We start from the raw sequence: 72,089 nt of genomic DNA, 5'->3' as shown, positions 1-72,089 counted from the left end.
TAAAATAACGGGGAAGGATCCTGTAGGGAGAGTGATGGGCCGTCCTCGAGCGTCCCATCAAAAGGCCTGCTTGGCCCCCTGAGGGGTCTTGGAAGCGGCCTGGCCCTGGTTGCGGCGGTTGCCGGACGGGCGACGGCGATTTTGGGCCGGTCGTCGGCTATTGTAAGGTCGATACCGAGACTGATAGGCCGGTCGGGAGGGCTGTGGACGGAATGGCCTGCGCTGCGTCGCCGGCGTATGCATGCCTAGAATACGTATCGCGACACGGCCATCCTTCAAAGTCTGGATTCGAGAATCCGTCTTTTCCGAGAAAAGCCCCTTTGTATCGAATGGCAGGTCCTGTAGTGTATATTGGACCTCCGGCGGCAGGGTGGAAGACTGCAGCCAGGCGATACGCCGCATCGTTACACCGGAGGCCAAGGTCCTCGCACCTGAGTCCGCAGCGTCGAGGGCGGCTGTGATGGAGGATCTAGACGACCTCCTCCCCTCCTCCAACATGGCCGCGAACTCCTGGCGGGAGGCTGTCGGCAGGAGGTCAGTAAATTTCGCCAGGGACGTCAAGATATCAAAGACGTACCTGGCGAGGAGGACCATCTGATTGGCAATCCTCATTTGGAGGCCTCCAGCAGAATAGACCTTTCGGCCTAGCAGGTCCATACGCCTCGCGTCCTTTGATTTGGGCGCAGGGGCCGGTTGGCCGTGGCGTTCCCTGTCATTGACCGACTGGACTACCAGGGAGTCCGGGGTCGGATGTGTGTACAAATATTCATAGCCCGTGGGAGGGACAGAGTACCTTCGTTCAACACCACGGGCCGTAGGAGGCACGGACGCAGGCGTCTGCCAGATAGTGGTGGCATTCCTTTGCACTGTCCGTACAAAAGGCAGCGCAACTCGCGCCGGCATGTCCGCCCCAACAACGTTCGTAATGGGGTCCTCGTCTTCCTGTACCTCCTCTACCGGCAAGGCCATAGCTGTCGCCATGCGGCGAAGGAGGTCTTGGTGAGCCTTTACATCGATGGGTGGAGGCTCCTTTGTCGCCGCGCCGGCCACAGCCTCATCAGGCAAGGACGAGGAGGACAACCCCTGGACGACCGCCTCCGAAGAGGGGTCCGCTGCTTGCTCTTCGGGGGGCGGGCTGCGCGTGGCCCTGGGACTCCGACGGTATAGCATCCGCCGCCGGTGGCGAAGGGGCCGGTCGGGTTATTGTCGCCTCTGGAACCCTGCGCTCGGTCGCGGGAGGCCTTGGTGGAAAGGGCGCCCCCTGAGCCTCATACTGGGCCCACGGAACCCAGAAGCCCCACGGTTGCGCCCCTTGAGGATGGCCTTGTGGGGTAGGTGGCAGGAGTCCGTAACCTTCCATGCCGGAAGCGACCGACGCGGGCCAAGATGGCCATGGAGGTGCCGAGGCGCTCACAGAGTGCGCTGCAGAATGGGGCAGTCCGTCCCCGGATGGCAAGGAAGAGCGATGTTGTTCCATGCGGTACCGGGAAGGCGACCGGGAGTGACGTCCGTCACGGTGCCGGGAGCTCGACCGGTGCCGGGAGCTCAACCGGTGCCGGGAGCTCGACCGAGACTGAGACCTCCAGTGCCGTGAACGCCCGCGCGAGTCGCGGTGCCGGGACGGCGATCTCCTACGGTGCCGACGCGATGGCGACCTGGACCTCGTGCAGCGTCGGGAGTACGACCGGTACCGCGATGACGAGCGGTACCGGGACTGCGACCGACGTTTCGACAGCGATCGGTGCCGCGAAGGCGAGCGGTGCCGAGATCGCGAGCGACGGGACGGAGACCTGCCGCTGGACCGGGACCGGGTGCGTCGTCCAGGTCGCCTGTCCAGGGACGGTGGCCGGGTCATTCTAGCCGGCTTCCCCGTCGACACGACAGCCCGCACCGGCGGTGCCAGGGGCCGGAGGCCTGGTGCCTCTATGAGCTTGATCAGCTCTCGCGCGGAAGCGAATGTCTCCGGCGTTGACGGCAGCCGGGGCTCAACCTCGGACGGCACCAGGGAGCGCGGCGGCGCCGGACTCGACGGGCCTTGCGGCGCCGGAGTCAAGGGTCCGGTGCACGGCTTGTGCACGGGCACCGCGGGGGCCGCCAGGAGCGCAGCCGCTTTCGCCGAGTCCTCAGCGCGAGCCTGAGCCAGTGCCTTCGCCAGCCTCTGCTTCTTCACGGGCGAAAGCGAGCGGTGTCGAGACTTCTTAACCGCTTTCTGCGTCGGCGGTGCCGCGGAGGTGGAGCGGCTTGGTGCCGCCGGTGCGCTCTGCACCGAGGCAGTTCGCGGTGCCGGCGCGGACGGTGCCGGTGGCTGAAGCGACGCCTCCATCAAAATCTGTTTCAAGCGGATATCCCGCTCTTTTCGGGTCCGCGGTTTAAAAGTCGAACAGATCGAACACTTGTCTGTTCTGTGCCCTTCGCCCAGGCAACGGAGACAGGCGTTGTGCGGGTCTCCGATGGGCATAGGCCTCTGGCACGCCGCGCAGGGCTTAAAGCCCGGTGCCTTGGGCATGAGCCCGCACCGGGTGAGGTAAAAGGGGAAAAGCCCCCCCCCCTTTTACCTTATCTATTTACACTAACTATCTAACTAAGTAACTGTCAAACTAACTACCAAACTAACTATATACAAATCAGAAGCGAAAGCTAGGGTCGTGGAGAACGAAGAGCACTCCACAGTTCCAACTGGCCGTCACGGGCGGTAAGAAGGAACTGAGGAGCGGACGGGCCGGCTGGGGTATATAGCAGGCGCCATAGCGGCGCCACTCCAGGGGGTGCCCAGCCGGCCCGCCGGAGTTGCTAGGGTAAAAAAGTTCCGAGATGCCGTGCACGCACGGCGCGCACACCTAACTGGAATGCATAGGAGCAATCACTCGAAGAAGAACAAGTAGGTATACATCAGAGGCAGTCCTCTGCCACATTGTTTCCAATGCTGGGTGGTATATCTGGAGACAGGGCTGGTCTTAGGGGTGGGCCACCTGGATGACTGCCCAGGGCACTGGTGATCAAGGGTGTGCTGTGCAGCAGTGCAGAGGTGTGCACTGCCAGTGTATTGTCAGAAACTGCTCCTGGCTGGCAGGGGAATGCCATGTGGAAAGGTGCCCCAATTTCTCCCTGCTTCCTCCTGGTGGAGGAACATGGGGGGGATGGCAAGCGGTGACACAGATACTGCTTGTCCCTCCCCTCGCCCCCCCCCCACATTCCTCCATGGCCCCCTAGGCGGCTGTGACTGGGGGTGGGGAGCAAGGAGCAACATTAAGCGTTCTTATCCACTTTCCCCACTCATGCTGTGCTGTGCTACTCTCCCCTTACATAGCCCAGGTGGGAAAAGTGACCTGGATGCAGGGGGCACTGATGTTGCTCCTTGCCCTCCCCCTCACACACACAGCCCCCTAGGGATGCGCAGAGGAGCAGCATTCAAGGAGGGGAGTGAGCAGCAATTGCCAGCTGCTTCGTCCATCCAGGTCAGTTTCCCTGTATGGGCACAGGAGGGAGGTGCAGGAGTAGCGGTGAAGGAGGCACAGTGCAGAGGTTGGAGGTGCAGGAGGGGGCAGGGGTTAGGAGCAAAGGGGGGCACAGTGTGGGGATTAGGGGTGCAGGATGAGGGGTTCAGGGGTTGGGACGCAGGAGAGGAGTACAGGGATTGGGGCAAAAGGGACACAATGCAAAGGTTGGGTTGCAGGAGGGGGTGCAGGGATTAGCGGTGAAGGGGGCACAGTGCAGGGGTTGGGGTGCTGGAGGAGGGGTGCAAGGGTTGGGGCAAAGGAGGGAGTACAGGGATTAGGGATGCAGAAGGAGAGTGCAGGGTTAAGGTTGAAGGGGAAACAGTGCAGGGATTGGGGCAAAGGGGGGTTGTGGGGAGCCCACAGGGGCCAGAGGCAATAGGGGGCACCCACAGGGGCCAAGGGCACCAAAATACAAGTTCATCCAGTGCACCATTTTTCGTAAGGCTGACCCTGTCTGGAGAATATTTTGTCAGTCCATCTAAAGTCAAATAAAAGTAATCAGCATTGAGGCTCCAGAAGGCTAGGTGATGGTGAGAAATGTTTTAACTAACTCATTTTCCCCCCCCCATCTGTAATTTTTATTGTGGTTCCTAACTTCATAGTTCCCTGTTTCATCTTAACTGGAAGGGAAGTTTACTGCCCTTAGTATAATGAAATACACACACACACTCTCACTCTCATTTTGTTATTGATAAATGCAAGTTTTAATATTGATTCTTTCACATCAGTTTCCTGTTATGGTACTTTTCTGATATAATGCATGGTAATTAGATTGTTACATTTTAATGGCTTTTACAGTAAGAAAAATAATTTTATTTTGCTGTTTGTCTTTCAAATATCAAAATATCCTGGTAAAAGAGTAGCAAAAAAAAAAAAAAAGAGAGAGATTAAAGATATTTCCCCATTTGAAAAGAGGAATTGACATGTTGTGAAATTTGTTGAGCTGATAAATCTGAGAGCCAGGACAAAAAGGAATCTTATCTGGAATTTATTTGCAACACTCAATGGAAAATGAATCAAAGAAATTACTGGAAGCGGCTGCAGTAGGTAAAAGATTTTTTTTTATCTGCCTTGAAATTGCCTATTCATAGTGACTATTCAAGATGAAAAGAGAGACATGTGAATTTGTTGAGTCGTTTACTGTACATGACAGTTTAGCAAGGGGAATTGTCTGTGGAATTAGACATGATTCTTCAAGGGAGAGATTACTCAGAACACCAAAAGCAAAATTTACAGTTTGTTTTAAGGCATATGCAGGACTGCTCCAACTTCAAGAAGTCATGTAAAAAATATGGCAAGAGAAAAGAAAATATTAACCATTATAAGCAAATTAAAAAGAAGTCTTGGCAAAAATAATATTATTAAATTCACAATAAAATGGCAGAGCTAATCTGTTTGGTCACAACATCAGTCAAACAGCTGTCCATTTCTATAAAACCTGTGTCACAACTGTCATAAGCAATTGTTTTAAAAAGTATGTAGGTCAAATAAAGTAAACATTTCCTAACCAGGCTTACTGTGAGAGATCAAGAATTTTTCATAGGCACCATAAAGTGCTCCAGACCAGTGGAAAGAGTAAATGGGAAGCAGAACTGACAGATGGATATTTTCAAGCTTGGTACTGGCACATAGGCAAATATTATGACATGTTTAATGAGCTCCAAAAGGGCAGCTACTTTTACCAACCAGACTTTAGCCCCTTCAGTTGGGAAACAGATTTTTCCCGATATAAACCTTTTCTGTTAAAAATGCTCTTTTTCCTCTGTAAATGTGCTGAAATTCATTTGCTTCTCTATAGAGCTTTGAAATGAGAGCAAATATTTGCGAAAAAAATCTGAAAAGGTAATTGCATAATTATACTCTACATACATCTGGAGAATACAATGTGGATCTTTTCCATATACCAGATGTGGTAAAATATATAACCAAAGGGCTTGCACGCATATGCTTTTCACATGGAATTGCCATTAACTATAGCCCGGTAATTTGGGTCAGTAATCTTTTCAAATGCTCTGTAGTTATACAGCTATTGTGCAAACAGGGGATGTGATCCAGCAAACCCTTATTCATGTTAAAATTATATATTTATATTCCAACAATACTTAGCTGTCCTAGCTAGGCACTGTACAGACACATAGGGTCTTATCCGAAGTCTTTCCATTAACTTCAATGGGCTTTGGAAGAGGTCCGGTGAGAGATACATTCCCGTCTCTAAAGATTTTACAGTCCAAATCGATACAACAGACAAAGGGTGGAAGGGGAAAAATTAGATACAGTGACTTGCCTAGGGCCAAAGGGAAGGTCAGTATCCAAGTGAGGAACAGAATTCAAATTCATTAGTTCCAGTCCGGCAGTAGGACTTATCTTGAGTAGTCCTATTCACTAGTGGATTTACTTGCATGATTTAGGCTTAGCTGTATGCGTATGCAGCATCAAGTCCATAGACTTGCAAATATGGGCCCTCCCTCTCTGTTCTTTCTGTACTGCTGTGAAGAGAGACCCTGCAGAGTGAGACTCCACCTCCTGCAGCTATTGGGCATGCCCTATGTGGTCTTCTCCCCCCCCACCCATCTTCTTGACTTCTCCGACTTGTCACACCAGAACCACACCAATCCTGCCACAAAGGCCCCTCCACAGCTATAGATAAGGGGGCTGGATTTGTCCCAGTGAGATCTCAGTAATGATCTCAGGATACAGCCCATAAGCATGAACAGTTATAACTTCATAGGAAAGCTAAGTGCATGTTTAACATGTTGCTGAGATTCAACAGTCCTCTTCACCCAGTCCCCACACTTTTTTCACTCTTCCCTTGTGTCATTCTCTTTGCTCCCCTCCCCCATTTCTCTGAGCAAAATAATGTTTATTATAAAACAATTTCTGTGAAAGATGAGACGCTCTCTCTTATAATCTCAATTAATCCTCAAGACCAAAAGGAGAGAGAAAAGAAAGGGAGAAGATGAGACAACTACAGATCAAGCCAATCCTATGCACTTTATAACTGCAGGGAGACACACTGGGTAAAATCTATACTCATGAACAATATTTTAAATCTTGTCATTTTTCTTTCTTTGAATTTTTCCTTCCAACCCTTCCACAGCTTCAAATTCCCTTACTAAAAACAAACCCTCTTAACGTTTTGAAGTGACACTGTGAAAAAAAGAGAGGCAGCTTTCCTCCTTCCACCGCCAATAATTATAAGCAAAGGTGGTAATGATGCCTCCAGTTAATAATGTTCAACACTTCCCATTACAAGATCCTGTTTCCAGTTGCTTATAATTTTGCCAAACTAATAATTTGGACTGAACTTTTCCATGCTTCCCACTGATTTATTTATTTTATTTTATTTAAAGTTTTGGCTAAAACAGTCCAGCTATTTTTGAGAACAAGGTCAGAGAAAATTATGTTGTGTTGCCCATGTTGAAAACATTCTTACAGTTGTTTTACTGAGAAGATCTAGTGCCCCCTACTTTGGGGCAGGGACTTGAAATTTAGTGGAGCAGTCTCCCCACTGTCAGGGATGCGTCCTTTGTTCTGGTGGGGGGGGGGGGAAGAAAACAAACAAACAAACAAAAACCACAGGCAAATTTGGCCAAGCTACAAGCCTCTGAAAAAGATCTCCATTTGCACATGCTCAGTAGAAGTTTGTTAGAGAGTCTTGAACCTAAACTTCCAAAGATTCTATATGCATTTAGCATGCTTCATCCCCACAGCATAGGTCCTACATGGCAATCGAATGGTGCATGCACCATCCCCACAGAGCAACTGAACATACTCCATCCCAGGGCTACAGGGGCTGAGAAGGATTTTCTCAGTAATCGCTCTTCCCAGCATCTGGGGGCAGCCGCAGCATCAGCACCAGAAGTGAGAGCATGAAGACTGTCTATCATCTCTTCTCTGATTTTAGTGACCCCCTCCCAAGCCAAGACAATGAAGAAGAGAAGGAAGAAGTTACCTGATTTGAATGCAGAGGAAGTTGGAGGAGGAGGGGGGGGGGCGCAGCAGAAGGGACAGAAGGATTGTCCATGAGCTCAAGGGGAGGGAGGCAGGAGAGCCAGAGCTGGAGGGTGGTAGGAATGGATAGGAAGAGAGCAGAAAGTAGGCAGGAACCAAGGAATATGAGGGTGGATAGACACCAAGGGGCAGGAGCAAGGACTGAGGGGAGGGTGGGGATTGGTAGGAGGAGAGGAGGACAGAGACAGGCTAGGGACAGAAGAGACTATAACTACTAGAGAACACCCCCTACAGAACCTCAAACTGAATCCAGGAGTCCACAGTCTCTACATTACTCTGCTGTTAGTAAATAGCTGTGAAACTCACTGGCAAAGTGTGCATCTCCTAGCCTCTAAGTGGATCCATCACTGGACAACAGTTAACTACTGCTACCAATTACTCTCTTAGCTCCAGTAGTAGACATCTGTCTGGTGGATCTAAGTGTCTGAACATGGCTGATGACCCAAGTTGGCAGTCAGTATGGTTCTCCATGATGGTATTTCTGGTTTTTTAGTTTATATATTTTTTTTAAATTGGGAAATTACATTAAAAAGACTATCTTAAAAGCACAAGTTGCAAAGTCAAGCACTCAAAAGTCTGGAAATGCCAGAATTAAGGTTGACTGTGCAATCTTAATTCGTCCCCTTTGTGCCAAATTCTGACATTTCTAACCTTTCAGTGTTTAATTTTGATACCTTCACATTCTTTTAAAATGTAATAATAAATAATGATATTCCATATGTATATACAACCTTTAATCTAGCAAGACTGCAAAGTACTTACAAACTGTGCTACTGATATGCAGCCATCTCTGGGGTGGAGAATTGCAGCCAGTGAGACAGCAATAAGCAGCACACTGGAAAACACTATCTGGTCTGGAAATATTAGCTAACCCATGAGTAACAAAAAGTGCCAACGGATCTTTAATGACTATACAAAAAAAAGGACCTCCGTTTTTAAAAGTCAATCTACTTAGAAAGAGATGAAGGGTTGAATTTACCCTACTAGGATTCAAATATGGTTTTATCAAGTCCATGCTAGTATTTCTAACCTGATGTTTAAACATAAGCCATCCTCTCCAGTGCTATACTGAGTTCTGCAGAAGCCAGTTCAAACTACTGAGATGCAAGGCTGGAACAAAGACAATCAGTGTCTCTATGTGCTGACTGCAAAACAGTAGATGCTTTGCTCATTGTTTGCACTAAAATAGATGATGGACATTATGTTCTGTCTCAGGCCCAATGTTTGCAAAATAATTTCAGTTAGCACCTTGCAAATCATCTGCATTGCAGGGACTTAGCTATTCTTTGCCATTCTCAGAAATTAAAGTTCTAAATTTTGCATGTTATTTGTAACAAAGGGAGAAATTGCTTTTTTAAATTTTGGAGCAAATTTTTCAACTATAAGACAAATATAACATGAAATCTAATGCATTTATGGTAAGGCTTGCTCTATCCCTTTTAATATAATGGGTGTAACTTGCAGCTTTCTGTGACAATGGGGCTGCTGCATCACAGGGCAAGATCCTTGGGGTGAGGTGCAGCAAGGCTTTAAAGTTAGGCTGCCCGGAGCATGTGTTAGGTCAGCACAGCTTGTAGGCATCAACACTCCCCGGGGGTTCCCATATAAACCAGGAGTTTCAGCGGGTTTGTGTAGCTGTGACCTCCCCCACTCACTGAGGAGTTTCTGCTGCTGGAGCACTTCACTTTTGACCAGTTCAGATCCTAAAGTGAAGCATGCCCTTGGAATGCATTCAATGCAAGTACTACCCTCAATTATTTCCCTGTGACCAGGTCAAAAGAAAATTCTTATTCGTTAGTCAGCAGGAGCAAAATGAAATTACTCTTAAATCTGTTGTAATGTAACAAATATTCAACTTATACTGAGAGTAAGGGTTTACAAACTGCAGCCTGAAACCATAGCACACTCAAAGATAGAATAACAAAGTATGCAGCATAGATGAGATTGAATGAGCTTTTTCTAATAGGCTCATTACATATCTGCGGGGCCTCCTGCTGGTCTCTTCCAGGAATTAGCTTGTCCAGCCTCCAGAGTGCCCTCTGCAGGCTGGAGTCCCGATGCCACTTGGCCCCCATGTCCCGCCCAGACCTGGTGCCCCATTTTCTGGGGTGCTGTCCCCTGGCAATACACCCCTCAGTCTCAGGGTCTCCCCTCCCCAGGGAACTCCCACCCACTATTACCATCTTGCCTCAGTATAAGGCTACTGCCAGTCATCCTCTAGCCCCCGTGCCCTGGGGCAGACTGCAGTATCAGCCTACTCATCACCAGCAAGGTTGGGTTTGGCCCTACTGCCTTTGCCTACCCCTGGGCTGCCCACGGCAACCCCCAGTACTTGTTCGACTTATGCTAGGCTGCAGCCTGGGGCTTTCTAGACTGGAGCTCCCCAGCTCCTCTGCCTTTCCCCAGCCCTGCTCCACTCAGGTACCGGTCTCTAGCTCCCTGCAGCCAGGCCCATCTCCCTCTACAGCTAGAGAGAGACTGTTGAGTGCCTGGCTCCCAGCCTTTTATATAGGGCCAGCTGCGGCCTGATTGGGTGAGGAAGCAGCTGCAGCTGGGCCACACATCAGCCTATTAGCTGCTTTCCCTGCCACAGCCCTCTCCCAGGGCTGTTTTAAACCCTCAGGGCAGAAGTGGGCTAACTATCCTGCTACAAGCAGCCATAGCCATGGGCAGCGTGTGGCTCCGGCATTTGAGGAGGCTGGCCCAAGCATTGGAAGCTCCCTGGGTCCCTGGACCATGGCCCCACCTCCGTTTGGCCTCCTCCCCATGAGGCCCCACCCACACTTCACTTCCGCTCTGTCTCAGGCTCCACTAACGCTCAGCCCCCTTGCCCACCTCTCGCTGAGTCATTCCACCTCCCCTCCCCTGAGACCCTCACCACCCACCGTCTGTCCCTTCCTCCACTCCCTCTCCCCCGAGGTCCCTGCTGCCTGCTGAGTTCCTCTCCTCGTCCCATCCCCATCCCTAACATGCCTGCCACCCGCTGCATCCCTCCTCTCCTCCACCCCCTTCTCCCCCAAAGGCTTCCCTGTCCGCCTGTTCGTTGCTGAGTCGCTCCACCCATCTCCCCCGAGACTCCCACCACCTGCCAGTTGCTGCATCCCTCCTATCCTCCACCTCCCTCCCCCAAGACCCCTACCACTCACTATGTCCCTCCTCTACTCAACCCCGTGGAAGAAGGGAGGGACTCTGAGTGGTGGGCAGCTTGGAGGAAATGGAAGAGAGGAGGTACTTGGCAAGTGGTGAGTGCCTCTGGGGACAGGAAGAGGTGGAGCATGGGCAGGGCCATGGGGGATAAGAGGGAGGGGCCACCATGGCCCAGGCATCTGTGATCTCAAAGGCAGAGGGTTGGTGGCTATGCTATAGGGGAGGCTTAGCTTCCCTGACCTATTATACCCGTTGCCTATGGCCATAGCCAAAAAGCAGGGTTGATTTTGATTTCAGCTTTACAAACACTGTAAGTTACTGATTGATTTTTCCCTCTACCTGCAGTGAAGTCCTTTGCTGAGGAAGAAAGGGGTTTGGATTTACAGTAAATCTGATATTATTTGCTGTGTGTGAAACACCTAAGACTGGGGTAACTCTCTGATGAAACATTTTGCACCTGGGTTGTGAGTTTTCAAACTTAGAAACATTATTTGACTTGGTCTAACTCCTGAGGTCCATACAAGGTCCAGGCATGTGCCCTTGATTTGTGTTCAGAGGGAACACTCCATATACACATCTGCTCCTCCTACACAGAGTGTGTGTGTGTATATATCAGTGTGAGGGGAGCTATTCCTTATCCCCTCTCCCCACCCCCCACAGTCCTGTGGAGCTCTACAGAAAGGTAGTACAGTTCAATCTGTAATATTTTTCTGGACCCCACTCCTCACAGTGAGGATTTTCCTGTGTAAAGAGAAAACTATATCTTCAGTTTTCATTGAGTCCTTCAGGCAAAATGCCCCTTGCTGACAAACAAGAATCTTTAGTATTTACACAGCACAAGCTTCCCCATAATTGGAAAGACAAGATCTGAAATTAAATTTCCCTTGGAAAATAGTGGTTTAAATTAAAAGAAAGAGAATTAAGAGAAACACATGTTTCATGAAACCCAAACCTTTTTTTTTAAAAGGTCTGCACTCAAATGTTCTGGCATGCCTAATTAAAGGGGCATAAGATTTCCACATCAAATACACCTTCCCCATTTCTCTGGCTAAGTCTTTTCTCAAGTTATATTGAAATAAAAGATTTGATTGGTGATGTCCCTTTAATAATCGAGAGAGAGGAATGCTGGCCAAGAGGATAGTTTCACAGCAGCTGGGAAAACAGTTGCTGAGAAGGAGAAACAGCAGGTTTGGTGAGCAGCCTGTGCCCCAGAGGCAGCTTTGGATGGGAAATACCCTATCCTATAGGATGTTGTGGGCATCATATAAACTTGTGGCAAACAAAAGCAGGTGATGATGTCCCAGAAAGTGCAGAAGAAACTAGGTCTTTAGAGCAGGAGCAAGACTGTGCTCTCTAGGAATATATGACAGGAGCCCCATGACTTGACTGCACTATCAGGATTACCTGTCTTTGATTCCATGGATGCAGCTGAAGCAGTGCTGTCTACATTGCTGCTAACCTGTGTTCAGCACTGGCTCAGCAGCACCTGTTGAGAGGAATATTTCTGTTGCTGACACCTATTGTCAGCAACAGGTAACTTCTGTGGTGTGTTTAAATGCTGAGACCAAAGGATTTGCCCTTGGGAAGGAACAGGAACTTGAAAGGAAAAGGCAGCGAGAATTCATAAAGAACAGACTTGCAGAAATAACAGCTCGATCATCAGAGAGATTAGGGAGAGAAAGTGAAGAGGAGCAGAGTATAAACGTGTTCCACATACAATAGGGAATTTAATAACATTAGGAAATGAAACTGCTTTCCATCTTTGTATGTATATTAACCTTGGGGCTTGGTGGTATACAATCTGAGTAATATTTTATGCATGCTCTCTGTAACTCTGGGCAAAGAGGCCATCGCTGTGTGGAGGCTCCTTTGCTAGCAGCCTTCATAGTTTGGACCTTTGAGAAGGAGGACATCCAGTGGCTGAACGTGGTAGCAGCAGACTCTATGAAGGAGTTCACAGTGGATTAAATATACCCCCGTGCCGAGGACTCTCCAAAAAGCCAATGAAGTATTTAAGTGTGGTGTAAATGGTAAACATTGGGCTTAAATTAGGCTTGAGTGACAGCAGAGGCTTTGTGCAGGCCCTGTGCACTGGGGTGAATTATCAGTGAAGACTTAGCTGCTTTACCAGATGTGACCTGGTGTCCTGATTAAGTATCACTGGTAAAATCTTCTAAAGTACTACATTTTCTTTGAGCTCGTGTGCACTGCAGTTTCTTTGCACTCATATTGTTTTTGTCTTTTCTTCTCTTTCTGTGTTTTTTAACTTTCAGATGCTGCAGGTGAACAGACATGGGTCAACATTTTCAAAGCCAGGGATCTAACATTTGGCCCTACACCCATTTTTAAGCACTCATAGTAAATACAAGTGTGATTTGCAGAAATGAGGAGCACCCAACAAATCCCACTGAAGTGAATGAGATCTGCAAGTGTTCCATACCTTTGAAACTCAGGCTGCTTGTATTTGGGTGTTCCAATACAAATACTTAGGTGTTTAATTGTAGATACCCAGATTTGAATATTTTCACTTATTGTTTATAAAGCCCTTATTATTATTATAGCATTTAAGTGCTATTTATAGAAGCTTAGCAGAATTTGGACTACACTACATGGTACCCCAAAGCCATTCCTTTAAAGAAACCCCATGTCCAAGGTGATTGCAAAAGAACTGGTGCAGGTTTTTGCTAGGGGAGGCATCCCTAAGGAGATCCTGACATGCTAAGGGACTCCCTTCATGTCGAGAGTAATGTAAGACTTGTGTACCCTGCTCCGCATCCAGGCCTTCCGGACCTCTATCATCCCCAAACTGATGGTCTGGTTGAGTGATTTAACCGCATTCTCAAGAGCATGATCCGAAAGGTGGTGGCCCAAGCCGGAAAAGGCTGGGATACCCTCCTACCATACCTGATGTTTGCAATATGAGAAGTTCCCTAAGCATCTACTGGATTCTCCCCCCTTTGATCTACTGTATGGATACCACCCATGTGGCATATTAGACATCACGAAGGAGGAATGGGAGGAACAACCCAACCCGGGGAAGAACGTCATTGCACACATGGCCCAGATGAGAGAACGAATAGCCCAAGTGACCCCCATAGTACAAGAGCATTTGGAGAAAGCACAAGAGGCCCAACAAACCTACTGCACTCGTCAGGCAAAAACACAGAAATTTCAATCAGGAGAACGAGTACTGGTACCAATAACAGAAAGCAAGCTCCTGGCCAATTGGCATGGACACTATGAGATCATGGAAGCCATTGCGGAGATGAATTATAATGTAAAGCAGACAGACCACTGTAGGCCAGAGCAGATATACCATGTCAACTTACTGAAACCCTGGTTTGATTGGGAGACTTGCCTGGCTGTCCTGCCGGTTCCATCCGAGGCAGATGGCCCAGAAGGGCAGGTAAAAATATCCCCTGAATTAGCCCCAGAACAATGAAGAGAGGTCATCAAAATGATCCAGCGGAACCAAGATATGTTCTCCACCCAACCAGGCCATATGACACTGATCCAACACCACATCACCACCTGTCCTGGAGCAAGAGTGATGATAAAACCATATCGTGTACCAGAGGCAAAAAGAGAAGAAATTAGGGCAGAAGTAAGGAAGATGCTGGAACTTGGGGTGATTGAAGAATCACACAGCCAATGGTCCAGCCCTTTTGTCTCATTCCCCAAGCTTGATGGCATCCTGAGCTTTGTAATGACTTCCGGAAGTTAAACGAGGTATCCTAATTCGACGCCTACCCGATACCACGTATTGATGAGCTGGTGGATCAGTTGTGCAAGGCCCAATACTTGACCACTTTGGACTTGACAAAAGGATACTGGCACCATACCCTAAAACAAAAGCTCTAAAATGAACAAAGCTAAACCAACCAAATAAGTATATGCTTTTCTTTGTCTCTGATCATACCTGGCTTAAATTTACATTAGACAGATAGTCCTTTGTCTGGAACAGGCACAGCTTAGGCACTGCTTGCCCAATAAATTTAAAGAACATATTTCCAGAACATATGTATAAAGTCCTTTGTGGGTTTAATCATACATGCATCACACAAGAATATTAATGTTCAGTACATTATTAGTTTTTCAGTGGTGTATTACATGGCACCTGTTGGGGATATATCATGACCACAGTATGCCAATTGGCACTGATGTGCACTTAGGGGCACACTCTTATATAGCATTTTGCATCAGTATTTCAAAGTGTGTCACAGTCTTTAATGTGTTTCTCCTCAACCATGAGGTAGGGAACTATTGTTATCCCCATTTTACAGATGGGGAACTGAGGCACAATTAAGGCTAAATGACTCGCTCAAGGTCACACAGGAAGTGTGTGGCAGAGCAGGGAATTGAACCCAGGTCTACTAAGCCCAAGGTTCCCACTATAAATGGAATCTCTAGTCTCCTATGGAAACTATTTCTGGAGTTGTACTGTGGGTATTTGGAATGGTTATCTCTGCTTGCCCATTGAATTTATACTCCTTTGTCTCTATATTGGGATTTAGAGGCAAGTAACAAGGATGAGAATTTTTCTTTGAACTGTTGTTGCTGTTCGCGCTCTTCCTTCTCCTCATCCGCAAGAACCTTTAGTGTTGGTTCTCATGACTGCTGTTGCCATACTGCATTCTGGAACTGTGTATCCATCAGGCATGTAAACAATATCCAACAACATGTTCATGTTAAAGAACACAATTTTACTGTGCCCTTACTTAGCTCCCCTTGGGGCTTGGGTAAAATCACTCACAACAATGAGCAACTGACGAAAAATCAATTGGAGCACATTTGATTTGACAGTTTGGGATGTGGATGCGGATGCATGGGGCCAGAAGTCATGGGGAGTTGAGGGTACTCAGCCTTTTGCAGAACTGAGCCCTATGGCTGATTCTCTGGTACCATATTAGAGCAGCCTGTCTAACGTTTGCTGTGCTGCAAAGGCCACAGGGTGATGACAAAGTCCTCGAGGACTGACAATGCAGAGGAATGTCATGGCCATAACCCCTCTCCCATCCTCATCCCTTTTCCCTTGCTACACCAGCAACAAGATGGGTGATTGGCATAAGAGTCCTGACATTGACTCTATGCTACCAGAGGATCATTCTGAGGGCAGATGTTAACTCTTAAAAATAGCATTATGGACAGATTACAGTAGCAATGTGGCACTGCAGGATCTGAATTGGTTGAATTGACAATAAACACAGCTAAGAAACTTGTACCCATTCCTGAAGAGATTGCCTCAGATGATATGACAGCCAGGTAATTCTCCCCACCACCCTTTTCACATGTCCAAACAGAACATGTCCACTTGCCCACCCCACCATGGAAAGAGCAAGACAATCGTCATTAGTTCCTGCTAGTGGGAGATTTAATTGTGAATGCAATATTAATTGTTAAATGGCCATCCTCAGCTCTGAGATGCAATGAGGTGGGGGGGAGGAGGCAGAGGAGGGAAGAGATCCTCCTACTGTTCACGAAGAACAAAAAATGTTATATCATTAAACAATGTAAGCAAAAACTAAGAGCCAACAGTAGCAAATGCTTATTTCTGACTAATCTGGAATTTACATAGGCATCATCGCCACCACTGTATAGCAGGTGATCAAGCAATCCTCCTGTAGGTCATTTAAATGTGCTCTGCAGGTTCACAATAAAAATCTATATAGCATGCAGAGCTGTATCTTCATAAGGTAAGAACAGACCCATGTCTCCTTTTACATTAAATACTACAATCTCATTATTTCTCAGTGCCTGACTAAGCCAGGTATCTAGCTCAAAGCCAGCTGGCTGCAATAAGACCAAAGTAATGTTTGCCAGTTGATGGAAGCGTTAGAAAGTGTACACTGCCTCACTCCACTCTACGTAGTGAGGAGGTTTGCCTAATTTTCACCTAGATGGTTTGCAGGAGTCTTCTTTGGATCCAATTTTTTTTTAAATCACCCCCAATTTCCAGAAGAGATGTGTTGGCCTGTAATGCCTTTACCACCTTCATTGGCTGGCCATGGATTTATAAGGAGGAAAGGTCATAAAAACCCAATTGCAGTCATTCATACTTTTATCCAGCCTAAACTACTGGAATGTGCTCTGTTTAGGAATACCAATAAGATCACTCAGAAGCTACCATCTCAATGGCCTCCCTTCTGGATGTTTCTCTTATCACAACAGTTCAGATTTAGTGGGAGCTGTCAGAGCTTGAAGTTGAACTTTCCAGGACTGGCCGTAGAGTGTTTCTTAAAAACAAAACAAAAAAAAAAACCACACTCATTAGGGACAGTGTTTCACCAGTGCTGGTCTGCAGAAGGCACGGGTTGGCACCTTTCTAAATCTAATCTAAGGTGTGTTTATTCAGTTCAGTGACTGAAGACTGTGGCTTACAACAGAGATAGAGGATTTGGGGCACCCATTCGAGATACAAATACCAACCACAATGCTATCATACTATTATGATGGAAAAGCAAGAGGCACAAGGAGTGAAATTTACACATAGGCACTGAGTCAGCATAAGCCCCACTGAAGACTAGAAACCAGAGTTTAAATGAGATTCAAGTTGTGCAGGAGCCTTGCAGTGGTCCTCTGCACAGGTGTGAATTTCATCCTCTGTAAAGTATCTTACATTTGATTGAGGTTTAGGAAGAAGGTTTAGTTTGCTACTTTATAATTTTCAATATGAATGCAGTTTGTAAAAAATATTCTTTATCACTCAGCTCTATTAAATAATTAGAGCTGTGCAAAGCTTTGGCACCTGCTTTCTCTTTCTCTAGATACTCATCTGTAGTGTTCTAGGGAAAGTGAGTAGCTTTTTCCACAGATTAGAGTAGATCCTCTTCCCCCTTGAAATCTATACTTACTATAAGCGTTTTCCTGATTTTCAGTGTGATCTGTATGTTATGTAATAGCTTTATCAAAGAAAAAACAACATTTAACACACTTCCCTTTTGCTTATTTGCTGCTGTGCTGGTTTTGCCTACTGCATCAAGGCCATTCATTTATCAATAATTTAACAAAAATAGTGTTAATAGCTTTGTCTGTAGACTACAGCTCTAGAGTAGCCAGCTTGGATTTTGCCATTTGACCAGTTATGTAATTTATTAAAGAACGCAAAACTAATCAGAGATGATTAGTGTTCCAGAGTTGTTCACTAGGAGATTTCTTGCACTTTCCTGTGACGCATACAGCATTGGCCATTGTCAGACCATATGGTGTTTAAATAATTTAAACAGGGTAAATCCTAAATGCTGAAAGTTAACACAGGTGTAACTATCCTAGCTCACAATTACCAAAAACCAAGTGGCTGCACGGATATTAAGACAATCTGTAGTTTACTTTCCCATTACATCAAGACTTTTTCATGTGTCAGGAATACAAGCACTGATAATATACATCCCATTCAGACAAGTACAGCAGATATGAATACAGAAATGGTATCCTTGGCACACTGTTCAGAAAAAAGATTTTGGAGATAATCCTACCATTGGTAAAATATTTTTTTCTGAGTAAGATCCTACATGCCCTCTTCAATCTAGCCCATTACTATTTTCAAGAGGTAACATCTTTCCCTAGATTTATTCTCCAATCAAAAGTACAAAAGATTTACATTCCCTGTCGACTCTGTCTGCGCCTCTCGCGGAGCTGGAGTATAGGAGTCCACAGGAGAGTGCTCCAGGATCAATTTACTGCATCTAGACTAGACATGATAATCGATCCCCACTGGATCGATCGCTGCCCTCTGAGCCGGCCCATAGTGAAGACATACCCTCAGGGGTTAGAAAAATCCACCTCCGTGAGACACCTAGTTAAGTCAAGCTGGGGCAAAGAGTGTTGCTGATGTTTCAAGGTGATCGGTGCAGGCTATGAGGGACAATATTGTAAATTCTGCCACCAGTTTCCATGGGTGAGGGGGTCACTGAAGCAGATCTCACTCCTGAGGATTAGCAAGGATGCAAGAGTGTATCTACTGCAGACATGCAGGATCAGACCTGGTCCCCATGCTGCTTGCCTGTGCACTGCTTTAGTCCCTGAACAAGTGATTGCCTAGTGTCACAGGAAAGTTTCCTACAATGGGGGAAGGAACAAAGCAGCTTAGTCAAGGAACTTTCGGCAGAGGATTGGCAAGTACCTCCAGGAAAGTTTCCTAGAGGGCTCAAGAGAATTCCCATGAAATCTTGATGTGCAACACAGTGTTCTGCCACACTGCTTAGCTGCAATGGGGAATTTGGAGCACACTCAAACACAGATAGTCTTGCACATTTCTATACCTTAACCCACTTGTACAGTTTACAAAGCAAACGTAAAGCTGAATGTCATTTAACCGAACTGCAGTAACTCAAAAAGCTTACCTACCAGGAGTCTCCTCTCCTGCTTCTTGCTAGTTGGAGAGGGACTGCTGGGACTGGCTAGACACCTCTGGAGTGGGGAAAAGTTGCTGACTTGCCACACCACCGGATGACCCTGCCATGGGCTCCAGTTCTCCAACTCTACCTCCTCATACACGACTTTGTCCTGGAGGTCAGGTCCTCTGTCTGCTGCCTCCAGCCCTGCCAAAGGATCCATGGGGGCTCTTGGTGGTGCAGGTGGGGTTGCCGCCAAGGATGGCATCCAGCTCCTTATAGGAACGGCAGCTCTTGAGAGCAGCACCAGAGCGACAGTTTGCCTCCCTTGCCTTCTGGTGTGCCTGCCTCAGCCCCTTTATCTTTGCTTGGCACTGCACAGTGTCCCATTCGTAGCCCTTATCACATGAGACACGAGAAGTCTGCCTGTAGGTATCACAGTTCCTAAGGCTGGAGTGAAGCTGGGCCTAGACAGCCTCCTCCCCTCATATACTCAACAGATCCAACAGCTTCGCAGAAGCAGAAAAGCATTTGCCACATGGAGCCACCACGGCCATCTGGGAAGATGTGATGTGAGCTCTCCACACCGAGCAAAGAAGTGGAATTTCAAAAATTCCAGGGCCTTTGAAGGAAGCGAGGTGGATGCTTGTTTACCTGGCTGCAGGGCAGCCAAGTTCGAACTGCTGATCAGAGTAGTCAGCATGGGGATTGTGGGACACCTCCTGTGTCCATTTATAGTGACAAAACCAAGTGTGGTGTCTACACTGACACTTTGTCGATATAACTTTGCCACAAATAAAAAGCTCAATGCCTCTTGTCAAGGGGGAAGGGGAATTATTTGTTGCCAAAACAGGAGAGTTTTGCCGCCAAAAGCAGTACTCCTCCACTGTTTTGTCGGGAAAAGTGACCTTTTGTTGACAAACCTCTGTAGTGTAGACAAGGCCTAAGTCTACTACTGCCACTGGCTGGGAGATAAGGCACAGAGGTCACATTTTCCAAAGCACCTGTGAGAGTTAGGAACACAAGTCTCATTGACTTCAAACTGCAAAACTGTAAGGGAGGTTTGGTCAAATCTCAGGGTTTGCCTAGCCAAAGAATTTCAACTTTTCTTTACTTCTGGTAGTTCAACATATTGGAAGGTGCTGTTGGTTGCAACTATTATAGGCCTATTTGCTTATCAATTTTGTGCTTGAATTTATGTTGTCTCACGGTAAGGATGTTAATGAGGCCCTGGACTTTTCACCATACATGAGCATTTTAAGTGTGAAGCTTCTTAAGATAAAAAAATCTGTGTAAAATCTGAAATTTACTAACGATTAGGACAGTAAAGAAAAAAGGTCCAAAACATTCACTTTAACAAAGTGCAAAACAGGACAAGTGAAAAACTGGCAACATATAAAAATAAAAATCAAATTGAAAAATCTATGTAAGTGAATAAAAAAATTTAAACCATGAGTGACCCTGATTTAAATGTTATTTACAATTAGAATTCTAAGACATCCAGATAATTATGACAGAAATTTTACCAGCATAGTTTCTGCTTAAAACCAAAAAACCACACACCACAAAACCATGCCTCATTAATTATTTGTGTCTGACCATGTCAAAGTGTCAATAAAGGAGAATTGGTTGATGTAATTCACTCAGTTTCAGAAAGCTTTCGAGTGATTAGCCTCCGGGTAGGAAATATGGAAATTGAGTGGCTATACATTGACATGTAGAGTTCTGTAATGGATTAGAAACAGGTTATGTCTGCACTATGAGCTAGGGGTATGATTTCCCCTGCTTGCATGCACATACCCACCAGTTTCAGGCAGGTTTGTATTCAGCATAGCTAAGCCAGTGCTCTCTGTGAGAGCTAGTGTGGGTATGTACTCGGCACGAATATGTTCTGCCTATGCTGCTGCTGCTACCCATGCAACCACTGCTGCGCTTCTATTGATACTTGCACTAGCTTCGCTCCTCCAACTGCAAACAATAGACCCCATTAGAAGCCAACATCTTTCAACCAGATGTTTTCCTTGGGTTTAAAGAAGCAAGTCTCATGACAGCACCAGTCCAGACACTTCATTCCCCATGCTGAGGGTGTTGGGGTTGCCAGAATTCCTGCAAGATCCCCAAATACCATCCCTAACAAATGGCACAAGCTCAGGGAATTTAGTGTCTTCTGGTCCTCTGCTCTTGCTGTAGGCCCTTTGTGTTTAAAAGGGCAGTATTACAATGAAAAATAATAGGAATTAGTTCCATGACCACATAGGTCCAGATGAAAACTAAAGCTGTCATCCAAAAACTGGAAAGTTGCAATTTTCCACAGAAAAGGACACATTTTACGGAAAAAAAAAAGTCATTAGAAAATTCCATTTTTTCCAAAGATACTTTTGATAGAAAGTGTTTACCAGCCATATCTGGGACAGTCTACATGTGTCTATGCAACATCAAAATGCAAATTATTTGTAGTAGTACTTTTTGGGGCAAAGAGCAGCACTAATCATTTCCTCTGAGTTACCCATTTACTGTCTCTATTTCATGCAAGTCTAATCTTGCACATTTCCCAGAGATGTTTAGAGGCTACCAAAAGATTTTACTGTGAAACATTCAAGACTATAATGGAATTTGGTCTACTTACGTTTTTGTTTTAAACAAATAGAAAAAAGGGATAAATAAATATTTTAAGTTCTACATCGGTCACTGATGAAAAATAATGAAATTCATATACAAATCTTCATAATCTACAAGGATCATTTATGAAAATCTGCATGAACTTTCTTGGCTACAGATTACTGATACTATTAGACTCCTATGGAGTTGCCTTGTTTCAATTCACTTTTGCCAATTGGTTCATGGATACAAAGGAGCGAGCAGGGGGAGGGGGGAGAAATCAAGGATTTAGATTTTATTCTAAATCACAAACCACTGTGTGCATTCTGCCACTTTATTTCATTGAAGAGACTACTTTGTTAACTGAATGCAGGTTATACTCACAATTCACTAATTTATATTACATAGACATAGCATAAAATATGCAAATGTTAACATAAGTTTAATCAGATATGCAGGATCCTGTTTTATCGTGGTCCAACTCTATTCTTGAATGCTCTCAAAGATTTTCTCATCATTGGTGCAATTTCTTCAAAGGAAAACATTTTAGTTAGAATTATAGTTGTATAATACTCAACACAAACTCAAATATGATTAACAATATTATCAGCCAAATAGAAATAGTAAAGGAATTATTCTGCAACTACTTACTTTTGACCGTTTTTTTTATATCCTGACTCACTCCACTTGAGTAAGTGCTGGAGCTTCCATTTGTTACATTGCTAGTGGTTGCGTTTCGGCTTGGTGAGGTGTTATTTCGGTCTCTGCTTTCTGGAGTCTTTGTTCTATTAAAAATAACCAAAATGGTGGTGGGGGGGGGAAGAGAAAGAGTTCAGATTAAAAACCTCACAGGGGTTTAAGTCATTAACACTAACCTGTTCTGAAAAATAACCACTTAAGATTATGAAACAGAAGTTTCAGGGGGAAAAAAGTCACCAGATCATATTGTTTGCAATAATCTGACCCACCTTGTCTCCAAGAGATTATAAGGGCCATATTTTTAGACGTTGTCCATATTTTAACAGGAATGTGTTTCATCAGTACTTCATTCTTTCACCCAAATTTATTTTCTACTCAAAGTTAATGGTAAAGACAGATAAAACCAATCACAGTTCAGTGACCACAGTTCATGTCAGATGGCTAGTCATTAAGTCCTTTAGAACTAGTGCTTCAATTTATCTTTTACAGTTTTTTGAATTTGGTTTGCAGGTACCTAGTTAAAAGTAACTGAACACAAGTAACCCTATGTGCTAAAAAGGTCAGTCCACAATGCTAAATGAAAGCTTTCCTTTTTAGTGCCACCTTCTTACCAGCACTAACTTTAATCAGTTTCAAATGTTAGCCAACCTACAGAACAGATGCTTATTTTTCAGGTTAAAACCAATATGTTGCTAGAAAGGATATAAAAATAGAAAACACAATAATAATGGGGTATTTCAACTATCCCCATATTCACTGGGTACATGTCACTGCCGAATGGGAAGTAGAGAAAAGTTTGACACCATAAATGACTGCTTCTTGGAGCAGTTAGCTAGTCCTGGAACCCACAAAGGGGGAAGCAATTCTTCATTTAGTCCTAAGTGCAGCAAAGGATCTAGTCCAAAAAGCGAATATAGCTGAACTGCTTCGTAATAGCAACCACAATATAATTAAATTTAACATCCGTTGGTGGTGGGGGGGAAGACACCAAAGAAGCCCCACTGCAATAACATTCAACTTCAGAAAGAGGAACTACACAAAAATGAGGAAGCTAGTTAAATGGAAATTAAAAGGCACAGGCACAAGAGTGAAATGCCTGCAAGCTGCAGAGAAACAAAAACAAAAAAAGCCATAATAGAGGCTCAAAATTAAATGTATATCCCAAATTATACAACAGAGGACCAAGAACGTGCCTCCACCACTAAACAAAAGTAAAACGTGGTTATAGGCAAAAAGGCATCCTTTACAAACTGGAAGTTAAATCCTACTGAGGAAAACAGAAAGGAGCATAAACTCTGGAAAAATCAAGTGAAAAAGTATAATTACGTAGGCCCAAAAAAGAATTTGAAGAGCAACTAGCCAAAGACCCAAAAATTAATTGCAATTTGTTTTTAAGTACATCAGAAGCAAGAAGCCTGCCAAACAATCAATGGGGCCACTGGATAATCAAGATGTTAAAGGAGCATTCAAGGAAGATAAGGTGATTGCAGACAAGCTAAATTAATTCTTTGGATTACAGTCAGAGAATGTGAGGGGGATTCCCACACCTGAGCCACTTTTTAGGTGACAAATCTGAGGAACTGTCCCAGATTAAGGTATCAATATAGTTGGTTTTGGAACAAACAGATAAATTTAACTACAGTAAGTCACTAGGACCAGACGGTATTCACCCAAAAGTTCTGAAGGAACTCAAATATGAAATTGCAGAACTAGAACTGTGGTATATAACCTATCACTTAAATCAGTTTCTGTACCAGATGACTGGAGGACAGCCAACGTGATGCTAATTTTTAAAAACCGTTCCAGAGGTAATCATTGCAATGTCAGGCCAGTAAGCCTGACTTCAGTATCAGGCAAACTGGTTCAAATTATAGTAAAGTACAGAATTATCTCACAGATTAATAGGATATGTTGGGGAAGAATCAATTACAGCTTTTGTAATGGGAAAAACATGTCTCACTAGTCCATTAGAATTCTTTGCGGGGGAGGGGGGTGTCAAACATGTGAAGTAGGGTAGTCCAATGGATCTAGTACTTTGACTTTCTGACAAGGTCCCTCCCCAAAAACTTTTATCCCATGACTGCTTAGTTTGCTTAAGAGGGAAGGGCCTCTCATGAATCAGTAACTCGTTACGAGAGAGAAAACAAAGGGTAGGGATAAATGGTTAGTTTTCAGACTGGAGAGAGGTGAATAGTGGGAGTCTGTATTGGGACCAGAACTCAGATTGTTCAACATATTGATAAATGATCTGGAGAAAGGGGTAAACGGTGAGGTTGCAAAATTTGCAGATAACTATCTTGAGTAGTTTTGTAAGTCCAAAAAGGACTGAAAAGCTACAAAGGGATCTCACAAAACTGAGTGACTGGGCAACAAAATGGCAGATGAAATTCAATGTTGACAAATGCAAAGTAATGCACATTGGAAAACATAATCCCAACTATACATATAAAATGATGGGGTCTAAATTAGCTGTTACCACTCATGAAAGATCTTAAAGTCATTGCACATAGTTCTCTGAAAACATCTGCTCAATGTGCAGCAGTCAAAGGTTAGTGTTAGAAACCATTCGAAAAAGGATAGACATAATATATTGCCTCTATATAAATCCATGGTACATCTATACTTTGAATTCTGTGCGCAATTTTGGTCACCCCATCAAAAAAAGAAGGGCAGAGACGGGCAACAAAAATCATTAGGGGTATGAAACAGCTTCTATCAGAGGAGAGAGTAAAAGGACTGGGATTTTTCAGCTTGGAAAAGATGATTAAAAGGGGATATGATAGAGGTCTATAACATCATGACTGGTGTAGAGAAAGTAAGTGTTATTTACTCCTTCACATAACACAGCCACCATGGGTCACCCAATGAAATTAATAGGCCGCAAGTTTAAGAAACAAACATAAGGAAGTACTTCTTCACACCAGGCAGTCAACCTGTGGAACTTGTTGCTAAGGGATATTGTGAAGGCCAACACTATAATGAAGTTCAGAAAAGAATTAGACAAATGCCTAGAGAATAGGTCCATCAATGTCTATTAGCTAAGATGATCAGAGATGCAAACCCATGCTCTGAGTGTCCCTGATTGCAAGAAGCTAGGAGTAGGATCATTTGATGATTGCCTGTTCTGTTCATTCCCTCTGAAGTACCTGGCATTGGCCACTGTTGGAAGACAGGATACTGGGCTAGACAGATGATTGGTCTGACCCAGTATGGCCGTTATGTTTCTATTGACAAAAAACACTGGTTTCCTATAAATATAATGCAATGATACATAAGGAACATTGAAAGACAACAGCTCAATTTTTTTCCAATTAAAATATATTGGCTGATTGACAGCCACTATCAAAAGCTGCTCATCCTTTATAAATTTAAATGTATACACTGAATAATGAAATATGTGCATTTCAGAAGTAGGAAGAGCTGGACACCAAAGACAAAAAAGGAGATCCTAACAAAGTGGTGGTATGTGAGCGTAGATCGCCATTAGGACAAAGTTCAAGAAGGTCTCAGATAGCCAAGTCCTACTGCATTAGACATTTAAAACCAACAGTGCAAGCTGAGTCATTCCAGCTTTTACACTTACAGGCAGATAGTGTTAGAGACACTCCAGATGCACAAATCAGTGATTAAATGTGCTACTGCATTCCGTGAACTGCAAGCAAGAGAGAAATCCTCTTAAAAAGGAACTGCAACAGTTGAGACTGTGCCAAGAAGGCCCATGTTTCTCCTGTAAGGTAACAAGATAAATGACTATGTTGTGTAAACTGCACAACAGGAAAGAACACTTTCATACCAAGTCTGACAAAAGGAGATTTCCATAGAGGGCAAGGTCAAAAGTGGTGCCAAGATTAGTAACCTAACTCACTATCTATGAGCAAATCTCAGTGCTCAAGGGTACGTCTACACTACTCACCGGATCAGCGGGTAGTAACTGATCTATCAGGGATCGATTTATTGCATCTAGTGCAGACGTGATAAATCGATCCCCAATCGCTCTGCTTTTGACTCCGGAACTCCACCATGGCGAGAGGCGGAAGCGGAGTCGATAGGGGAGCGGCAGCCATCGATTCCATGCCATGAGGACGTGAAGTAAGTGATTCTAAGTTGATCTAAGATACGCAACTTCAGCTACGCTACTCTCGTAGCTGAAGTTGCGTATCTCAGATTGATTTCCCTCTTCCCCCAGTGTAGACCAGGCCCAAGATGGATAACAGTTGGCTTGCTTCTCTAGCAGCAACTCTTCCAATTTTGTAGCCCCAGACATCTGACAACACTATCCAGGGCAGAAACCGAAATATAAAAGCCCACGGAGCAAGATGCAGAGTTGCAGACAGTCATCTTTGAAGGATCCTATGTTTCCACTCCTTCAGTGATGAAAACGGTCCACCCCTACTGATTGGTAGTTCTAGACATTCCCTTAGCTACCAAAACAGCAACTCATAGTCAAGGGCATCAACAGCTGCTGAGGTCCAGCATGACCAGAGCTGCCAGCTGAGTTAAATTTATAACAGGAGATCACTTGTGATTATGATGTAGGGTCATAACATAAAAGAAAGTTTGGACTCTATATAGAATATCAGGTAACACCAATGTTATCTGTAAAGAACAGACCCACTTCTCCAGCTAGGGAAAGGGTGACCTCAGTACTGGAGTTTGAGGGAAAGGGATGAAGTTGGGGCACACTGCAGACAAATAAGTCCTAAAATGTAAGTTTATATTTCCGATAGTTGAAATACTTTAAAAACAAAACCCAAAAAACCCACAATAGTTACAGTTTAGCTGCATTCTTTCATACAAAGGTTTTGCTGGTAACATTCATTTACTGACATGGCCAGCATGAAGTCATCTAATCTCAAAATCACAGTGCACTAACAGTGTACTTACTTGCCCTTTTCGATGGGGTGAAGCTGAACAATAGATCCAGCTGTCCCATAGATCTCTTGCTGCCGCCGAACATTTCTCGGTGGTTTTGCTACACTATGTATGTATGCCAGTTTAACTTGTCGCCCTAATATAGAAACAAGGGGAAGGGCATTTTTAAAGTTAAATATCAAAAAACTTTCTAAGAAAAGAAAAAACATTTTAAAAAGAGTCAACAATGACAGCGTGGCAATGTGATTTCCAACTTTTAATAAAAAATGTTAAACAGTGACAGGTTTATAAAACTTTACATCATGGTACCCACTGAACAATGACAAAGTAATATTACAGAATGTGCACACTTTCTTCAGAGACAGTGTCTGGGATGTCCCCAGTGATGGCCCGTGCAATATAGGAAATGGACAGCTTTGGCTCCTGAGCGCTAAACCATCAAGATCAGACATTTTGGTCTAAACATGAATCAGTTACATGAATGAATCTTGTGTGCAACCTTTAAAAGCATTTGAACGCAAAGGAATAGCAATCACCTCTCCCTGAGATGAGCTTTTATTAACATTCAGTGCAATTTAAAAAAAATGAATAATAATAATAATAAAAAAAATCCCATACATTGCATTTCTGAAAATTTGAAAATGTGGGGGGGGGGGCATTAAAGGAAAAGTTACCTGTAGACTTTATTTACCTTTAGGTTTTTCAGACTGAGCTGAAATAATATTTTTTGTGAGGGTCTTTAGTTTTTCTTCTCTCTGACTGAAGAGCCGCACGTACATTTCACGCCACGACTCATATTCCAGGAGATGCTCGTTTTTAAAATCCCTTTGGCAATGTTTCTTCCACAAATGATCAGACTCTTCTATAAATGTCTTGGTTTGAAGCAAAAAGGTAATTAACAACGCTTAAAGACTTATGGTAACATTTTCAAGAGCACCTATGAGACTTAGGCACCCAACTCCTATACATGTTCAAGGAGATTTTAGGATCCTAAATCACATGGGCACTTTTGAAAATGTTATCCCCCGTTTACATTGCTTCAAGACTGAGGAGCAAGCCAAAGAAACTCTAGTAAACACCTCTTCTCACCATGTGCCATAACATTCAGAAAGCATAACAAGCCACATTCAGCAACATCTAATGTATCCATTGGTCACAGGTTAGATTAAAGTTTGTTTCATTATACTGTAGACAAAAATGGTTATTAGCCAAAATTTTCAAACTTGAGTGCCTAAAGCTAGGCATCTGAAGAAGAGTGGCCTGATTTTCCAAGAGTACTAAGTATCCAGAAATCCAGTTCAGAAATAAGATCATGTAATTGAAGCTCTTTCACCATACACATATGTAGAAGAGGACAGAGTTGAGGTTATTGCAGCAAATTTACCTTTGATATTTCCTGATTTGCGTGCTTCATTCTGCAACCTTAACCATTTTTCTCTTGGGAATACATACACCTCTACCTTGATATAACGCTTTCCTCGGGAGCCAAAAAATCTTACCATGTTATAGGTGAAACCGCATTATATCAAACTTGCTTTGATCCACTGGAGTGTGCAGCCCCCCCGGAGCACTGCTTTACTGCGTTATATCCGAATTCGTGTTATATTGGGTTGCATTATATCAGGGTAGAGGTGTAGATGATTGAAATAGCTGGAACACATGATAGTATTTGAAATCTGTTGTGTCTCCTTCCTTTTTTATTTTGGGGGCAAAAGTAAATGTGTGTCCTATGCTTGCTTCCCTGATTCACCCCAGTAACAACCATGGTGCTTCAGATCCTGACATACAGTGAAGAAGCCAAGAGGCATGACAATGACAGCAGAACTAAAATCACAGTATTGGGTGATTAGGGTAGACTGTATAGATTCTCTTTTAACAGCTATAAGGAAGCCAGGGAAAGAACCTTTATTCCCTGCCTGGTTCCAAGCTAAGAGTAATAAAAGCAGGCTGCTTCCATCCTCGTATCCCCTTTTACTACCACTGGGTTCTCCAGCTAATAATCTCCCCAGCTCACCCCAGACAGGTCAGTGTAGGAGTCTAGTTCTCCCTCCTCTCTGCTCCCAGAGCTTTCTCTGTAGCAACGTGGAGCTGTGTGGGAAGAGGTAGTTCTCTAGTGCAGTGTCCTAGTCTGTCAGATCCCCTTCTGCTCAGTCTGACATAGTAGTATAAACAGACCCTAGTCCCTGCCTTCAACCAGAAGTTAAAGCAGAAGTGGGAAAATGAAAAATAATAAAAACTAGATTAAACTATTCCAGAAACAAGCGGTGGTCGTTCATTTAAACAAACTTCAAGCTAAGAGCCAATTCTTGTCCCCAGGACCTCAACAGGTACCAAGTTTCACCTGAAGTTTTGTTTTGAGCCCTTTCATGTTAACATTGCCAATGCCCTTTTTACTTTTCCTAGGTGTTGAGGGAGACATTTGTCCGGTGGGAGTAAAACAGTTTGAGGCTATGCTCAATGGAGCGATGAAGAAAGAGTTTAATAGGTAAGGGGCTAACTTCACTAGGAAAAAAGTAGAATATTGAAGGCAAGGACAAATATAATGAGTGATGAGGGATAAAACTGAAGTTAATAGAACTCTATACATATTAGAATTAAAATGCAAGTAAAGGTCAAGGCAAAAGACAGGACAGAAGAGAGTGAGGGTGACTATTAAGTTTTTTGTTTTGTTTTTAAATATTCATCCCTTCTTCCAGCCCTTTGTGTGTTGTCAATTTGGAAAACAAAACAAATGTTTTGAGGCAGGGACTTGTCCAAGCATACATTCTGTAAAGCACGAACCACACTTCTAGATGCTAATAAATATTCTTTTCAGAGTGCAACTCCTAACAATTATAGGCAAAGTCCTACTATATAGAGAGTCTGATCAGTTTGTGAACTAGCCATTGGGAGGGGGGGGTGATACTTTCACAATTTTTACTTTGTAGTTTGTTTTACTAATAGTTAGTTATTTTGATTTTGAGCACTAGCAGTCATGAAATAAGTTCTAAGACATTGAACAAGAAAGACTTTACCGGATTGCACTCCTCTATTCGAAACAACTGCTCTGGTGTACAACGTGTTAGCACCGGCTCAAGAATTTCGAAGGGTACTCCTCCTACTTCATGTAGTGCTACAAAGCAAGACAATATTTTAAGTATCCCACCCATATGTACACAATAAGATTCACCACTTACAAAACAGTATTATAAATAGCAGATACCCAACAAAAGATATAGGATTATTTTAATACCCACCAGCGGAACATGTGTTCTGAGGTCTGGACAACCTAAACTGTTTGTACATGAGCTGTTCTGTACTGACTATTAAAGTGGTAGTCTGAGGAAACATAGTAGGCATCCTTGTCTACCTATGTCACCATCTCTACCCATTCTCTCTCCTCCCCCCGCGCCAAATTTTCTCCCCCAGACACACACTAAAGTTTGGAATACTCACATGTAAGTTAGATGCAAGGGGTGAATGTACATACCAAGTATTTTCTTGATAGTTCATCCCTAATTTAAACCAAATACAGTTTTATCTCAGATTAACATGAGACTAACAGCATCTAGACAGAAAAAAGCAAGAGGGCTTTTTTGGCTTTTGTTTCATGATGTTTCTATTGCCATCAGAGTTTAATGTAAAGTTGGGACTTCATAAGAAACTTAATTCTTCAATCACAAAAAAGATGGTCTTACACTATTGAAAGCCTAGCACTATAATGCCACTCAGCCTGCTGAAACCCATATTAAAGTACTTACAATCAACGTTATTTTGAAGTATGCGGATGCACTGTTCATACAGAGTTAGCATCTTTGGAAGATAAACTGTTTTAGAGCCAGAGTAAACCTGCATTTTAGAGTTCAGTCTCCGTCCTGTGAATTGATTTGTATCACTGCTTTGCTGGGGTACTTCTGCGACTGGTGCTACAGAAATTACAAAGAAAACAAATCTCAAAGAAGAGTTTTGCCTATGCATACTCAGATTAATACTGCAGTTCTTTAAGGATGTTCAAAGCAATCTAGTTTACTAAAGGCATATAATTAACTAATTGAGAAACATGGCTGGTATAAAAAACCTGCAGTTCATTTTCATTGCAGTATGAAGTTCTATTACATCTATTCAGGACTTATTGACATTGTACGAGGAGCAAAAGTGCAGATTCAGTTTCAGCTGAAGCAATGAGTTTAATGCCTTTTATCTAAAGAAGCCAGAGTTCAAATGCTGATTTAGTTCTCATAAACATTTGTCTAATTTACAAAATTAGTAGTTAAACTAGAGAAGCCAAGAGTTGTAACAGCATGGATATTTCAAGGCCAGAATGCAGTTTATCAGTAGAACTGTGCAGGAAAGCCCACACAGCATCCACCTGCACATTCTCAGATCATGTCATGCTCCACATTCAAGGAGTAGCATGTCTGTCAGTTATTATAAGGCTGTCACATCTGCAACGTTTGGATAAAACAAAAACATAAAAAGTTGGGTTAATACAGAGTGCTAGATTCCCCCCTACTAGGAGGTGCACAAGAGAGCAAAGAATAAATGGAGAAAGAAAGCCAGTGCGCCTGAAGGAAAATTAGATGAATGTGGCATGCTCCCTCCCCTCAACAGCTTCTTTCACATCCATGGAAGCCCCGCCCCCCTGCATCTCTGTATAGTTTGCATTCCACAAGCATTGAAGGCCTTGTCAAAGTGAGTGGAACTGAAGAATCTGCTCCTGTATGCAACATACTCCCTTCAGAATCTAGTGGATCTTTATGTGGGAGCCAGTGCAGAAGATGAAGTACTGCACTGGCACAACACACTGGCATTTTTTTTGTGAGGGTGTAATACAGCCCATACTGTTAGCAGGATTGCTCTGCTAACTGTGCTCATTTTAGTCTCATCTAGAACAGTCTTGCATATTACTTACCTTTGAACTCCATAGAATATGGGGGAGAAGATAAAGATATCTCTGGCAGAAATTTAGGTAGTGGAGTATTAAGTAGATCTTGGAGCGATGCTGTCTTGGCCTACATGCATTCAAGGAAACACCATTACAATATCCCTAATTCTTATTTAAGATAAAGAAGTCTTCAAATACATCATCCAATGCTAAAGCAAAACCAAAAGTGTTTCAGAGTAACGACTTGTTGCTTTCTCACACCAAACATTACTTCACTGTAACTATGAATTATTTTTCATTTTATCCATTCACTCATCACTAACACTATATTACATACAAAACCCCAATACGTGACAGGTTCCTTGCCACAATCTGTGCACAAGAAGGGCTCAGGAATGAATCACAAGTGTGTAGTGAATGAGACTTTCATCGATAGGATGCTGGTCCAAATCACTGAAGAAGTTGCAAGGCGGGTAGTGAATGAGGGGACTGCAAGAAGAGAAGAGATGGCTGTATGGTAAGAGGGCAGTTGAATACTATCCTGGGGGGGACACAGTCAGAAGTTTTCACACATGGCCACTAATTGTGTGTTCCTGCCCAACTTGAGGCATCAGGTTCCTGAGTTTTCTGAAGTGCCAAGTACATACTACTGCAAGTGAAGACAATGGGAGCTGCATAGGCTACATGGAAATACTCTTTTTAATAATAAATAAATAAAAAAATAAGTCAGGCCCTGGATGTCTTAAATTATGTTCCCAAACACTGATCACTCAAGACTTTTGCAAATTTTAGGCTTAGGCTCCCTAAGACTCATACCCCCAACTCTAAAAAAGTCTTCTACTCCCACTCAAGTGTTGTGAAGATAAATTGATTTGATGAGAATCAGATATTTATGGTGATAAGCACCATAAGAAAGCCCATGGGGAATTTTACACTTATTTGGTGTTGGTTCTTGATGTTGTGCACTACCACACATTGAGGATAAATTATTGGACAGCTGCCTTATTACTTAAGCACCAACTATCCTGTCCATAAGGCCCCGATTCAAGGAAACACACTAAGCGCATCCCTGCTCAGAAGAGAACTTTAAGCATGTGTTTCAATCATATGGAATCCAAAGGGACTTCGTGTTCTTAAAATTAAGTACATGTTTAAGGGATTTCGTCAATAAGAACACTTTTCCACAGGAATCTGCCTTATTTAGGCCATGACCCAGGAAAAACAGTGTAATCACATCATTAAAGACCATCATAATCCATATGCACAAGGAGGCACAATTATGGTTTCAAGGGTAATCTCAAATCTGCAGTTTTATTTTTTTGGTGCTTGCCTTTGCAGTCTGAAACATTTTACTTTTACTCATTATTTGATCAAAAAAATAAACTACAGTCATATTTTTCTGGGTAAAAAATGATTCCCAATTATTAATAACCACTTTTATTTGTGGCTGATATGGCAAAGCCATGCAATCTGAGGTTTGAGTTAAAACATACGGAATTAAACTGCAAAATAAATTTGTTAATAAATGAAATCAAGTGCTAATTTATTTGCGTTAACGTTAGCTTGACTAAATAACAGTTTACCTTTTTAGTGGGACTTTCTGACTGATCATCTTCTGATTTGTGTAGTTTTTCCTCTCTCTCTTTCGTGACAGAGGATATTGACGTTTTCGGCAATAACGAGCAGTTTTTCTGTTCACAGCCCTTAATGTTTTTTGACTGTTCACTTATACTACAAGTCTTCCTCTTTCTTTTATTTGATACTTGATCATAATTAAGATAGGATTCAAAAGACATAGTGGGGGGCTCAAAGTCCTCATCACTGGGCAACTTTGGTTTGTTTTCCACACTAAGTGTTTGTTTTATTTTTCCTGTGTCCTCAGAGTTTCTCTGTTTGGAGAGATCCTTACAAGACCCTTTTGTTGGCAATAGGTCTTTTTTGCTGGCTCTAGGGGAATGGCGCATTTCTGAAGGTTTTTTGCTGGCTGCAGAGGTTGTTTCTTTGCAGTCACTTTTTGTGTTTTCTGGATTGATGCTTTGGGATGTATTTTTAGAACTATTAGAGCTATGTATTTTGCTTTCACGTCCATTATAAGACTCGGTATCTTTATTTCTTTGCTTATTCTCTGTAAAACTATGCTCCTTCTTCCATTTATCAGATGTGGGAGATCTTTTACAATCTTCAGAGGCTGGTTCAGATGTTTTTGTCTTGCCAGAGTGTTTATTCTCCTTACAAATTGATGATTTTGTCTTGTCCAATGAGAATTCGTTCCTCTTTTCAGAGTTCTGTTTTTTCCCCTTGTGGTCACTGAAATACAAGACAGAACCAGAACAGACCCCAATTTAATACTCAGTTACAGAGGGTGACCTTCAGACCTTTTACCAATGTTATTAGTAAAAGGGAAAGTTTTAAAGTCACATGCTTCAGTGTTTGAGTTGTGTAAAAGTCTTCTAGGAAAGTAATGAAGATATTTGTATTGCTATGAGCTGGATGAAACTTTGTTATGAGTTGACTTAACCTCCTGCTGAAACTGACAGGATAATTGAATGGTCAATTCACATCTAACTATAAGCATAAACCCCCCCACCTAAAACAAAAAGGTGTGAGAACATACCCAGGAGCTTTGGCTGGGTATTGTTTTGGGTAGGGTATGTGTGTGAGTGAAAGGGAGATCACACAAAGGGAGAAAAGACAAGTGGGGAGGGGGAAAAAGAGAGGATAGCCAAGAAAGCCAAGCAGGTGCTTCTAAGCAAACAGTGACACCTCTGAAAAAGCTAGAGTGCGCACTTTTGGCTCTGGTGTTGGCTAAAGAGGCTTGGGAGCTATAAATTAAGAAACTGCTCCTTTTGTTCTTGGCCCCTTCTGCATTCAGAGACATAGGACTTGATACGTTCCTTTTAAATAAGGAAAGATTGCAAAAAAATACCAGACTCCATCAATTTCTACTTCTAGCTGGAACATTCCCCGAGGCCCCAAACTTTAACTAGCTGCTCAGGTCAAAAAAGGGCAACAGAATAAATAACTTGGTTTTCTGCAACGTAAAATTTTCACAAATCCAAGTATTGGACTTGAAACACTTGATGACGTCCCTTGAAGCAAACACTAGTCCCAGTACTGATAAAGCAGCCAAGTTCAAGTTCAAAATCCACTTAATGCTCCTAAAAGAGGGACTTCATGAGAAAATACACGGTTGGAAAAATGATGTTTGTGTCTTTAGAGTTATAGTAAATGCACCTTTGGAAAACAGGTGCACAGTTTTCTATCAATGGGGCAACTGATATCATAGACAGGGCTGCATGAAAGCTGTCTGAGCAGTGCTTACAACTGCATGGTTGTTGGAAAAAGAGTACAAACACTTTTTAGTGACCGGGCCTACAGGGTCAGGTGTTTGATATGAAATCTTTCCTTCAATCTATTAAGTACCCTTGATATATCAGACTTTTCTTCCTCTTTTCCTCTCATTTGCCACTTCAGCAGCTAGAGTAAATAGTATCTGAAGGCACCCCGCAATCTCTCAGCCTCAACAGGTGGGCACTCCAGGAGCAGCAGCTATCAGCAGATGGCCAGATGCAGCATCTCTCTGCTTCTCCCCATGGCAGCAGATCTTCCTTAACAGCATGCTTTGCAAAACGTACCAGAAATCCTATAGTGCTGCTGTAACTGCTTCACTGGGACCCTGTGCCATTGTGAAAGAGAATATGGGTCCAACCAACTAGCAACTGCTGCCACCAGAAAGTGAGAATAAGGTAGCCACACAATCATTTCCCCAGCATGCTTCCTTCCAGAGAGGAACAGCAGCCAAATATTTGTTACGTATTTCAATATAAGCTGAATTCACCCCAGATTCTGGGCAGTTTGCTGGTATTGAAAAAACATTCAATAGAAATTTAAGACGTAAAACAGAGTTCAACTAATAATGTACCTTGGATTTTTCCACCGCAAAAACAAAAAAACAAAACCAAACTTCAGAATACCTCTCCCACGCTACCTAACCCCCAAACCATTGGGATCTTCAGCTCTCAAGCTATCAGCCTCTCTCTGTCCCAAAAATATCAGGTAAGGAACTATAAAGGCCATAAAACACATTTGGCCTGATGAGGGCAGCAGTGGCTGTATCAGTGTGACAGAGATTATGTCTCTACAGTGGGGCTAGTGAACAGGAGCAGCAAATAGTAATTTTGCAAGAGTTCTCCAGGTGAAGGAGGAGCAACGTGACCCTTGGGGTGAGTTGTCTGTTGCGTGCTTGCCTGTAGTATATATAGATAGATATATAGTGTGGCAGGGCTGCCCGGGGGAGGGGGGGCGTGCAAGTGGGGCAATTTGCCCCAGGCCCTGCAGGGGTCCCCACAAGAATATAGTATTCTATGGTATAGCAACTTTTTATTTTAATGGAAGAGGCCCCCAAAATTGCTTTGCCCCAGGCCCCCTGAATCCTCTGGGTGGCCCTGTAATGTGGTTGGTTTGGAGGGCCCCCCCCCATGTGCTGAGTCTAGTGGCCTGTTAGGCAAGGCTGAGAGCTTCTTAATGAGGCTTTGATCCCTAATCCCTTTAGGCTCCATTAACCAGGGGGCAGGCTACTCAGGGAAAACATGAGTTTAAAAAGGCAGCTCCTAAGCAACCATAGGAGCTAGCGAACAAGAGCAGCAAACAGGAGTTTTGTGAGGGAGATACACCAAACGTTGTCTAAACCATTGGTCACCAACTGGTCAATCGCCATCAACTGGTCGATCCTAGAGGATCTCCCAGTCGATCGCAATCTCTGGTGGCACAGCAGGGCTGCCGCTAAGACAGGCTCCTTGCCTGTGCTGGCCCCACCCCGCTCCCGGAAGCAGCCAGTACAGCCCCTGCGGCAGGGGTCTCCCTCTGTGCACGGCTCCTGCCTGCAAGCACCACCCCCACAGTGACCATTGACAGGGAATGGGGAGCTGCAGCCAATGGCAGCTGTGGCTAATGGGCGCTGCGGGGGCAGTGCTTGCAGAAAGGGGCAGCACACAGAGCCATGTGCCTCCTGCACCCCAACCCCCCACTCAGGCTCAGCCCAGAGCCCACACCCCCTGCTGAACCCCAACCCCTTACTTTCACCAGGTTGGGGTAAGTGAGGGTGGGGAAGAGCAAATGAGGGTGACGGGGGGGGGGAGAAATGGAGTGAGTGAGTGGTGTGGGGCTTTGGGGAAGGAGCAGGGCATCAGGGAAGGGGCAAGGTAGATCCTGGGTTGCCCTTAAATTCAAAAACCTGATCTTGGGCATAAAAAAGTTGGACTCCACTGGTCTGAATTTAGGCCAATCAACATCCCAGCCAGTCTCCTCCCCCATCTCCCTCTTGCCCCCCCAAAAAAGGCTGCAGGAGTTAAAAAAAGGAGCGCAGGCAGCAGCTCAGCAGCAGAATGGGGGCTATCCAGTTTATTACACTGAATGCAGCATGGGCAGGTAGCACTTGTGTGTATTCAGTGTCTCTCAGGGTCATAAGCTCTATGGAGAGTAAGGGCTTGAGACCAGACTGGCTGAACTGGAAGAGCTAAGGGAGACCGAGAGGTACAACAATGAGACTTTTGGGGACACTAGCGTGATCCCACCCTGGTCAGACAGACTCTGTGCTGTTGAGACAGATGAAAGTCTCAGGGAAGGAGACCATCAAACTGAAGTGGAGGGAAATGATCCCATAGTTGGGACACTCCTTCCAGATGATGTCAAGGCATCCTCTCACACTGAGGCTACTTCTCCAGAGGAGGGAATCCCAGATATTAGGAAGAGACAGGTAATAGTAATGGGGAGATTTGAGCATAAGAAATACAGATAGCTGTGCTTGTGATGTCCAGGAAAAGCATATGGTGAACTGCCTGCCAGGTGCAAAGGTTGCAGATCTCCAAAGACGTACGAGCAGCATGGTGTGGTATTGCCACCCTTACTTCTGCGACACTGCCAGAGGTGGGTCCGCCCCAGCCCCGGGGCACCCTCAGCCCCGCCCCTCTCCAGAGCTTGGAGGTTAAAGGGGCCTTGGACTGGCTGTGTGTGTGTTGGGGGGGAGGGAGACAAAATGTGACCACAGCCCTCCCTCTGACCATGGCACCACCCATAAGAAAGTGACACCCTTCCCACACCGTGACACCCTCACTTCTGTGCTGCTACCTGCGTGGTGCTGCCTTTAGAGCTGGGTGCCTGGCCAGCAGCCACCACTCTGGCTGTCCAGCTCTGGAGGCAGCACCGCCCAGCAGCAGCGAAGAAGTGAGGGTGGCATGGTGGGGAGCTTGTCACTTTTTGAGGGAGGGGCAGGGCCAGCCTTACAGGTGGGCAATACTGTGACCTCCCCACCCCAATAGGCAGATTTCATGGGGAGGCCAGATTTCAGTTTGTGACATGTTTTTCATGGTTGTGAATTTGGGAAGGTCCTACATATGAGCAGTGCGGGGGAGTGGCCAGTGGTCATGGTACATGTAGGTACCAGTGACATAGGAAAAGGTAGAAGAGATGTCCTGGATGCCAAATTTAGGCTGCTAGGTAAGAGATTAATGTCAAGGATCTCCATAGTAGCATTCTCTGAAATGTTTCCAATTCCATGTGCAGGGCCAGACAGTCAGAGCTGGAGGGTCTCAATGTGTGGATGAGACAGTGGTGTAGGGAGCAGGGTTTTACATTTATTAGGAACTGGGGAGCCTTTGGGGAAAGGATGTATGGAACAGCTACCATATGCGGAGAGATTAAAAAAAAAGTGATTATTTCAGCTTGGAAAAGAAACGACTACGGGGAGGGAATATAATAGAGATCTATAAATCATGGCTGGCATGGAGTGAGTGAATAAGGAATTTTATGTGAAGGGATAAACCCCAAAAGAATTGGAGGCACCCAATTAAATTAATAGGCAGCAGGTTTAAACAACAAACAAAAGGAAGTACTAATTAACACAACACACAGTCAACTTGTGGGACTGATTGCCAGGAATGTTGAATGCAGTTTTGGCCTTCACAGCAAAGAACCAGATAAGTCCATGGAGGATAGGTCCATCTTGGCCAATAACCAAGATGATCAGGGATGTGACCCCATGCACTGGATATCCCTGCCAGATGCTGGGACTGGACCACAGGGGATGGATCACTCAACAACAGCCCTACTCTGTTCATTCCCTTTGAAGCATTGAAATTGGCCATTGTTGTAAGACAGGATACTGGGCGAGATGGACCATTGGTCTAACCCAGTATGGCCATTCTGATGCATTTGCTTTGTACGTAGGTGGGAAACAAAAAAAAGTCAGACAACAAAGAGGGAGAATTATATAGGAGCCTCATATAACTAAGCCATAGTATCATTACAGTTCCACAGTACTCAGGAGAGTTTATAGTAAATGCCACTGAAGTCAGAACCAGCAAGAATCAGGAATAGCCCTGAAATACATTAACTTGTAGCTATGCTGAGATGCTTCACACATGCTCCACTTTTTTGTTCTTCTTTAGGAATATTTCATGTACTTTAATAAGCTTAAAGTTGAGAGGCTCCTCCTCTTCCTCTCTTGGAAGTAGTATGGTAAGGGAAAGGAAATCAAGTGACGAGATGTGATGAGGAAAGAACAACATTTAACTAAGTACCACCACATTAGCTCCCTTCATGATCTGTACTTGCCACTTCCCTGAAGAATTAGACTCTAATTATTAGACAATGATACCTTACTACTACTTTTTGGACGTCTCTTATTGGTCTTATGCTAATTTCATTGTATACAAAACCAACAGTCTGAACAACTGAAATTGTTGTCCAATGTAATATTTTTATCTCAAAATTAAAATTAGACTCAGACCTACCTTTCATTTTCTGGTGGAATAAGTTTTTTCCAGTGGTTTACCAGAGATTTAGCTATTTTTCCAGCAGTGGCATGTTTCCTAAAACTGTTAACTGTTTTTCCTATTCCAGTTTCCTATTGAAGACAGTGCAAGGAGGACAGAAACAAATGATTAACATCCTGAATATACTTTTTCTATTAACTATGGTAATTAAATTCACATAACAATAAGATGGTAGCTGGAAAAAATCCTTTGACCGATCACTCAGATCAGAGAGATAATTTTTGTACCAGAAACAAATATTCCAAGGGAGTCAAAGCAAAACCACACATTTAGAACCCCAAATACTGGTTTTGTGTAAGGTAAATATATCTTTCTATACTGAAGTTTCATAAAACTTCAGCAGAGAAATTAAGTTACTTCTTATCATTTAGCGGTCTACTTCTGGCATTTCACTCAGTTTGAACATTTTTGTCAGCCCTGTCTACATAGGCACAAAAGGCATCTCTCTCAATTGGGTTGTGTTAGCTTGATTGAAACCCTCTTATTAATGCTGATGTAGACAGAATTTAACCCCTTTAAGATCATTTGAACTGGTTGTGTTGTAGCCAAACCTTATCCACATCTGCATTAAGGTATGTGTCAAGTTTTATTAAAACTAAACTAATTTGACTGAGCTATTTCAATTGAAAAAAACCATACCTTTTTGCCCAGGTAAACAGACCCTTGAAAATTAGACTCTTCGGGTTCATTTTCTGGGACTCAGTAAAATGATTATTCATATTGCAGTAGTGCTTGGGGCCCCAGCCATAGATCAGGACACCACTGTGTCAGGCACCACACAAACTGTCCTTGTCCTGAAGAGCCTGTGGTTGTGGCCACACAACATTGCAGGTGAATTTGCATCATGAGAGCATATCTATTTATATTTGGTTACATATCCCCCTCTTTAAGATGTACGCAAACACTAAAATGGTCCTTGTGACACTGAGCTAGAAAGGTCTAAACAGCCAGCAGGCTAGAGTGACCTAAAGATCAACCTTTAAGAACATATTAGGGAAGTATTGACATGGCAAGCAGGGCCATTTCTTGTAGATCATTATCAAAGCCACATCAGTAGACTAATTCCTTTGAAATGCAAGTCTGTATTGTCAGAGAATTAGAAGTAAATACTAAATGTAGTTGTCTGTGTTTACCTACATCAGTTAGAAGCTTCACAATGTGATTTCATTAGCTGGTAAATGATATACTTCTCTTCCTGTCTATTACTATATTTTATTGAGTCAGAGACCAAAAGGAAATATTAGCAATTAGATGAAATGTGTGGTGTAATAATATTGTCTTTATTTCAATTTGACGTTTGTAGTAAACTACCTGTGAACCTTTGAATGGTTAATTGCCTTATGGTCATCAATGCAACTAATTTACCTGTATATACAAAGGAAATACAAACTGACTTTAAAGCAACAATGTATATTACCTATCCTTCATCCAAGGAATGCCTGCTGTGACAAGAGGTTTATCCAATGAGTTTCAGCTATAAAAAACTTTGGGGATCTGATCCTGTTCATCTCAGATCTGCTTGAACTTTATCAGGGGAAGTTTAAGTCACAAGACTGAGGTCTCCATCTCCATTCTGGTTTACCCTGTTATTTCTCACAGAAGAATTTAAACAAACTCTGCAGATGGACTGTCTATGGGACTATAATCTATGGAATTGATTCTGGAAGAATTTTTTTACAACTCAGCAGCCCACCATCTCTGCTATGAAACTGACCTGAGAACTTTATTCATATTGTTTGATTTCTTTTTAAAGAAAATTTTAGATTAGTTAATAGGAATTGACTGCACGCATATATTTAGGTAAAAACCAAAATATTCATTGACCTGGTGGGTAATGGTGTCCAATCTTTTTGGACTGGTAGAGCTTTAAATATTGTGAATAAGATTTTCAGTAATCCTTACCATATTCAACCTGGCTGTCTGGGTGGGAGCCCTTGGCTGGATTGCTTTATTCATAGATTCTAGGACTGGAAGGGACCTCGAGAGGTCATCGAGTCCAGTCCCCTGCCCTCATGGCAGGACCAAATGCTGTCTAGACCATCCCTGATAGACATTTATCTAACCTACTCTTAAACAGTTTCCACAACCTCCCTAGGCAATTTATTCCATTTAGAGGAGCTGTATTTTGGCTTCTGGGTAACCAGTAAGGTGTTGTAGAAGCTGTTTTGTTGCTGGCTTGGTGAATTTAATTATTAGAATAAACCACCGATTTGGGGGATTAGCTGCCCCATTCTTTGGAGTTTGCCCTGATTGATCAATCTCAATGAGGCTCCTCCAGCAACCATGGTCAATCCTACAATAAGGTGACAGTTAGCTGGAGAGAACTTTAAGAGGTAAGTGATAAGATCATGGTGATCGGGGGAGGTCCCAGATTACTGGAAAAAGGCTAATGTAGTGCCCATCTTTAAAAAAGGGAAGGAGGAGGATCCGGGGAACTACAGGCCAGTCAGCCTCACCTCAGTCCCTGGAAAAATCATGGAGCAGGTCCTCAAGGAATCAATTGTGAAGCACTTAGAGGAGAGGAAAGTGATCAGGAACAGTCAGCATGGATTCACCAAGGGCAAGTCATGCCTGACTAACCTAATTGCCTTCTATGAGGAGATAACTGGCTCTGTGGATGAGGGGAAAGCAGTGGATGTGTTATACCTTAACTTTAGCAAAGCTTTTGATACGGTCTCCCACAGTATTCTTGCCAGCAAGTTAAAGAAGTATGGGCTGGATGAATGGACTGTAAGGTAGATAGAAAGCTGGCTAGATCGTTGGGCTCAACGGGTAGTGCTCAATGGCTCCATGTCTAGTTGGCAGCCGGTTTCAAGCAGAGTGCCCCAAGGGTCGGTTCTGGGGCCGGTTTTGTTCAATATCTTCATTAATGATCTGGAGGATGGCGTGGACTGCACTCTCAGCAAGTTTGCAGATGACACTAAACTGGGAGGAGTGGTAGATACGCTGGAGGGCAGGGATAGGATACAGAGGGACCTAGACAAATTAGAGGACTGGGCCAAAAGAAATATGATGAGGTTCAACACGGACAAGTGCAGAGTCCTGCACTTAGGACTCAAGAATCCCATTCACTAGGGACCAAATGGCTAGGCAGCAGTTCTGCAGAAAAAGACCTAGGGGTTACAGTGGATGAGAAGCTGGATATGAGTTGACAGTGCGCCCTTGTTGCCAAGGCGGCTAACAGCATTTTGGGCTGTATAAGTAGGGGTACTGCTAGCAGATCGAGGGAAGTGATCATTCCCCTCTATTTGACATTGGTGAGGCCTCATCTGAAGTCGTGTGTCCAGTTTTGGGCCCCACACTACAAGAAGGATGTGGAGAAATTGGAAAGAGTCCAGAGGAGGGCAACAAAAATTATTAGGGGGCTGGAGCACATGACTTAGGAGGAGAGGCTGAGGGAACTGGGATTGTTTAGTCTACAGAAGAGAAGAATGAGGGGGGATTTGATAGCTGCTTTCAACTACCTGAATGGGGGTTCCAAAGAGGATGGATCTAGACTGTTCTCAGTGGTACCAGATGACAGAACAAGGAGTAATGGTCTCAAGTTGCAGTGGGGGAGGTTTAGGTTGGATATTAGGAAAAACATTTTCACTAGGAGGGTGGTGAAACACTGGAATGGGTTATCTAGGGAGGTGGTGGAATCTCCTTCCTTAAAGGTTTTTAAGGTCAGGCTTGACAAAGCCCTGGTTGGGATGATTTAGTTGGGGTTGGCCGTGCTTTGAGCAGGGGGTTGGACTAGATGACCTCCTGAGGTCCCTTCCAACCCTGATATTCTATGATTCTAAGATATTCCTTGACATCTGCAAATAAGAGTTGTACATGTGCTTTTCCTGCACAACCAACTGTCCATGTGGCTGTTCAGGGAAAAAAAGTCACTTAATGCAGAGGGGGCTTCAGTGACATCATCCAATACTTTTCAGCAATGCTTCCTACATGTAGGATGGTTCTCAGTTTGCTTGAAATTCATACAAGAGACGCTCTAGCTTTTCCTAGGATTAATGTTTGAAACATCCTCATGATATAACAACAGTACAATAAAATTATACAGAATCCTTAATTATAACTATCACCCTCTTTCTCCACTTCACTTAAAGGATCCCAAATGGCATGTCACATTATTATGAACAATGACAGAGAACTTCAGTTAAATAAGTATCCCACAGTGATTTCTGATTTTAAAAATATCTAATCACTATGTGAAGGGGATTACTTTATCCAGCACTGAAGTGCAGTAACACTGCACACTCAAGTATGACACAGAGTGAAGAATACCATATCCACATAGAACTAAAGCTGAATTTAGGCATACAAGATGCCATTATGAGATTTGGAAATTGGCCAGGATACCCAAGAGAATACATTTCCTCTCGTGAAAAATATCTGGGCATCTTCACAGTCCACAAGTGGTTAGGACCTTGCTATGCAGCACTCCCTAACACCAAGATGGAGAACTGGTTCACTAGTGACTGCAAAGAAAAATGCCACCTCCTAAATACCAAAACTATGCTCTATAATGCAAAGGCATACCTTGGAAGTCTCCCATATACATACTGACACTGCTTATCGCAGAAAATCTGATCGGATGTGGCCTGTTGTGAAAAATAAAATACTAGCAGAACCAAGAGCATCATTAACCTATGACTACTAGGATGCTTGTTCTAACTGCAGAATCACAATTAAAAAGGGATTTTGTGTTCCTTGGAGGAATGGAAGAGTAATCACTGATCTAAAATATGAATTGGTCATGTTTGTTTCATCTTAGGTACAGAATCAAAGCACCAGCACATGTAAATATAAAATATAATTGTGTGAGTACACAAACCTACTCCATCATATTTACGCAAAGGTCATTGCACTTGGAGGAAAACCTAGCCAGCATGGGATTCTGTTCTCTGGATGCTCAGTAGAAGGGGCCCATATTGTCACTATCTGCCATATTACCATATTTGCTGGGTGAGGCGAAGTGCCTCTGGATAGTTTTTGGGAAAAGACTGCATGGTCCCATATAACTTTTTATATTAAAAATGAATGGGGATTAGGATTCAGGATTGCAAGGTGCAGCAACTTTCCTGGCTTCTATGATTGCAAAACACTGAAGATGCCACAGATAACTTAATAGATGAAGGCTTACGTCACACAATTTGTCACTTACCACTAGAATGTCCAGTGAAATATCCAAATCCTGAAGTCCCTTAAGTGCTTTTATAATCTGGAAGAAAACATTAGGTCAGTCTACAAGTATCACTTAATTGAATTTTACCATACTATTCTTACCCTCTCCTTGTAACAGATGCCACTTGAGAGGTTAGGATAGGAATTCTTCATCTTCAATTGATACTTAGCAATCTTAATGTGTTTATTACATTGGAAGTACACATACTAACTCAGGAAAAATAAAAGCAACCCTATGCTCCCAAGTATATATGAGAATATGGAAGAGAATTTCAGATTAAATATCTCTTCCATTTACTTCCTTAGTTTTGTGTTTCTGACATTCCAATCTTCTTGAAGGGGCGTATCAGATCTTGGTTGAGTAACTTCAGTTGGACTGAGCTTGTAATCAATAGGCCAGAACTACTAACTCTATTCTGTTGCCCCTTGAGTAATCTTTCCAGCCAAGGACAAGTTTGACAAGTTTAGCTGTACAGCTCCATAGAGGTATTTCAGCTGCGCCCTCCAATTTAGAAGGTGTATACAGAAGGCCAGTAAATATCAGTGGCATCATGTAGAAATGAGGCTAAACAAGATCCTACAATAGAGACTATTTGCATATTCCATCACCACACCTGGCTTGGAGATCTCCAGTCATTGATACAGAGTGTCATATGCCAGAGTAGTCAATTTTCCACTAGATCTCCCCATACACAAATTACTGACCCTTCCTCAATTAGACAGGGGGCACAAAATTACAAAACTCCCATTTAATTCAAAGGGAATGCAGCCTGAGTTAAAGGTAGGCTAAGGCTCCAAGTTTTTATTCGCCAGTACTGTTTCTTTTTAGGAAGAGGGAAAGCCACTGTTATTCTGTTTCACATGCACATAAGATATCAGCCATGTTCGGAATCTAAAAATTTTTCATCTTTGGCAAGCAAAGCAGGGGGAAAGCACGCTTTGTTTAGACTTTCAAAAAGAACAAAACTTATTTTAAGCAATTTGATAATACAACACACAAAAGTATCATTCTCAGTGTCACTTTGCTAGCCATAACCATACATTAAAAACAACCTCCCTGCCCTTCCCTTTCCCAAAGGCCTTTTTCTTGTACTATATTATACCTATGAGGAAAGAATTAATGATGGACTCTAAGCATAAGCTTCAGATCTATGCTTTTAACTCATCCAAAGTTTGGGAGTATCTGAGCTATCCTTTTAGTCATGCCCATTTCTACAGGCAACAGATTACAAGAGGCTTTTGCCAGGAATGTGCACAGATCATGAGGTAAGGTTCAGAACCTGTTGGCAGTAGCAGACAGTTCTATGTGAACTACAGATTAGTTGACATTTTAAATGAAGAGTGACTACTCAAAACCTCTTGTACCAGGTGGAAGAGGTGCAGGAATTGTTTGACTAATAGATTTAAAGGGACACAGATCACTTGGGGAAAAAAAGAATCACATTTTATGGGCTTTTTAGCTATTCTTGTTAGAAGTACCAGCAAAATCAGTATACATAAAAGACTAGCAAAAAAAATATTGTCTATGGTTTTTTTCCCTTTTGATTTTACTTTGTGCAGAGTCAGTTTCACTGCATCTCCTGTATACTGTCAGTCTCCTGTTTGCATGGATCTTTTATACAGTAAAAAGGGGGAACACATTTAAAAAGCAAATAAGTACACTTGCAAAACCACATGAGTTGGTAGGGGGACTCAGACTGGCACAGTAGCTGAAGTTACTTTACATTTTAAAAAAAGTAACTTTATTTCAAGATTAGTGTCCCTTTAAATGTGCAAAAGCACATTTCCTGTATGTGCTTTTGCAGCAATTGTAGAATTAATCCGAAATTTTAATTAAATTAAATAATTAAAAATAAGGCTTCCAGGAGCCAACAGAAGCAGCATCATATATAAAGGACTCTAATTTGTGTGTGTATGTAGTTTGCATCCCAAAAGGTAACAGTGGTATTTTTCCTGATGACACCCTGTCCCCAGTGCTTGGCTTAGTTACCAGTTACTTAGTAGAAACAGATCACACACAGTTAAACTTAGATTAGTTCTCTCCTTCCTAAGTAACCCATCAGAAAAATCTGATGCACAAACGGGTACAAAGGAAGGCATTTGTTCATAGGTCTTCAGTCAAAATTATTAGAAACCAAGTTTTTTATATATATAGTTTCTATAATCAGCATATAAAAAGAAATTGGATAGCATCACTATTAACATAAATTAAAAAGAAAGTCAAAAGAAGTCTCAGACATTTAGCCATACAGGATGACTGGATACCCAAACAAACTAGAGCTTATTTCTCAGACTTTGCAAAGGAAAGGTCTTCAGAGTCAAACCTAGAGTCATGATAAAATTAGTTAATTAAATGTTTTGATCACTAAGAACAGAACAGGAAGAGACAATTTAAAGGCAGTTCAACTTTTTACAGACGTCTGAAAGGTAATTCAGCTTTGTGAATTAACTTATCACAAAGGATCCACGGTAAGATTTCAGGGAGTACTTGTTGTATTACAGGCAACATCAATATCAAATCTATTGGACACCACATCAAAACCAGCAGACCAGTGCATCACAAGTGCATGTAGACGACAAGCAATTCTCATATTTTAATAGGAGATTTAAAAGTTCTCATCCCAAAGAGTTACTATACCAGGGCTGCAATATCAATTTTCCTTTCTTGAAGTATATGATACATTTAGGAAGTCAACACAAGAACCAACCAATTGCATTAGAAAAAAAATATAAAATAAAAGAATAAATCAGATTCCCTGACAATCCTTTTTATGGAAAGCATCTCCTGTTCGCTAGAAAGCCTGGGACGGATGAGTTTGCAGTGAGATCAGTCACTATGTATGGGAATGCCAGAGGACAGACAGCTCCATTTACTTTGTACTATAAATGGGCAACGTAAATGCCAGCAGCTAGTCTAGCAATATAAAAAAAATGGCTGACCTCACAATCCAATACAAGAGAGAGTGCAAAGCCTGAACAGTGACAGCAACACACATGGATGCAACCGTTCCCGTCTCTTTATGAGCCATCAAACTTTCATACAGGTATGATCAAAAAAGAAAATGTAGCTTATTGAACAAAACTGTAGCAAATTTCTTCAGATGACAGCTCAGAAACTATCTAGTTTGCCAGACCGCTTTTATTTCAGCTTTTTCTTAAAATCTGATTTTTACTTAAGTAACCATGATCCAATGTCTATCAACATATGGCCTTTGCTAAAAATAGAGCATACAACAAGGCATAATAAAAATACATTTAAACTTTTCATCTGACAGCCTCAGAGCTCTCCACAAACATGAATTTAGTTCCAGAATACTCCTTTGGTATTTCTTTATGTCAAGCAAACTAAGGCAGAGAAATTAACTAACTTGCCCAATATCTCAGAGTTATTAGCACCTCTTCAAATAAAATCTGAAGGTCCTAGTTTCTCTGCTTTGCTCTAACAGCTATGAGAATGCAAATTATGGCCCTTCTAACTATACTTTGCTCATTGGACTGTACTCAAAAATTGATGTAGTTTTTCCCATATTTTATTCCATAGAACAATGTTAGTCCCTCCACTGTTTTGTTATAAAATAGCTTAAAGGTTTTATCTTTACAAAGTGTCATTAGCTACATTCTTATGGAAAGTCCCATACAATTTAATAGGGATCTACAGAAATTCTTAAAAAAAAACAAAACCTACAGACAGTAAATAAAACTATTTTTTTTAACTGATGTATAGAAGATACAGATAATAATGGAATAGCCTATTATGGAAGCACCAGAGGCACCAAACCAAGATGGCGGTCTCACTATACAGTGCCTAGAGCAATCACACAGTAAGGGATAGGGGAAGGGACTAAGATCTAACAATTTAACTAGTGAAGATAAAGGGAAGGACAAAGGGTTGAGACATATGGACAGAATGACGGTTGGCAAAAGTCATGCTAGTTCCATGATTTGCTTTCTGGTTTTGTGGCATGTTTTTTAAATGAATTATAGAATCGGAGATAGAATAACTGGGGAAAGCGGGAGGAGAAGGTGTTAGTGAGAGCAACAGTGAGAAAAGAAGGGGAAAAGGACATTGGATGTGTAGAGAGGCAGTAGAGAAGAAGAGGTGGGAGCAAACAACCAGCCAGCAAATAGAAAATAACGTTCAGAGTCTAAACTGAAGGCACAGTGATGACAACACCAGCATCCAAAGTGCTGTAATGGTCCAGGAGTGAGGTGGGCATCTCTTACTGGAACGGTATGGCTACTGAATTCTCCCTAGCTCCTGGGCTTGTCTACTCCCCAGCAGGTGGTGCTTTTTCCATTCCCCTTATGTAAGCCCACATGACTCAAGGAGGCTGGATGGGGACTAGTGCTTCAGGGACCCCCAATCTAGTCTGTTCAAGGGAGGCCCTGACTCTACCTCTCATCTCTCTCTAGGGCTGATGGTTCCCATGGCCCTGCACAGAAAAAGAAGTCTCTAGCTCCTAGAGTTGGCTCCATCATTAGAAACTACTCATTGTACCCTCCCTCAGCCCAAGGGAGCTCCTTGGGGACTGGTACCCCGGGACAGGTTGTGCCTCACTATGATCTGGGGGTGGTATGAGCAATGGTGGATCCTTGATAGTTTATAGGATTTTTCAAAAAGGACAGGATGCTAGTTTTTAAATAAACTCAGATTGTTGTGCATTAAGCATGAATTCTTCATTTGGGTATGAGATGAACTTCAATTGTCCTGCACCTCAGATTAAGACACCTGACAAGCACCAAATATTAACAAAACAGCTCTGTAAGGACAAGGTGATGGTTGCTGTTACAGTGAGGGTGAAGTTGAAAACTGCAACTTAAGACTCTTCTAAAGATGTTTTAGTGTCCTTATAGGCTATAGCCATTATACCCTTCCCTTCAAATAGGTCTGCTTGCATTATGTATAACTTTAACCAACAACTACCAGAGAGAGTTTGAAGACAGAAGGGACTATTATAATAATTTAATCTCATCTGCTGCATAACACAGGCCCTAGAATTCCTATATCAAGCCCATAACTTCTGGCTAAACTAGAGCATTGCTTTTAGAAAGACATTGATTTAAAGACTTCAAGTGATGGACAAGCCACCACATTCCTAGGTAAATTACTCCAACTGTTTAGTGCCCTTTACCAAAAATAATTGTGCCTTACTTTTTGCCTGAACTTGTCTAGCTTCAGCTTTCAACCACTGGATTTCACTGTGCCTTTTCCTTAAGAGATCAAAGAACCCGCTACTATCAAATCTTTTTCCCATGCAGGTACCTCCAAGACTGATCAAGTCACCTCTTAATCTTCTTTGAGCTTCTTTAATCTCACATTAAAATAGGTTTCCAGACATCAAATCATTCTTGCAGCTCTTTTCTGAATCCTTTCCAGTCTGTCAGCATCATTTTGTAACTGTAGCCCCCCAGAACTAGACACTATTATAGTAATTATTTCACCAACACCATATACAGTGGTGACAACATGGCTGTGTAAGCAGTAGATGTAGAGCTAAGGACAGCATTTGCTCTATAAACCACCACATTGTATTTTCATCTCACTATCAACTGTCTATTCACCATAAACCAGGGATAGGCAACCTATGGCACGTGTGCCGAAGGTGGCACGCGAGCTGATTTTCAGTGGCACTCACACTGCCCTGATCCTGGCCACCGGTCCGGGGGGCTCTGTATTTTAATTTAATTTTAAATGAAGCATCTTAAACATTTTAAAAACCTTATTTACTTTACATACAATAGTTTAGTTATATATTATGACTTCTAGAAAGAGACCTTCTAAAATATGTTCAAATGTATGACTGGCACGCGAAACCTTAAATTAGAGTGAATAAATGAAGACAACACACCACTTCTGAAAGGTAGCCGACCCCTGCCATAAACCCTACATCTTTTTCTGAGTAACTGCTTTCCAAAATACAGTCCCCTTTATCCCCTTCTTTAAGTGTAGCCTACACTCATGGCTCCTAGATGTAACCTTGCATTTAGCTGCATTAACATGTGTGTTGTTCAAGTGAGCCCAGCTTACCATGGTTTACAGATCGCTCTCTAGAACAGCACTGTCATCATTTACCCCTTCCAATTTTTGGATTATCTGCAATTTTTACCAGCAATGTTTTTATGTTATCTTCCAGATCAACAAATTCTGAATAGCATCAGGCCAAGAACAGATCCTTGGCACCCCCATTAAAAACACTCACATTGAATGAGGATTCCCTATTTATAATTACTTTAAAGATTTAACAGGCAGTTTTTAAGCCATTGAATATGTGCTGCATTGATTTTGTACAGGGCTAATTTAATTATCAGAGTGTTGTGTAGTAATAAATCAAATGCCTTAAAGAAGTCTAATTATACTATGTCACTGTTGCCGTTGCCACCAAATTTATTATCTCATGAAAAAAATTGAGTTTGACAAGATCCATTTTCCATAAAAACATTTTGATTGCCAGAATTATGCTTCCATCCTTTAAGTCTTTACTGATTACATCCCACATAAGCCATTCCACTATTTTGGAGAGGAAAAATGACCAGCTGATTGGCCTATATTTGCTTGGGTCACCATTTTACCCATTTTAAAAACTGGCACAACATTAGCTTGGTTAAACAGCTAAATCAATAGCTCACAAAGCTCCTCGGCCAATTCTTTTATTACTCCTGGATGCAAGTTACTCAGTTCTGCAGATATGAAAGTGTTTACTTTTAGCAACTTCTGTCAGAATAGAAAATATTTAATTATCACTGTGAGCTGTGATAGTCTTCCAGCTTCTTCCCAAACACAGAACAGAAATATTTGTTGAACTCATCTGCTTTCCTTATGCATCATTATTGATAATTTTACCATCCCTATCTAATAACAGATCTAAAACATTGCAAGAGTTTCTTTTGTGCCTCATTTTAAAAATTCCTTCTTTAATCCTACTGGCCATATTTTTTATTGATATGTTTAGCTTCCCTCAGCAACTGACTGTTTAATGACTGCTAGTTTATAGCCATTGCCATCAACTTTCCCTTTTTCAATTTGTTATACATTTTCATTTTGCATTGCTGTTTTCCTTTCCTAACCAGGAAGTTTGTTTTTAAAACAAACAAAGTCTTTTGTGATTGCTGCGCTGTTGTTCTGGGGACAATTAGTCAACTCCCAAACATCGTTCACATTGACTGGGAGGAAAGACGTACACAAAACAACTTCAACATCAAGAAATTAGCCCTTTTAAAGCACCAAGCATATATTACTGGTCAGGACTACATCTATCTCACGTGCACACATGCGTGGGCACACACCTCTCTCAGAACTCTGTACATTTACTAATCTAAAATAATTTTAAATTTGACAGCAAATCTTTTAAACAGTAAGGCCCAGATCCACAAAGGTACTTAGACAACTAAACCCCTAGAATTAGACAGCTAAATCTGGTTTTCAGTCACCACTGTAATCCACAAAACCGGAAAGCCAGGAGCCCAGCCCACCCGCTCTGGCCACCGTCATCGCCTATTCCAAACAGCCAGAGGAGCCGGAGCCGGTGCTGATGGCCGTCAAGGAGGAAATCATGCAGGAGATGCAGGTCTTGTCATCCAGCAGGGAGCCGGTTTGATAATTTTACCATCCCTATCTAATAACAGATCTAAAACATTGCAAGAGTTTCTTGTTCAGCCGCCGCCTAACTCTAAGAAAACTTCTACTGGAAAAACTTATAGGAGCTTAAGTTTCTGTCTCTAAACATGTACACTGATGCCTCTCTCCTTTCTAACACAATCTACAAACTAGGAGAAGATGAGCCTTCGCCTTCCTAGCTCACCCCTGGGGCCCAATCCTGTAGGTGTGCTTAGAAGCTCCCTACCAGATTGGGTCCCATTCAAAATCTGTCTAGACCAGGCAGGGCCATCCCTACTTACTCTGGGGCCCTACACAGCCCCCTCATGGGGTGGGGGCAGGCCCCAGGCCTCTGTGGGGGGGCAGGCTTGGGGGAAAAGGGGGAACCACCCCCCAGCACTCACCAGCGGCACGCCTGGGGCCAGGTCTGCACTTCCTGCCGCCAGTGAGTGCAGGCCCAGCATGCTGCAGAGCTCAGGGGAGTGGGGGCGGGGCTGGGGCGGAGCAGGGGTGGGAAGAGGCGGGGGCCCTGGGAAATTTGGTGCCCCAAATTTCCTGGGGCCCTATGCATCTGCATACTTTGCGTATGGGTAAGGACGGCCCTGAGAACAGGAGGATGAGGTGGGAGGGTGAAGACAATCACCAGGTGGTTAGAGCAGTGGTTTTCAAACTGCAGATTGTGACCCAGTACTGGGTCACGGAATTTAAGGCACTGGATCGCGGCGGCTCTGGTCAGCGCTGCCGACCGGGACATTACATGTCCCGTCGGCGGTGCTGCCCAGCTAAGGCAGGCTAGTCCCTACCTGCTCTGACACCACGCTGCACCCCAGGAGTGGCCAGCACCAGGTCTGGCTCCAAAGCAGGAGAGGCCACAGGGCTCCATGCACTGCCCTTGCCCCGAGCACCAGCTCCGCGCTCCCAGGGTGGGGGGCAGTGCCTGCGGGCAAGAGCCACATGGAGCCACTTACGTGCCTCTGCCTGGGAGCCAGACCTGCTGCTGGCCGCTTCCGGGGCGCAGCGCCATCCACTGCGCCAGAACAGGCAGGAAGCCTGCCTTAGCAGCCCCGCTGTGCCGCTGACCAGGAACCACCCAAAGTAAGCCCATCCCTCAACCCCCACCCCAAACCCGGAGCCCCCTCCTGCATCCCAAACCCCTCATCCCCAGCCCCAGCCCAGAGCCTGCACCCCCAACCCAGAGCCCTGACCCCCCTAGATATACCCTAGGTGATGCAATGCTTAAGTCTCTTTGTAGATCCTGGCCAAAGTTGTGACATTCCCCATTTTGCCCCCAGTTATATAGACACAAGTTTTAAAATTGCCAGCCATGCAAACTCAGCCAGGGCTCTGACAGTCAAACATGCTTACTCCCTTCTGATCTTCCATCACCAATAATAAACATTCTACAGGGCAACTAAGGCTTGCAGTCACACCTGTGTAATGCCAGTGATGGTTAGTGGGTTTGAAGAGCTGAAAGTGGGAGCATAATTTGCAAGCAACAGCTGCACAGGTGTCACTGAGGATATGGTCTGCAGAAACAACAAAAAACATTCAGCACAGGAAAACAACCTGCTACTTTGACTCTCATAGCCAGCACAAATAGAAAATACCCTTGAAATAGAAGTGAAGATAAGACATAGGTGTCTAAATAAAGATTATGAATATCACACACACACACACGAAAAATGTAACCATAAATCAGTTCCAAGTTTTAAGTTCAGGAACCACCAATTAATTATTATTATTTAAAAATTATAGCTGTTCTCTGTATACAATAGCTTTGACAGATAACGCCTTACTGTATTCTGCCCAGGCTTGTAACTTTCAACAATGGTATCTGATTAAATGTTATACTTGGGGCTCGTCAACACTGGGAACTTGCATCCAAAATCCACACCCGAGAGAGGTAACTAGGCTGACCTAACCCTTGGTGTAGACCGAGCTAGGTGAACAGGAGACTTCCTCCATTGATTCTTGACCTATCTACTGCCTCTCGGGGAGGTGAATTACCTATTGCAATGGGAGAACCTCTCCTGTTGGTGTCGGTAATGTCTACACTGAAGCACTACAGCAGCACAGCTTCAGCTCTGCTGCTGTAGTGTTAAGCACAGACATACCTTCAGTTTCCTTTAAAGATGAAGTTGGATGCTCATTAGTTGTTTATCCCTTTACTAGCCACAATATCTTGACAGCAGCCAGTGGAATCCTGCTAATCTTCCTGCTCAGGTCTGGTTTCATCTTAGTTTGCTTTAGTGGTCAAATACTGATCCTTCAGATCAGACTGATCTGTGTTTGAGGTTTGGTTCTGGGTACTTCCCATCTGGCTACTTCTTATAGCTCCTGGGCAATCCTGCTATCCTACTGGTTACTGGATTCCTTTTTAAGCTTGGGAGCAGCTTTGTCCTTCTGGCATGACTGGAATATGCAATAACTTTCTTACACTGTTTCAGCCTCTCTCTGTTGTATAGCATTAGCAAAGTCATAAAGGCTCATTTGTCACACTTAGAACCGCTATCAAATACAAAGCAGTTTGCACCCCAGAAGCTCAACGTGTTTTAGCTTTCTAGTCTGAGTGCCAAGAAGCCTTCGGACATAACCAACACTGTTACTTAGATGAGTTTGCTTTAGATGCTCTGTTATATCGAGGTCACAAGTTCTAATTTTCTTCTCACCATTCTGTTCCTTATTCTCATCATAAACCACTACCACCACTACTATTCTAGAGAGTCTCCTGATATTAAAAAAAGCATGTCCCTATAAACTGGATAAAATTACCATGACTTGCCCCACTCCGGGTCAAAATAACCGAAGAGAAATGACAACAAAGGCCAACTGACCTTAAGCAGCTTTTCAAGATTAGTTTATGAAGTAACTCATAACAGACATGTTCTTACAGAAGACCTTCCCGCCTCAGTCATCAGAAGGTACTGACATGTCAATCCTTTCATTTCCAAATTTAAAGAATGTGCTCCTCCAAATTATCTTTAAAACACTCAATGTCAGCACCACTGGAATATCAAAACAAATGAGAGACAGGATTTAGCTTAAGCAATGATTCTTCAAATACTTCTAACCAAGAGTAATATTATACAATAGAACCTCAGAGTTATGAACTGATGGTCAACTACACATCTCATTTGAAACCAGAAGTATGCAGTCAGGCAACAGCAAGGGTGGGGTGGGGAGAAAAATATATTTAACACACTACTGTGTTAAAGGTAAGCCACTAAAAAAATGAAGGGAAAGTTTTAAAAAGTATATGACAAGGTAAGGAAACTGTTTCTGTGCTTGTTTCATTTAAATTAAGATAGATAAAAGCAGCATTTGTCTTCTGCATAGTAAAGTTTCAAAGTTGTATGAAGTCAATGTTCAGTTGTAAACTTTTGAAAGAACCATAACGTTTTACGACCATTTCAGAGTTATGAACAACCTCCCTTCCAGAAGTGTTTGTAGCTGAGGGTCTACTGTACATGTGACTACTCCCATTAAATTCAACAGGGCTACTCATCTAAGGCAGCACTGATGGAACTGTCATTTCAATATCATTATTATACTATCATCATGGCTTCCCTTAGAGATATTAAACACATAAATCAAATATAAGACGCATGGGAATAAACACTGATTTTTGCATCAACATGAGCTTTAATACATAATCAAAAAGGTAAAAGTTAGATACGTTAAATTAAATCAGTTAAAACTAAATTTCACTATATATAAATAAATGACTTTATATTTTGCTTTCAAAAGTACATTTTAAAACACTAAATGCTTAAGATTTTATTCCTATTGCTTTTTAAGCTTGTTTGTAGCACCTCCTTATAGGCTTCTCTCTCTTGGATTTGCTGTGCATATCAAACAGACATTGGACTCTCTCCAGCAGGCATCCACTCATTGCCACAGGACTGCAGCAGGACAGCTCTCCTTATCTGTCAAAATGGCTTTTTAATTTCTTGTTCAGGAGCTTTGAAAAATAACTCTGCTTGGACCACACAGGCCATTCAGCACTAGGCTGTGCAAAGCTAAAGCAGGGGAAGTTTCAGGCCTAACAAGTGCCAAGGGGGATAAATGGATCTAGGTGCTCTCAGGATGAAGCAGAAGCTTTAGGGGTCATCAGCTGAAGGCAATAAAGTCAGTGAAACCACGAACTCGCCTCGCAGAGGGACCTGCCAGAGGGATCCCGCAGCTTGTGTGCGGGGGTCACGGGGGGCGGCCAGCCAGAAACAGGCCCCAGCCCAGCAGCCCCCGCAGGGCGCTGGCTCCAGCCTCCTCTCCTAGGCAGGTGCGGGGTGGCCTGGGGCGCGGGGGCGAGGCGGTACCTTTTGGGGATCCTGAGTCTGGCCGAGCCGCTCTTTCAGATACAAGACCCTCGGCACCAGGCTCGCAGCCTCTGCCATAGCAAAGCCCTGCAGCGCCCAGGCACCCGGCCCAGCCGCCACGCCACGCGCCCGCGCAGCTCCGAGCTCTCGGCGGGCCGCACCTGCCCCCCGGCGGCGCCTCTTATAGCAGCGCCCTGAGCGCCACAGCCCGGCCGGGCCTGTCCCTCCTCGCGTGCCGGCGGGGCGGAGCTCTGAGCAGCGCCTCTCCCCGGGCTCAGCCCTGCAGCCGGCGCCCGCCCGTCAGTGCCGCCCGCTTTCCACCCTCTCTCTGCCTGGGGGCGCCCCTTCCTCCCCGTCCAGCCTTTCCCCGGGGTCCCACCCCCTCCCGGCATGTGTCTCCTCCCTTCGCCCCCCCACACACTTCGTCCGCCTCCTGCTGCTTGAGAACCAGTGACCTGTATTGTCCAGCCCGGTGGGTCCCAGGATCAGGGAAGGGCAGGTGGGGGAGGGCTGGGCATTAGCTTTGGAACTGGACCAACTGCTGTGTGGGGAGAGAGCCGACGTTAAGGTGCTGCCGTGGCAGTACTTTCAGCATCGTACTGCCAGGGCCGCTGACAGGGGGAGGAGGGGTGGGCAAAAGGGGCAGCTGGCCCTGGGCCCTTTAAATCACTGCCGGAGCCCCAGGCAGCACAGGCCAGGCTGAGGCAGCCCTGAAGGGCTGGCTGGAGGAGTCTAGCCCCAGCCCTGCCCCTTCCACCCAAGACCCTGCCCCCTTCAGGGGGCCCAGAGTGGCCCTTCCCCTACCTTGCCCAGGACTCCGGCTGCCCTGCATACCGGTAAGTCCTTTACGTTACTTTTCACCCCTGGAGAGAGCCAAGCTTTGGAGCCTGTACAGAGCTGAGCTGCGCAACCTGCCTCTCGCCCCCAACTTGGGCCAATCAAAGCTGTGACCTCCAGCACCTTGTCTCTCCCACAACCTAATGAAACATTTTCAGGAAAACTCGGCTCTGTTGATGTGGACAAAATAAAATCAACAACGTTTTCACCCAGCTCCAGTTTGTCTTTTCTCCAGCTTGGAGGATCAGAGCCCTCATGGATGCCCCCGACCCCTTGTTAATTTTGGGCTCCCTTGTTCCGCTCTCTTGGTTAAGTCTGCGACTCTCTAAGCAGCCCACATTCCTCCCATCTCTTCCCTTATGCTCCCCAGTGACTGGATTGGGGGTTCTTCCAGTATCATTTCTGTTTGGGGAGCAGACATGAAGAAGGCAGAGCCTTTGCTTGCCTTTTTCTCCCCATCCATCACCATCATCATCATCACTGTGGCAGGGCCCACCCAGTGCTTAATTCTTGCCAGGTCTTGCCAGGGCTGGCACCGCTAGGCTGGCAGTTCATAGCCCCAGCACCTCTGGGCTTGCTGCATCAGTTGAGAATGTAAAAACATTGCTTGAGCCATGTAATTGATTGAGCTCCAGCACCCCTTTCATTACAAATTAAGCACTCGCCAGGTCACTCTCCCTGGCAGGTTTTATACCCAGGCAGTGGTGGAGGATGCCCCGGCTGCTCTTGCTAACACCACCACCAAAGCAGACTCTGGCCCTTCCACCAGCCATTGAAACCCCTAGGAAGCTTTGAAGACACCATGATTTCACAGACATTGATTTGTAGGTGCCATCAGTGCTTAATTTGTAATGAAAGAGGTGCTGGAGCTCAAGCAATTGAATGCTAGAGCTCAAGCATTTTTTTTACATTCATCAGTGATGCAACAATGAACTGCCAAACCTAGCGGTGACAGGGCTCAGCCCTGAAAAGCCCTGGCACAAATTAAGCTCTGGGTGCAATTAGTAATTCATGTAGTCCTACCACATGCAGCATGGTAGAAGAGTGACCTAGTGGAGAGGGCACTGGACTCAAGAGCAGGGTTCAATTCTGGACTCAGCCACATACCTTCTGTGTGACCTTGCTTAACCTACTCTGCACCTCATTTCCCCTTTAGTGAAATGGGGATAAGGTTTCCCTACTTCACAGGAGTAGTGAGGACAAAAATCCATTAGGAGCTATGGTGATGAGTGCTATATGAGTACCTAGATAGAGAGAGGGAATGTGGTGGTCAATTATTTTTGTAATATTCTCATCATCATGAAGTTTACTGTAGTGTCTCCCTATGATAGCATTCTAGGTTCTCACTAAACAGCAAAACTCCTCTAGTAGAGGGTGCTAGCAAGGACAAGTCCAGATATGTCCAAAAATATTATTATTATTATACTATAACAAACACACGCGCTTCCCAGATAATATGAAAGGACATGATCCCTACTTGGAAGACCTTACAAGTTTTTAACATGACATAAGAGGTGAAGGAGAATGAAGGTAACACACAGTAGGGTAGGGAATGGGGAGTAAGATGAGAGTTGCAGCAATACAGTAGTACAGCTACTCATTTTAGGCATATGTCCTTATTGGTGGCTCTGTTAAGCATTTTTTTTGTATCTTATTTCTTTTTTTAATTTTTATATAACAGGCCAGGTCCTGTCCAACATTAAGATTAGTTAGCTGGCCACTTGAGAATCCTCCCTGCCTATTAGAATCCTCAGGTAGCATGGCATAGAGTTGTTGTAGTGAGTCCTACCGTCTGACATGGCATGAATGATGGGGACCCGAGGAAGGGATGTGGCTGGAAGTCCCTTATGCCCCAGTGACGCTGTGACACTGAACCCCATATTCTTCATAGAAATATTGTTATGATGTGAATATGGCATAACTAAGATATGTTTCATGCAAGATAGGTCATGTGAGGTATCATTGGAAAGGATATCAACTGAATGTGATTATCCAATTTGTATGCATGTGTCATTTCTGTATCAGAGGTTAGGAATATTGACTATGTAACAATTACAACTGTGTGTGTATTTGGGGGAACACCCACCAGACCGTAGGCAATCATCCTCAGTCGGCCATTAGGAAGAACAATAAGACTTGGAAGATACTTAATCTCCCACCTTCCTGAGAAGCTCACTGGATTTCTGCTTTGACACTACAGGGTCAGGTGATTGGGTCACCTGGTATTAGACGCCCATCTGAGGCTTTAAGTGTTTTTCCATTAAGAGGGGGTGAGGAGTCACACTGGGAAACAAAAGATTCCCGCTTTATGTAAATTCTATTTAAGGCTGGGAAGTAAGGCAATCAGGACTCTTCTCCATTGCCTCCCAGTCCAAGAAGGAAGATTGCTAAAAACAACTGAAGGGAAAGGCAAGGGCTAAGTCCAGGATGAGACAGGGGTCCAGTCTGTAAAGAGAAATAACTGGAACTCTAAGCTACAGAAGCTCTGCAACCTGCCTAAAACAACATTTAGGGTGAGAAATTACACCTTGTAACCTGTTTCTTGAGTGTATTAAGTTTAGTTTGTGTGTCTTGTTTTATTTTCTCAGTAAACTGCTTTGTTCTGTTTGCTATCCCTTATAATCACTTAAAATTTACCTTTTGTAGTTAATAAACTTATTGTTTATTTCAAAACCTAGGTTTTGCAATTCATATCTGGGGGGAGCAAAAAGCTGTGCATATCTCTTCCACATTGAGGGAGAGGGTGAATTTTTATGAACTTGCACTGTGCAGATCTTTCTGTACAGCACAAGACAATATTATTTTTGGTTTATACCCTACAGGATGTGTGCACATGAGTGCTGGTGATTCTCCTAGCTAAGTCCTCCCACACAGAGCTGATTTCAGTCTGTGTCTGCATCTGGGTGTGGACTTACCTGTGTGTGTGTGCTAATAATTGGAGATATACCAATCTCCTAGAACTGGAAAGGACCTTGAAAGGTCATTGAGTCCAGCCCCCTGCCTTCACTAGCAGGACCAAGTACTGATTTTGCCCCAGCTCCCTAAGTGGCCCCCTAAAGGATTGAACTCACAACCTTGGGTTTAGCAGGCCAATGCTCAAACCACTTGAGCTATCCCTCCCCAGGAAAGCCTAGCACACCAAGAATAGGGTGAGGAATCCCAGGCTGGTAGAAAGGGTGGGCTCAGTGAGACCCCAGCACATCAGGTGGCACCCTGGATGGGAGGGTCCAACTCATCACAGACCCCCATCTGCAGAAGGCCACAGCCACTGTTTACTAGGCTGCAGTCTGGTGGATGGACAATTCAGGAATAGTTGGTCACAAAAGGCACCTTTGCACCTTTCCACCCGTCCCACTCCTTCAAGTACTGCTCAGCCACAGCTGAGGATCTGGTCCACTCAACAGATTTTACTCACTTATTGTGGGTATCAAGGAATAAGAGAATTTTCCAAAAATAGTAGTGACTTGACATATTGGTGGAAATGCATGCCCCTATATGAATCTATGTGTGATGAAGAGTAAATGCTTTACTTTATTTTACCTATTTTTCTTAAATAAGCAGTGCATTGTTTAACAAGCAGATGTAATCAGGGTTTGTCTTTTGAATTGTGTCGGAGGGGGAAAGCTACACCTTGTGCCAAAATGTCTTGGAAAGGCTCTGTTCTTAGGGTGGGAAGAGTAAAACCGTGAAGTCCACCAATACATCAATGTCAAGGTCACAAAAATGGATGAGGAGTTTCTCTCATAAGAGGTGCTACAGATGATGGACTGGAACCAATGTTGGCGTTGGAAGTCCTGTGCATTTACTAATAGTAGGGTATAACAGCCTCCTGTTATAAGGTGTTTTGAATTTTTGTTACCTAATAACACAGGGACAGGACAGAAGGTCAAATCCTGACTCCATTCTGTCTGTGATACTTATGTGGCTCCCATTGCTGTAGTATCTGAACACCTCCCTGTCTCTAATGTATTTAGCTTCACAACAGCCCTGTAAGGTGGAAATGGGGAACTGAAGCACAGAGAGATTCAATGACTTGTCCATGGTCACATAGGAAGCCTTTGGTAGAGCAACGTATTGAACCCAGGCTTCCAGAGTCCTAGGCTAGCACCCTAACCATTAGACAGCTTTCGTCCTGATGGGAGCTTTGCCACTGAGTTGAATGGGGCCAAGCTTTCCCCTAAATCTGTGAAGCTGAATGACTTGCTTGTCAAAAAATGTGTGAGTTCATTGTATGCAGTGAATTTTAAAAAGTTAATTTAATTATAATGAAAATTGCTATACTTGTATAACATCTTTCATGTTTTAAAGAAATATTAGGAAGGGGGTTAAAAATTAATGTATCAACTCTACATAACAAAGGGATTTTTAGGTAGGCAGAATGGAATTACCATTACATTTGAATTGTCTTTCCTATTGGGGTCAATGTCTTTCCTATTGGGGTCAGTGCCCCTATTCTTGAAAATGTACCATGGAATATTTTTATGTATTATTGTAATATTTGTCACAGCCTTGGTTTTGCATACTGCACATCTTATTCAAAAGATGGCAGCTCTAGCAACACAGCACACCCTAGCACTATGATGGGGATTTAGTTCAGTATGAACTCAAGGGAAAGAGCACCATGTACTGAATGGCCAAAACCACATCCTGGTGTACTCGCATTTTCCTTGGATATCTCTCATCTTGGCAGGGTTGTGACTGTATTAGGGCTATCACTGATGAGAGCTGATGGACCTCAGGAGGCTGAAGGTATCTTTTTATCTACAGTACAGAAGTAAGACTGATAGTGGCATTGCAAGCTTCCCTGAACCACTACTTTGTGGAGATACTACTCTGGAGATACTTCTTGGAGAAGTGAAAGGATTTTGTGTCCATGCAGTATCTGAAAAATGTCAGCTGGTGCCAACCATGATGGAGATTTGTTTGTTTGTTTCTGAGATGTGGACAGCTGTCCGGTAGGAACTGAACTCAGTTTACACAGGTCACTTATGGTAATTGTTCTTAGTCACTACTAGCTTGAAGGACATATTCCACCATCAGGCTTGCAAAGAAATCCTCATATTCTGAGTAAAACTCGGTGGCAGGATCATGATCTGTGTTTGAATCATTAACCTGTGAATAGGGCCGGCTTCAGGGGTTTTGCCGCCCCAAGCAGCCAAAAAAAAAAAAAAAAGCCGCAATCGCGATCTGTAGCAATTCATCGGGAGGTCCTTCGCTCCGAGCGGGAGTGAGGGACCCTCCGCCGAATTGCCGCCGAATACCTGAATGTGCCGCCCCGCTCCGGAATGGCCGCCCGAAGCACCTGCTTGCTAAGCTGGTGCCTGGAGCCGGCCTTGCCTATGAAGGGCTCAGTATCCCATTACTAGTCCGCCTCCGACACCCAGTACCTTGTCTTGTGGGGAGAAGGTTATTTGCATTTCTTTGGAATAGCAATGCAGTTATCATGTTGTTGTGAGTGACCGCAGCACTATTGTGATGATGATCCTCTATCCGAATAAGATATGTGACCTATATTTACTTAAACTCATAGTGACAGAAAGAAACCTACACTGTAGATGGTGGAGAGAAGAGGTCTGAATCAGGCTGTATTTTGTCCATCTGGGACAAATAATACAGTTATCATAAACAGTTTCTCCCAGAGAGGTTGGCATGAGGCTGGATGGGGGGAGAATGCCCTTTCCAGGAGCTTGCCCTATATTTCCCTTGCACATCTATGTTTATATCTAAGAGACAAGTTTGTTCCCTTATTTTTTAAAAGTCAGGCAAGCAAAGGAAACCTAACCCCCCGGATGGCAGAGAGAGAGAGACGAGGAGGAGGGGTCACTTTAAAGGGCCCCAGAGCGCTGACACCAGCCTCTTTTATTCACTGTGACAGCAAAGGGTCACGCTAGAACTGCAATTGCTGGGACTTGTCAGGTGGACTCTGAGCTCTCTCTCTCTCTCTCTCTCTCTCTTTTTCATTCTCTCTCTTATCATTCTTCCTAGGAACAGACATTCCTACTGACACCTGGTTGGACAGCTGTAGACAGTGCATTGCTGAGGAAGGTAAGGTTGCTCCTGCTGCTGCAGTTGCTGGTCATATTCATCATGTTTCTAGGATAGGTTGTTTTTTTTTGTCTGTATCTAGCACATTTTTGGACCTGGAATGTCCTTTGGCATGAATTATTCCTCAACTGAAATCAATATGACCTCTTCTATCTATGGAAAGGCAAAAGTCTGTAGAAAACCAAATCACCCGAGGCTTGAAAAACTTAAAAATAAAATTAAGATATTTTCATGGTGTGTTGGTTGATATCTTTCTTTGCTTTTGCATTTCCTTTTGCTTTTCCTTCTTCTTCAAATGCTTTTGCATTTAACTCATTGGCTGCTAATCAAACAAACTAGCTCATTAAATTTCTGTTGATAGAAAAGTACATGGTAAGGAAAACTTTGGAGAATTATTTTTATAACAAACAACATTTAAAATTATTGGATCTAAAATAATTCTTGTTTTCATGAACAAATGGTGCATGTGTTAAAGTTTATAAAGTTTAAGTATCTCTGAAAATATTTAAAACCACAGTTTTGCTTGCCAAGGTAATATTATCTAGCCATCTATAAAGTTTGTGAATAGAATATGTAAACACATCCAAAGTTCGGTCTCTTTTTCAGTCTGTAACAATGAAATATATATTGCACTTTCTGTAGTTTAAATAGGTTGCAAATCATCATTTGAAACAATCAAGTGTGTCCAAAGTGGCAAATACACCTTAAATTGAACCTGTCTTAAAATGGCAAGCTGCTGTGTGAGTGTTACTATTCCTAGAACTGACTCTGATAGGTTTCAACAGATGCAGCTCTTGGAATGCAGCCGGGGTGGGCAGGGAGAAGGGGAGCAGCTGACCCACCTCTTTGGCAAGGGGACATTTTGGAATCTCAGCTCATTCTGGCATGCAGTGACACTGAGACACTGACGTTTTCGGCACACATGGGCCTCTCTCGCACTGCACACAGTCATCACCCAGCAGGAAAAAAAAAAGCCTGGTTCTTACAGCGGAACTAACCATTCCTTTCTATAATTAAAATGCTGACTTATTATAAGCTGCATGCTTGAGGAAGTTGAATGTGATGAGATTTTACAAGGAAATATTGGAGCGGCTTATTTAAAAAATCTAGTAAATGATGCCGCTTCTTATTTTATCATTAAATAGCATTCCTCCAAGTTCTGTCCTTGTCTAGGGGGTTAGGATCAGAATTTGAGGAAATTGTGTCAGAATGCAAGAAAATAGTGTATCTTAGGTATAATGCTGTATTTGATTAGTGTCGGTGACTCATTTCATTGATGTATTATTTAAGACCAGGACCTTTCTTTAATGTGTATTTGCTTATATTCTGTAAATGAAATAACTCCTCTGAAGAACACACAGGGCCTTCTCCCATTGAATTCAACAGAAGTTTGGCCACTGACTTCAGTGAGAGCAGGAATTTGCCCATAGTTTATATGCATAATTTAAATAGTTAATCTAATGTTATTGTATAAAAGTGAGGATTCTCTTCACATACAGAAATGGCTTCTTAAATCTAATACCTGTTGCTAAGTCTGTATCAATTCTTTTACAAAACAAAGTTAGGCTTTTTTTTTCAGAAATACCCTCAATAATTGATGATGAAATTGTGGGCACCATAATTTCAATTATGGACAGTACGATATAAATATGGGAAAGCTTGTGAAGTAAATTATATGTAGAAGGGCATTTCTGAATGACATGGAAATAGTATCAGAGGGGTAGCCATGTTAGTCTGGATCTGTAAAAAGCGACGAAGAGTCCTATGGCACCTTATAGACTAACAGACATATTGGAGCATAAGCTTTCATGGGTGAATGTCTGACGAAGTGGGTATTCACCCACGAAAGCTTATGCTCCAATACGTCTGTTAATCAATAAGGTGCCATAGGACTCTGTCGCTTTTGACATGGAAATGGTATTCCATAAACCTAATAAATCTACAATTCCAATCCTGAAAGCACTCAGGCTCAGATCCTCAGTCTAAAAATACAGACAACCATGACTAAAATACACTTTCCCAAAAAATGTTTCGTACTCTTTATTTGTGGAAAACTTTCCCCATTTTTAATTTCCGTGTGTCAGATTCTGAACTCATTTACATCACTGTAAATTGTGAGTAGCACTTCTGAAAGCAAGAACAGAATCCGATCCTATCCCTTTATTGTGTTTTTGACTAAAAAAATTATAGGTCTGGGTCCTGATTTTAAAATATTATTCTATTTTTTAAAGTTTATACTTAGCCAAACTCATTTTACTTCTGGGAAACAGAAACTTCTAAATTTGGATTTAGAGAACTCTTGCAGTTCCACTGAATTTGCATACTAAATTCATTCTTGGGGAAACTTGATTTTTGTGATCTTGTTATAAACAAGAGTTAATTTTAAATGCATTCTTGCTATATAACTATAATTCCAGATGAATCCTACTCAGTATTTATTATTAGCAACCACACTCCAATGCAGTCCAATAAAACACACAATTTTAAGTTTTGAAGTAGTAGTAAGATATGTTACTTTGTGTTCTGTTCTTACAGTGGTTCCATTTATTGATAAAGTTTAAACTCTGTTGGGTCATCAGTCAGATGTTAAATACTTATAACTGAAACGTAACTCTAAACTTTATCATTGTATTTTTCAGCAAGCTCTTGGCTGTGATATTCTATTGCAGTCATGGCTCCTAAAAAGAAGAATGTCAAAAAGAACAAAGGCGATATCAATGAGATGACTATAATTGTGGAGGATGGCCCCCTAAGTAAACTAAATGGCTTGAATGGCTTCTTAGACGGAGGGAATGGCTTCAGCTGTATTTCAGCTGAGGTTTCTGATTCTTCTTATAGCCCAAATCTCTTGGAAGGGCTAAGCAGAATGAGGCAGGAAAATTTTCTTTGTGACTTGATTATTGGTACCAAAACCAAATCCTTCAATGTTCACAAGGTGGTGATGGCTTCATGCAGCGACTACTTTCATAACATCTTAAAGAAAGACCCATCTACTCAAAGAGTGGATCTCAATGATGTATCTCCATTGGGCCTAGCCACCGTTATCACCTATGCTTACACTGGAAAGCTAACTCTTTCACTCTACACAATAGGTAGTATAATTTCCACAGCAGTCTATCTTCAGATTCACACCCTTGTAAAGATGTGCTCTGATTTTTTGATGCAAGAAATCAATGTTGAGAACTGTATGTATATTGCCAATATTGCAGAGACATATGGACTAAAAAACACCAAGGAAGCAGCACAGAAATTTATTAGAGACAACTTCATTGAGTTTTCAGAAACAGACCAGTTCTTAAAACTTACTTTTGATCAAATCAATGAACTCCTTGCAGATGACGACTTGCAGTTGCCTTCTGAAATTGCTGCATTCCAGATAGCAATAAAATGGCTGGAATTTGACCAAAAAAGAGCAAAGTATGCTGCAGATCTCTTGGGCAACATTCGTTTTGGTACAATCTCTGCTCAAGATTTGGTCAATTATGTTCAAACTGTACCAAGAATGATGCAAGACACAGACTGCCACCGACTTCTAGTGGATGCCATGAACTACCACTTGCTTCCATATAATCAGAATACACTGCAGTCTAGAAGAACAAGGATTCGTGGAGGTTTCAGAGTCCTAGTTACTGTTGGGGGACGCCCAGCATTAACAGAAAAGTCCCTTAGCAGAGACATCTTATACAGAGATCCTGATAATGGATGGAAGAAGCTTACTGAAATGCCTGCTAAAAGTTTTAATCAGTGTGTGACTGTGATGGATGGATTTCTCTATGTGGCTGGTGGTGAAGACCAGAATGATGCCAGGAACCAGGCCAAGCATGCTGTCAGCAATTTCTGCAGGTAAATGATTATTTATAAGGGAAGGAGAGGCAGATTCCACATTGTGCAGCAGCAAATCCAAGCTTGAGTGCAAAACTTAGCAAAACCAGATAAGATTATTAGCAGTGGAGAAAAAGGATGATATTTAAAATTTTAGCTATTACAAATGTTCGACTAAAGTCACGCAAACTATCCATCCATAATCACAGATGTATAAAGAACACCACCTCCAAATCAGAAAATCTACCTCAAGCCAAAATTAAATGAATAATGGCTATTTAAATATGAAAATGCAGGAAAATTGTAAGAAGCATTAATGTTGTAACAGACCAAACAAGGCAAGAATTCTTCAAGTTCAAGAGCTATTGATGCCTTGTGGAAAACTTTGAAGAACATTTTTTAGAAATGATTGTGATTCTTTTTTTATTTTCAACATTTTTTCTATATTTCATTTATTTTGGTCTTTATTTCTCATGACATAGGTTTAGAAGCAATATCTTTGTTTCTTACATGCTACGTTGTTCCCACCCGGATAAAATACACAAAATGCTGCATAGTTTCTGAAGGACTGCAGTTCCAGTGCATTGTCCCCCTAGAACTTTATGAGTGGCAGTAATGTAGAACACAAGGAGATTTCAACCTAGAGGCCTGGGGTCAAATTATTTGTAAGGGGAACTTTCTACTGATTTTAAACGTGTTCTGCCTAAAAATCAATGGCACATTATGGCCCCATAAATGGTCCAGAAATGGGAAAACTCATGGATCTCAGTATATATCTAATACACTGTCTAATAATAATATATAAGCATAAATTGTATGCCTTTCTTTGAGCAGCTTCCCAGCACACACAGCTGTTACTCTGCTACTGTTGAGGAGAGCCCCTGAACAGGAATGCCCAAATAACCCCTCCTAGAAGGGTGGTCAGTGAGTGTACAGGGAGAACTAATGCAGCACTAACTTCCTCTGTTGTTTGGTTGGTCGGTTTCGTCATTTATGTCAATTTGCTAGGGCAAAACATTGCATAGAGGAGATGGTCCCCCCAGCTACCCCCACTTATTTCAGGCCCTGCCTGACCTCAGCCCACAGATATTTTATGTGGACTGCATGGTGGAAATTAAACAGTGAGCTGGAATAATACCACATAGTCACAGGAGTCAATGTGACCCAACCTGAATTCTATTCCTAGCTTTGCCATTGACCTTGAGCAAGTCTCTTCACTTGTCTGCATTAGTATAATTGCTTTCAGAGATATGGATGTAAAATGTCAGACAAGAGCTAACTCCTATTATTTATAAAAGCAGCAAAGAGTCTTGTGGCACCTTATAGATTAACAGACGTTTGGGAGCATGAGCTTTCATGGGTGAATACCCACTTCGTCGGATGCATGTAGTGGAAATTTCCAGGGGCAGGTATATATAAGCAAGCAAGAAGCAGTCTGGAGATAACAAGGTTAGTTCAATCAGGGAGGATGAGGCCCTCTTCTAGCAGCTGAGGTGTGAAAACCAAGAGAGGAGAAACTGGTTTTGTAGTTGGCAAGCCATTCACAGTCTTTGTTTAATCCTGAGCTGATGGTGTCAAATTTGCAGATGAACTGAAGCTCAGCAAAAAGAACAGGAGTACTTGTGGCACCTTAAAGACTAACAAATTTATTTTAGCATGAGCTTTCGTGAGCTACAGCTCACTGCGGTGTGGCTGATCTGGTTAGGTCCTGTGATGGTGTCGCTGGTGTAGATATGTGGGCAGAATTGGCATCGAGGTTTATAACAACATAAAGTCCATGCAACAAACCTCAATGCCAACTCTGCCCACATATCTACACCAGCGACACCATCACAGGACCTAACCAGATCAGCCACACCATCACCGGCTCATTCACCTGCATGTCCACCAATGTAATATATGCCATCATATGCCAGCAATGCCCCTCTGCTATGTACATTGGCCAAACTGGACAATCTCTACGGAAAAGGATAAATGGATATAAATCCGATATTAGGAATGACAATATACAAAAACCTGTAGGAGAACACTTCAACCTCCCTGGCCACACAATAGCAGATCTTAAGGTGGCCATCCTGCAGCAAAAAAACTTCAGGACCAGACTTCAGAGAGAAACTGCTGAGCTTCAGTTCATCTGCAAATTTGACACCATCAGCTCAGGATTAAACAAAGACTGTGAATGGCTTGCCAACTACAAAACCAGCTTCTCCTCTCTTGGTTTTCAAACCGCCAGCTGCTAGAAGAGGACCTCAATCTCCCTGATTGAACTAACCTCGTTATCTCTAGCCTGCTTCTTGCTTGCTTATATATACCTGCCCCTGGAAATTTCCACTACATGCGTTCGACGAAGTGGGTATTCACCCACGAAAGCTCATGCTCCCAAACGTCTGTTAGTCTATAAGGTGCCACAAGACTCTTTGCTGCTTTTACAGATCCAGACTAACACGGCTACCCCTCTGATACTTGACTCCTATTATATATTACTGATACTAACAATCCCAATGAAATTAATTAAACTTTCTCTGAGTAAGGATTTTTTGCATTAATAAGTAGTTACCAAGTTGGCCCTAAATATTTAAAATGCATCTTTTTACTGACAACAAATATACCATTTAAAATGCTTGTACAATGCTTTGAAGATAGAAATACTTACAAAGTGCCATATAAATTCTGAATTACTACTACCAAAAGGCCCAATACTGCACACATTGGGATGTTTGGCAAGATTCCTATTAACTTCAATGGCAGCAATACTGGGCTTTAAAAGAACATATGACCAGGTACAGTACAGAATATATTATATAAGAACAAATTTAATAAATACATCATTGTATTTATTATAAAGGAGCCACTATGTCACTTTTAAAGACTGGTCATGTAAAATCTTGAGATGCATATTACAAGACACATTTGAAATTAAATTACAAAAAATAGAGAATAGTATTTGAAATTAGATACTGTACAGGCACAATAGCCACTTTCCAAGGTTCTTAGGAGGTTGAGGTTTTTTAAATCAAATTACTGAAGGTAATTAGATCAAATTATGTGCTAAATACATGCCAGATTTTATTGACAAAACTATTTTTGAATTACAAAGATACATTTCTCACCCGTTAAAGAATGAAACCTATTTGTACCGAAATTTAACAAGAACTCTAACTTTCAGTTCAAGTGAATTGTAATAGCCAGACAGTAAAAATTAAACAGTGATTTAGAAGCCCCACAGTTTTAACTATAGAGTGGCAGATGTGATGTTGTAGGCCTTCCCATAGAAATATTTGAGTATTTTGATTGCATCAGTTATTCTCTGTTCTTAATGTTTGCAGATATGATCCTCGTTTCAACACATGGATTCACCTGGCCAACATGAATCAGAAGCGCACCCATTTTAGCCTGAATGTATTCAATGGCCTCCTTTTTGCAGTGGGTGGTCGCAACTCTGAAGGGTGTCTATCCTCAGTTGAATGCTATGTGCCTGCAGTTAACCAGTGGCAAATGAAGGCACCGCTGGAGGTAGCCAGGTGCTGCCATGCCAGTGCAGTCATAGATGGTAGAATCCTGGTCACAGGAGGTTACATAAATAATGCTTACTCCCGCTCTGTGTGTATGTATGACCCCAGCAATGATAGCTGGCAGGATAAGTCCACCCTTAGCACTCCAAGAGGATGGCACTGTGCTGTTTCCCTTGGGGAGAGGGTCTATGTTATGGGTGGGTCCCAACTGGGAGGTCGGGGTGAAAGGATTGATGTCCTCCCTGTTGAGTGCTACAATCCTTATGCTGGCCAGTGGAGCTATGCTGCTCCCCTGCCAACTGGAGTGAGTACTGCAGGTGCTTCAACTCTTAATGGGAAAATTTACTTGGTGGGTGGCTGGAATGAAATAGAAAAGAAATATAAGAAGTGCATTCAGTGCTATAATCCGGATCTTAATGAATGGACTGAGGAAGATGAGTTGCCTGAAGCCACAGTAGGAGTATCTTGTTGTACCATTGCCATGCCCAATAACAAAACAAGGGAATCCAGAGCTAGCTCAGTATCTTCTGTGCCAGTCAGTATTTAAACATTATAATTAGGTTTCATCAAGAATAAATAAAAAACTTTTATTTACACAGCTGTGTAGTTAACCCTTTAAGTAGCCTTCTCTGCTTATGTGGGGGCAGGAAATTGCCATTGTAAAAATTTTAATTTTACAAAACTGGCCAATTTTCATGATCTTTAAAATACATGGTGTGAAACAACATCTTTAAGATACAGTGAATGTACTTAGTGGGAATATAATGTTGCGCCACAGTTAGAACAGGGACTCAGTCCTATCCCTAACTTTGCCACTGACTTGCTGTGTTACTTTTGGCAAATCACTTAACTTCTCTCTTCCTCAGTTTCCTCATCTGTAAAATGGGGATAATAATCAACTAATGTTTTTAAAGTGCTTTGAGACTCTGGCATAAGAGGCA

General features: G+C 43.1%; 2 protein-coding genes across 5 annotated transcripts; one reads left to right on the top strand and one right to left on the bottom strand.

Annotated features, from left to right (window-relative positions):
- Positions 1–21,872: 21,872 nt before the first annotated feature.
- Positions 21,873–57,095, bottom strand: LOC123367557 (elongin-A-like). The gene is made up of 11 exons (XM_045011879.1): positions 56,933–57,095; positions 45,003–45,059; positions 39,809–39,921; positions 33,602–34,325; positions 32,046–32,145; positions 30,895–31,059; positions 30,169–30,266; positions 27,846–28,026; positions 27,167–27,290; positions 22,235–22,368; positions 21,873–22,112 (listed from the first exon to the last, which is right to left on the bottom strand). The coding sequence occupies exons 1-11, from the start codon at positions 57,008–57,010 to the stop codon at positions 22,051–22,053; spliced, it is 1,836 nt and encodes a 611-aa protein (XP_044867814.1). The 5' UTR covers positions 57,011–57,095; the 3' UTR covers positions 21,873–22,050.
- On the top strand, positions 56,813–71,695 carry KLHL31 (kelch like family member 31). 4 transcript variants are annotated; one of them, XM_045011878.1, is made up of 4 exons: positions 56,813–56,895; positions 63,755–63,814; positions 66,454–67,657; positions 70,963–71,695. In XM_045011878.1, the coding sequence occupies exons 3-4, from the start codon at positions 66,486–66,488 to the stop codon at positions 71,693–71,695; spliced, it is 1,905 nt and encodes a 634-aa protein (XP_044867813.1). In that variant the 5' UTR covers positions 56,813–56,895; positions 63,755–63,814; positions 66,454–66,485. The 4 variants fall into 4 exon arrangements, with proteins under 4 accessions (XP_044867813.1, XP_044867809.1, XP_044867810.1 ...); XM_045011874.1 differs by lacking the exon at positions 56,813–56,895 and adding an exon at positions 57,293–57,404; XM_045011875.1 differs by lacking the exon at positions 56,813–56,895 and adding an exon at positions 57,638–57,768.
- Positions 71,696–72,089: the final 394 nt, after the last annotated feature.

The sequence above is a fragment of the Mauremys mutica genome, chromosome 3, assembly GCF_020497125.1.
Source record: "Mauremys mutica isolate MM-2020 ecotype Southern chromosome 3, ASM2049712v1, whole genome shotgun sequence".
In the NCBI taxonomy this organism is placed as follows: Eukaryota; Metazoa; Chordata; order Testudines; family Geoemydidae; genus Mauremys; species Mauremys mutica.
Note: the sequence above shows the minus strand (reverse complement) of the source record. Positions and strands in the feature narration are given on the sequence as shown.

Excerpts from the sequence above, each read along its gene's own strand:
- KLHL31 (XM_045011878.1), top strand. The coding sequence starts at position 66,486 with ATGGCTCCTAAAAAGAAGAATGTCAAAAAGAACAAAGGCGATATCAAT. Across the intron at positions 67,658-70,962 it reads GCTGTCAGCAATTTCTGCAG|ATATGATCCTCGTTTCAACA; the intron begins GTAAATGATTAT and ends TAATGTTTGCAG.
- LOC123367557 (XM_045011879.1), bottom strand. The coding sequence starts at position 57,010 with ATGGCAGAGGCTGCGAGCCTGGTGCCGAGGGTCTTGTATCTGAAAGAG. Across the intron at positions 34,326-39,808 it reads ATTCCACCAGAAAATGAAAG|TGACCACAAGGGGAAAAAAC; the intron begins GTAGGTCTGAGT and ends CTTGTATTTCAG. Across the intron at positions 22,113-22,234 it reads TATAAAAAAAACGGTCAAAA|AAATTGCACCAATGATGAGA; the intron begins GTAAGTAGTTGC and ends TTTCCTTTGAAG.